We start from the raw sequence: 69,860 nt of genomic DNA on the forward strand, positions 1-69,860 counted from the left end.
CAGGATAAACTGTACCCAGTCATTGGCTTTTTGGGGAAAGGATATGGCAAGAACCATGAGCCTCTGCAGGGCTATCTGCTCACCTTCCTCATTGCTGCAGGGTTCGTCCTTACTGGTGAGTACTCCCCTCCTGCCCTCCACAGGTCCCCATTAGTCCCTTTTCCTCTCGTGCCCTCTCAGCCCTACGTCTGGTTCCTGGGGCCTGACCGAAAGCCTGTTTTCTATCTCTCTAGTCCTAACACTGGATGAAAATGTCTCCTACTTGGTGGAGGTAGGGGTGGCATGGGTGTGGGGTAGAGTGAGGAGCAGTAGGGAGTAGGGAATCAGGAGAATGGAGAAAGGAAAGCCAGGATGTCCTTGACTCTCCAGACCTGGATTCCATGACACTAGTTTGGAGACTGACCCCTGACCTTTTCTCTCTTCCAAAGCTGAGCTGAACACCATTGCCCCCATGATCTCTAACTTCTTCCTCTGCTCCTATGCCCTCATCACCTTCAGCTGTTTCCACGCCTCCATTACCCGGTCGCCTGGTTAGTGTGGGCAGGTGTCGGGGTCAGGTCCAGGGCTAGGAAGGCCTGGGGAGTTTGGAGAGCATTCTTGGGGTGCAAGAGTGGGTGGAACCAAGGCTGGGACAAGGGTGGGCTGCACTCAGTCTCGCCTGCAGGCTGGCGCCCTTCCTTCCACTGGCTCTCCCTCCTAGGCTCTCTGCTCTGCCTGCTCATCCTGCTCCTCCTCACTTTGTGGGCAGCACTCATCTCCATGTTGCTTATCCTTCTGCTGTTGCTGTATATACTCTACAAGAAATCTGGTGAGTGGGCTGGTGAGTAGGGGGTGAGGAAGTGAGAGACAACAAAAGGCTGATCCGCACAAGAGGCCCAGAACTACCAACAGTAAATCTCTGTTTCCTTTTCTACTGACGAGTGATGCCCCACCCTAATCATTCTGCACCGCCCCTTCCTCCGCACAGTTGTGAACGGAGTCTCTTCGGTCCAGGCGGGCACCGATCACATGAGCTGTCCCACACAGTGAGCCTGACCAATGCTCAGGACCACGTTAAGAACTTCTGGTAAGGGAGTCTTTAGACCACAAGGTTGAAAACTAGTGGCCTACGGTTTGAATCTTGCCTGCAAATAAGTTTTATTCAGATTGCACAGCATTTGCAATTTTTCAAATAAACTGGCCAGCTGTGGTGGCTCACACCTGTAATCCTAGCACTTTGGGAGGCCGAGGCAGGAGGATCACATGAGCCCAGAAGTTCAAGACCAGCCTGAGCAAGAACAAGACCCTGTCAGTACAAAAAATTTTTAAAAACTTAGCTGGGTGTGGTGGCACATGCCTGTAGTCCCAGCTACCTGGGAGGCTGATTCAGGAGGATCACTTGAGACCAGGAGTTCGAGGTTGCAGTGAGTTATAATGACAACACCGTACTCTAGCCTGGGCAAAAAAATAAATAAATAAATAAACAAACTGCCAGCATTTAAGATCCAGGAATCTGGTAATCCTGGACCTCCATCCCACATGACACACCTGGCTGGAGTTGAGTAACTGCTGTTCCATGCGACAGACAGGTGCTGTCCAGTTTGCCACAGTCCCCACTTGGTCCACTTTATTCTTTGATACTACATGACCAGTTCTTGCAGACTTTTGAGTTCTCAGTCCCTGCTCTTAACATAGAAGAAAACCAGCTTTCTAAAATCTGGGGGGGCGGGGAGGGGTGTAGTAGAGGAAAAGGAAGGGAACAGAATTCTGAAGAGTAAAGGGGAGACAGAGTAGAGTCCCTGAGGAGAGGGTGGCCCCATGGCAGGACAGAAGCAATAGGAACAGGAGCGAGTTTCCAGCTTCCCTCATCATACTGTGAGATGGAGAAATCTCTTTAACACCCTAAAATCCTCTCTAAAATTCCCCAGCGAGTGGGGAAGAGCTGACCATTGTTCTCAACATTATACCTTCCTTCTCCTCCATAGGCCACAGTGCCTGGTGCCAACTGGCCCCCCTAGCCAGCGTCCAACCCTGGTGGATTTTGTGGGAGCCTTCACCAAGAACACAAATCTCACAATCTGTGGGACTGTGGTCTCGGTAAGAGAATTGGGAGTAGACATTAAGGGGAGGGAGAGGCCAGAGACTCTAGATTAAAGAAAAAGGGGTGGAGACAACTTGAAGAACAATGAGATCAGGCAAAAGGAAGCTTTAAAGGAGGAACAGTCCCCAGCTTACACTTCTGCTTCTCCCTCCTAGGAGCGCCAAGTCATTCAAGAGTCAGAGAATCATGTCAGCTGGCTAAATGTCTGGAAGATTCGATCCTTCTATACTGTCATATCTGCCCCCAGGCTTCGTTCTGGGGCCCAGAGCTTCATGCAGGTCAGTCTCCCAAACTGGATCACTTTTGTCACCCCTGCCCAACATGCTATATCCCCTTCTTTCCTCATTGTCTCTTCTTTCAGGTTTGGGCCAACTGAAACCCAATGTGCTGGTCTTGGGATATAAACAAAATTGGCAGAAAGTGCCTACATCTGCTGTGGAGGACTATGCAGGCATTCTACTGTAAGTGTGGGACAGGGGAGAAGAAGATGGGCATAGAAATGGTCAGGAACAAGAAGAGGAAATTAATCATGGTGAAGCCCCTGTTCCTCCCACCTGCCCAGCAGTGCCTGTGTCCCCAGGAAAGAGACCCTCCCCCTCAACTCTTCCTCCTATATCTCCTTTTCTTGCTCTTCCATGAAGTGATGCCTTTGACCACAACTATGGTGTATGCCTCTTAAGGATGCCAGGAGGGTTAAACCTGACTACCCAGCATAAAGCTCAAGGTGAGTCAAGAGGTATGTCTAAGAGAAGGATAAGGTGTGGGAGGTATAACAATTGGCTGTCAAAGACAGCCCGGGAGGCAAATGAACTCATCTAGAGTTAACAAGACCTAAGACTAAATAGAATTGGGTACTAGGATGTGAGAGAAATGAATTTTGCTTTGAAGATTCTACCTATATGTTCGCACCACCCCAATTCTAATAAAACTACCCACACATCTTACTAGTTTACATTTGGGGTGTCCTCAGCAAAAAGACAACATTCTTTTGTGTTACACCCCCACCTTTCCCAGTAAATCCAGCATATTTGGATCCCACAGGGATGGATATTTAGCAGGGAGAAGACCAATCCTAAAATAGGTTCTGTTTTAGGAAAAAGAGAGTTGAGGAGTGGGTTAGAGAAGAAGCAGGCACCCAGGAAAGTGAATAAAAGGATGTGGTTAGTCAATATGGAGAGAAGCCACATGCCATTTCTCTGGGATAGCAACAATTCTCTTGGGGGAGGGAAAAGGTATGCCATTGAATTAGGAGCAATTAGTCAGCTGGGTAAGGAATTTGTCTCATTCTTTTCCTCTCTCTTCTTGGGCAGCATCCTTACACCAGCAGCCTCAAACCACATTCCAACCCAAGCGTGTACTGGCTCAGTGACGATGAAGGTAGGGACTCCCTAAGAAGCCCCAATTCCTCTCCAAGTTTCAGAGGAGAACAGAAAAGAAAGGATAATGATGTTAAATCCAGAAAGGACTGGAAAATGAACTCTGCATTTACAAAACACCCCATACTCTCCTCCCACCTCAGAGGCCTTCACATTTTGCTCCCTTTCTCAGCCCCAAGAAAAGGTGGGCAGAGAGGTTCCCATCTCCTCTCTTCTCATCTTCACAGGGCTGATTGTGCTGATCCCCTGTCTACTGACACGCCAGAAAATATGGGCTCGATGTTCTGTAAGAGTTTTTGTGAGCAGCTCCCCCAAGCAGCTGGAGGAGAAACACAGAGTGAGCTGCACACAAAAACCCAAGGTTATGCCAGGGGCCTAAATGCAGAAAACAGCAAGGAGAGGAGAGGGTATTAGGACATTTGCTGCAGATGGAGGGACAGAAAGAGGTACTGGGAAATATAGACAAAATGTCCAGTTCCTGTCTTGTCTTGCCCTAGGATATGTTCCCTCCTTAGAAGGTTCAGGCTTGGCTTCCAACCTGTGACTGTACTACCTGACCTTACAGGCAAACCTCAAGAGAAGAGGTCAGGACCAAGTCCCCTGCCCCATATGCTTCTTCCCTTCCTATCTTCCTTCTTCACAGCTAAGACCTAAAGAAGCCAGTGTCAGACAAGTTATATCTTAACTGGATATTCTTGTAAGCGAAAGAGGGGAGGGGGCGGAGAAGTCGGAATTTGATGAAAGATGACTACAGTGGGGAGTACCGGCTGTGGGGAAACAGGGTAGCTTTAATCTCTTCCTGCATCTGAATGGGTTATGGTCACTAGTTTGGAAGAAACAAAAGATTAGGCAGCAAAACAGAGAAAACTCTGAAGAGAAAAAAAGCCCGGTTCCCACATACAGAAATTTCAGGGAAAAACAGATGATCTCTGCTCCCTGCTGAATCTGGGGTTTCCTTCCTCTGCAGCCAAAAAGCATTTGACGACCTGCTGGCCCTACACCGGTTCCAAGAGCCACCACCAAGGAGGGACCTGGAATCCACCTCTCTCAACACTCCTCCTTCAGGCTACATCTCTGAGCAAGACCTGCAGGTGAACCAAAAGAAGGTACATGGGAACAGGTCAGCAAGAGGGGCGATTGTCCTAGAGTGGGAACTGACTCTAGGTGGCTCACCCTGTCCTCTGCTCATTCTTCCTAACCATGTGGTCGGAGTGGCACATGTACCTTCATGAAGTACTATGGCAATATTCCTAAGATGCTGCCCTCAGTCATGTGAGTCTGGGAAAATTTCAAAGTGCAGGGACAGAGCCCAGGGGTAGGGCTAGCCCAAAAACTAGATAAGCTGAGGAACAGGCCCCATTCCTCACACTGCCTTCCATACCAGGAGCCTACCTGTGATCCCTCGGTCAGCCTGCCCTGGGGCCCTATACATGACCTGGCTGGAGATGTTGTCTAGGGGCCTGCCATCCCCCATTGCCTTCACTCGTGGAAATCAAGACACCCTAGCCCTATACCACTGGTAAGAGCCTTAGAAGATACTGAGTTAGGAGGAAAAATCCATAATTTAGGACTCAGTGAGCCACGATTTTAGACTCTTGGCTCCACAAACTTGGAGACTATCTTTGGGAAGCCCCAGGCAAGAGCCCAAAGCTTCCTAAGGAAAGAACTCCCCTACTAAACAATGCAGACAGGCTACAGTGCTGAAGAAGGTCCTCCCAAGATCCATTCCTCCCCATAATATTAATAAAAAATTTATAAATCAATACCTGAGACTAATGTGTAGTAACATACTTGCTGCCCAATTATAAAATTAACTCCCCAAGCCTAGAAAGAGATCATTTCTGTTCTCAAATATATTCAAGAAGAGGAATTTAACTTCTTTCTACTTGCATCCCAGACACTCTATTTTCTGCCTCAAAGTTTCTGATTTTAAACTTCTGTTTCTCAGTGCATTTTCAACTTGTATGTCTATCCTTTGTAAATGAAAAACTGTTTATTGCCATCTTCTACTTAGTAAGACATCAGAAACTTACTCTTTTCCCAAGCTCATATGATCTCGGTTCTTTTTATGCTTTGGCCCAAGTCTTACTTTACAGTCCTCTAATCATCTCTTTGGTTTACTTTCCCATCAACTTTTTCATTCATTCAGCAAATACTGATTGAATGCCCACTATGTGTCAGATCCTATTCTAAGTGCTTGGAAATACAGCAATGAATAAAATAAAAATCCTCCCTCCTCAATGGAGTTTACATTCTAATGGGAGGAGGGAAAGAACAAATATAAATAAGCCCAGTGCAGTAATACATGCCTTTAGTCCCAGCTACTCAGGATGTGGTAGGAGGACAACTTGAGCCCAGAAGTTCTAGGCCAGCCTGGGCAACAAAGCAAAGTCATGTCTCAAAAAAAAAAAAACAAAAACAAAAAATAATAAATAAAACAATTACATAAGAAAAGAAATAAAACAGAATAGGGAGCTAAGAAGTGCTAGAGGAATACAATTTTAAGTACGGTTGTCAGGAAGCTTTCACTAAAAAAAGTTGAGCAAAGACTTAAACTGGATGAAGTCACAGAAGGTGTATGTATAAGGCAGCCCAAGGACTGAACTCTAGAAAGTTAAGAGATCATAGAAGCTGGACACAGTGAGTGGCTCATGCCTATAATCCTATTGCTTTGGGAAGCTGAGGCGGGAGGATTGCTTGATGCCATGACTTTGAGACCAGCCTAGGTAATAGCCAAGACCCCATCTATACAAAAATATAAAAAATTAGCGGGGCATGGTAGTGCATTCCTATAGTCACAGTTACTTGGGAAGCTGAGGTGGGAGGATTGCCTGAGCCTGGGAGTCAGAGGTTGCAGACAGTTATAACGCCACTGCACTCTAACCCGAGCAACAGAGTGAGATCTTGTCTCAAAAAACAAAAACAAATAAAAAACCCAAAAGATTTATGACAAAAGTAGTGTTGGTGTGGTAGAGTTTCAAACCTAAGGGATATTAGGGATGAGGGAGAATGGTCTGGAAATACCGTGAGGAAAAATGAGGACACCTGTACCAGTGGGCATGGGAACCACCACCACCACAAAGTAGTAGGAGAGCAGAGTCCGCACAAGAAACCAGGACTCAGCAGGAATGTGGAAGAGAACATTCAGAAAAAAGGTTGAGGATAGAGAATTTGGCAAATGACTGGCTATTAATTCCAGACAGCACAGCAGAAGAGTTTCAGGAGTTGGAAGAGGGACGTAGATGGGGACAAAAAATGGGGAGGAAATAAATGGTTACTATAGTGTAAAAGGTGAGATGACTCAGTAGTTCAGTACTTCTTGTGATTAAATCAGCCAGATAAAGGGCATGGTGAGGTTAGTTCTGGTGGTTGTGGCAGGGAGGGGTGTGTATCTGGGGCACCCCATAAACCTGCCAGTAGAAGTGTATATATGTGAAAGTGTGTGGAGGAGGAGCAGTTTTACTCTTGAATTATAAATTATATCTCCAGGCTATTTTTAGAAGTCCTGAATACCTACTTCACGTAATTTAAATGAGATGATGAACGTAACGCAGTTAGCACAGGGCTTGCTACTAAAACAATATTAGTTATGACAATATTATTGTTAAGGAGAAGTTGGGATAGCACCTATGGTTTCCTCTCATTCTTGGCTACCTGCAGTCAGCCAGGGTGCTGTTCTGACCCCTTCCTCCTTATCCGTTCACCTCATCAAGAACTTAGCCAGTGCCAACGCTATACTGGTCCAACACAACCCAATTACCAACATACAAAACCAAAAATATTTTATTGCTGAGTCATCTTGGGTTTCCAAAAGGGACCCCAAGCCTTGCTGGGAGTCTACAGCTTTGCTAGGACTCCTACATCAGGATATAGATTAAGATCCAGCATCCTTGGGCTCCACTTAGGGAACAATCTACTCTGATCCTGTTAAATCTTGTTAGTCCCTCCAGGTCACTTCTACTTCATCTGTTCGATACCTGTGGAAAAACAGAAAAAGCTTGGTGGAGGGCTATTCCTTAGCATCTTTCATCCTTCTCTGCCCTCATGCTCCTGGACTGTCTTCCCTACTGATTTTTGCCTACCTCTCATATGATCCTATCTGTAACCCTCCAAGGAGTGATTCACTCACCTCTGCGTAATCCCAGAATCACTAAGGGGGGTCCTGTGTCCAGCCTGAAACATCTCCCAGCCAGCCTGGGCTATCATGGCTCCATTGTCAATGCAGAATCTAGGATGGAAAAGAGAGATGAAATCTGGGATCTAAGGGTGGAAAATCACAATAATGGGAGAAGTAAAAACATATCAAGAAACAGAAAGGATCTTTACCTCTCATCTGTGGCAAAAAGCCGGGCTCCCCGTTCCTGGCACATTGTCTCCATCATCTCCTGCAGCCTCATATTACCTACAAAGAGGTAGGGGGCAGGGTTAGCTTAGTTTTAGCCATCTCTCATGTCGTGTTCAACAGTACACCACATGCGTACACACTGAAGACAATGAAGTAGGGCCTAGGGGTAAGGACTAGGAAAGCAAAAAACTAGTAATTACCCCCAAACCCTTAGCAATTTAGCACAAACTCGATTTAGCAAAGAAGATGCACAGTGCCAAGAAGAGGAAAGAAGAATACGGTTCAATGATACGTACACCCCACACCTCCCACAATGAGGGCCTCCTGGGAGCCACAATGTGCCATGGCTCGCTCCGTGATTTCTACCAGCATTGCAAACACAGTTTCCTGTGGGGGACAGACAAGGTGAAAACATCAGAGGGGTATCCCAGCTTAGTTCTGCTCTACTATATATATAAAAGCTTCTCCTGCCCCAACTTTCCGTCCCAGGTTTTTACTTCATTACCTGCAGGGAGAAACATAGATCCTCAGGAGTACACTCGCCTGTGCTCAGCATCCGCTGGGATACATCCTACAATTAAAGGGAAAAACAAACAAAACAACAGTGCTTTGGGGATTACACGAGAGCAAAAATCAATACACTTAGAGGATCATCATGTTTCACTACAATTCAACTTACCAGCACATCCCGTACTACACATACTCCTTCACTGGCATCAAAGTATAGAAGGGGCAGCATTCATTTAAGATTCAATAATTATTTCTTGAATCCTTGCCCGGACATCTCCTGCCCCTTACTTTTCCTGCTTAATCGCTTGCCATTGCACTTATCACCATCTGACACGTTATATTTTCCTTTCTTTCTTTTTTTTTTTTTTTTGAGATAGAGTCTTGTTCTGTTGCCCAGGCTAGAGTGCCATGGCGTCAGCCTGGCTCACAGCAACCTCAAACTCCTGGGCTTAAGCGATCCTTCTGCCTCAGCCTCCCGAGTAACTGGGACTACAAGCATGCCACCATGCCTAGCTAATTTTTTTTATATATATGTATTTTTAGCTGCCCAGATAATTTCTTTCTATTTTTTTTTTTTTTTTAGTAGAGACGGGGTCTCGCTCTTGCTCAGGGTGGTCTTGAACTCCTGACTTCGAGCGATCCTCCGCCTCAACCTCCCAGAGTGCCAAGATTACAGGCGTGAGCCACCACGCCCAGCCCTTTCTTTCCTTTTTGTTTTTCTGTTTCCTCCTCCTTAGAATCTAAGCTCCATGTAGGATTTTTATTTTGCTCCATGCTGTATCCCTAAAGTCTAGAACAGTACCTGGCACATAGAAGATATTCAGTAAATATCTGATAAATCAATTTATTCAGCATCTGATATGGGCCAATACTATGCAACATGCAGGAAATACAATGGTGAGCAAAACAGATACTTCATTTAAAAAGCATGAAAGAGGCCAGGCTCATGCCTGTAATCCCAACACTTTGGGAGGCTAAGGCAAGAGAATCACTTGAGGCCAGAAGTCTGAGACCAGCCTGGGCAACATAGCAAGATGTCATGTCTACCAAAAAAAAAAAAAAAAAACCATGACAGTGCCCCTGTCTCCTTACCTCTTTCCCACTCACGTCAATACTCACCTCAATGAAAGACAGGATCCCTGAGAATGAGACGTCCATCCCCTTTACAGTGTATGGCAGCTCAATTAGCTTCTTGCCTCTAAGTGGGAATGAGTATATGAGGCACCAAGCATAGAGTCGGCTGGCTGCTCACCATCCAAAGCCCCTCCCAAACCTCATTAATTATATTGTATACAAGGAAATCTCTGAAGCCCAAGCAGCCAGCCTCCTTTTATGTCCCCTTACCGCTTTGCCATCTGTTCAATGTTGTAGCCTGGACTTGGGTCATTGGAAATCTAGTAGAAGAAAAAATATGAAAGTGAATAGAAGAGGATGAAATCAGATATACAAAAAGCATAAGCTAATTTACTACTCCCTCCCTCCATCCAATTCCAAGGCTCCCCAGAAATTCACCCATGTCTAATGCTTTCTGCGGCCCCAACAGCTTACCCTCAGCACTCGAGCAAAACGATCCAGACAATTACCCACAGCAATATCGATGGTTTCCCCAAAGATGCGGTAACGATGTTCTGAGTATGCAATCACCTAAGGGTGATGAGGATGTCCATGAAACCTCAAGTCTGTAAAGAGGATTATTTGGCTTTGGGGAAGAACAAAGCAGAGGATCAACATGGCCACCAGAGCTTCCAATAAGAAATGGACAAAAAGTGCTTTCCCAATGAGTAATTTTTTTATAGCTGTTATATGAGAAGAATTTCGTATACCCCGAGGATTCCCAGAGCTGATTCCTAATCTACAAAAGATAACCTAGATCAGGGCAGAAGCAAACCATCATTTCAAATATATTTTTCTAGATTAGAGGTTCCTGTTGTACCCCTTAGAAGCAGTCTTGACAGTGCAGACAGGGAACAGGCTTTCCTGCCTGGAGGCAGAGAACAAGAGTCCTTCCAGATTATCCTGCCAGGGCAGTGGTATTTGGAAACAAGAGAAGAGGCAGAGTTAAAGAACTCAAACTCTCATATGGGGTCAGACTAATAGCCCACCCAATTCAGAAATGGCAATCCACTTAAGCCCATTCTTCACACGTGACCAACTTTTAGCACAGAGAATATCCACAACCTACTGACAGATATGCTCTGTATTTCTGACACTGAGGGCCTTCCTAGGGACCATAAGAAGTTCCTTTCCCTTCCTGATGCTGTTAGGAATTTCCTTCCTTTCTGATGTGGATCTTACTCTGCTGTCAAAAAGCTGGTGACAAAAGAGGAAAAAAAAAAATCCTACCTTTCTACTTCTGTTATCCACTCCCCTCCACCCAATTGCCATCCCTTTTTTTTACACCTAAGCAAACATTAAAAGGCAAGATGAAGAGAAAACTCTACCACTGCTCCTCTTCATCAACTCTTGTAGTCTCCATTGTTACTTTCTACAACCCAAGTCCCTAACCTTGCATGTCATCCTTCAGGCCTCAACCAGCTATCTGAAGTTCCCACATCATTTTTGTGGGAAGGTATGCACCTTTAATAACTATTTCACAAAATGAAGTTTTAAAACACAACCCTTTCATGAGCTGGGAACAATGCTGAACTATTTCTAATAATAACCCTATCAAGCTTTCTGGACAGCAGGTATTAAATATGTAGGCTGAAGAGCTAGAAATGAATTACCAGTCTCACCTGTTATTAAACTTTATGTAGTCTACATTGTTTATCTGAGTCTATTGTTTTATTAATCAGTATGAGAATACCAGTTAAAGTTTGTTTTTCAGATATTTTGTCAATGATCATTCAGGTCTGGCTAAAAAGGTCTGTTCCTAAATTTAAAAAAATAATAATAATAACCCTATCAGGTATTCTGTGGAAAAAGAATGCAATCCCAACCTTAAATGTCATATAAGGTATTCCAAACAACTTTAGCTTCACCTATAAAGTTTTTTTTTTTTTTTTTTGAGACGGAGTCTCGCTCTGTTGTCCGGGCTAGAGTGCCGTGGCATCAGCCTAGCTCACAGCAACCTCAAACTCCTGGGCTCAAGCGATCCTCCTGCCTCAGCCTCCCGAGTAGCTGGGACTACAGGCATGCACCACCATGCCCAGATAATTTTTTCTATATATATTTTAGTTGTCCATATAATTTCTCTCTATATTTTTTTAGTAGAGACGGGGTCTCGCTCTTGCTCAGGCTGGTCTCGAACTCCTGACCTTGAGCGATCCACCCGCCTCGGCCTCCCAGAGTGCTAGGATTATAGGCGTGAGCCACCGTGCCCAGCCACACCTATAAATTTAAAATACCTTTTACCATTCATAAAATATTCTTTATTTATATTTCCACACTTAGAATAACAAAATCTATAGGCCAGGCACAGTGGCTCACGCCTATAATCTTAGCACTCTGGGAGGCCTGGGTGGGAGGATTGCTTGAAACCAGGAATTCAAGACCAGCCTGAGCAAGAGTGAGACCACAGCCCTACTAAAAATATTAATTGAAAAAATTAGCTGGGAGTGGTGGTGCATGCCTATAGTCCCAGCTACTTGGGCTGAGGCAGGAGGGTCGATAGAGCCCAGGACTTTGAGGTTGCTGTGAGTGAGGCTGACACCACAGTACTCTAGCCTGGGCAACATAGTGAGACTCTGTCTCAAAAAAATCTATATATTTATCCCCAGTAATTTAAAAACAAAACATATGGTTATCCTAAAAAATAAATCAGGTAGTGCCCCCTAGTTTTAACTGCTAAGACTTATAGAAAAAATAATGAAAGACCTCTTATCATTTTGAAGACTTCAGTCCTTACCATTCTTTCCTTTTCTACATTGGAAATTCCTAATCTTTAGAACCACATATATAAAAGTCATCTAATGTGCTAATCATCCTGCCAAAATCTGCAATGTTATAAACTCTGTGGGTTTTCTGGTATATAATATTTTAGGTTGAGATGAGCCCAGCTTTGTTCTTGCAGTTCCTGAAACTCCAAATAGAACAAGAAGTTGCTGGTTCAGTGCCTTAGAAATTAATTAAGATGGAGTAGGTGGAGTACCCTAAGTACCTGAGTATTTCCTCCGCTGACATACAACACAGTTGGGCTGGTGGCTCCAGTGATGAGGCGGCCCATCTCAATGTGGCCTATACAGTGGTTCACACCCAGCAATGGCTTATTCCACAGTTGGGCCACAGTTCGGGCCACAACAGCCACAGAAGCCAGTGGGGCACCCATGCCAGGGCCTAGGGGGATAGAAATGTGAATTAAAATTCTAGAGATCAGAGAAAAACAGGTAGGGGAAACAGGGGATGCAAAAGGTGGGGTAGGGGCAGTAGTGCTGGTGGCAAGGCAATTATAGGCTATTTTGACCTGGTCAGGCTCCACATATATCTCTCCATTGTTGACCACTCTTCCAGCCGTACCTTTGGTATAGGCAATGCAATCAATATCCTGGGAGGTTAATCCAGCCTCTGTTAGTGCCTCCTGCAGCAGGTCTAGGATAACAGCTCGGTGGTGCCTGGCAGTATCACCTGGAAGGAATCCTAGAAAATGGACACAGTTCAAAGATCATAGGGTTTTTCTGTAACAAAGGTAGGTAGGAAAAGAAAAACCAAAAAGCAACAGCAGTTTTAGTAATACAGGAAGTATCCTTTCATTCTCCTTAAGCATCCTATCTTCCAGGTTTTCGGATATACTCTTTCCAGCCTATACATAGGCTGTTCAGCTTTCAAAAAATGCCCTTCTTCATACCCAACTCCTACTCTGCCTTCGGGACTCATTTCAAGTGATACCTGCCCTCATGCCCTTTGGTGACCTTCTTTCTCTATGACCCTACAGAACCCTACGCATGATGACATTGTATTTAACACATAACAATTATAGCATTATAATTATTTGTAGTTTGCCCAATTTAACCACAAGTATCTCAAAGCATTGGCTATTTTATTTATCTTTTTATTTTCAGCACCCAAGTGCCTAGATGGGTGACTGTTAAACATATATGTTTCTAATGAGTAACCTATCACAACATCACCTGGGAAGCTTTTCAGGTACATGTTCCAAATCAGTTGCCCCTCCTATGTGTGCAAGTGTTTCAAGGGGAGAGTAGGCAAGATATAATAGCTGTTAAGTAATATTAATTAAAAGTTATAATTTGGTACTTTCATTTAATCCTCAAAACTCAATAATATATAAAATTTAAAAATGGAGGAAAAAAATGAAAAAATAAAATTTTTAAAAACCCAATGCTATAGGTATTAACATTCCCATTTTAAGAGTAAGGACCATAGGCTGTGCGTGGTGGCTCACATCTATAATCCCAGCATTTTGGGAGGCCCAGGGGGGAACCAAGAGTTTGAGACCACCGTGGGCAACATAGTGAGAACCCATCTCTATAAAAATTTTAAAAGTTAGCCAGGCGTGGTGGTGTGAACCTTTAGTCCTAGCTACTTCAGAGGCTGAGGGAGGATCACTTGAGCCCAAGAGTTCAAGGCTGCAGCAAGCTATGATGGCGCCATGGTCTCAAAAATATAATAAATTAAAAAAGAAAAAGAGTAAGGAACAGATGTCCAAAATATAAGTATTGAACATGAATATTGCAAAGCCAGCCAGTTCTGACACCTAACCTCAGAGTCTTTCCACTCTTATCTCTCCTTTTATTTGAGACAGGGTTGCCTGGGCAACCTGTCCTGGCTAAAAAGTACAGTGTAGTGATCATAGCTCACTGCAGCCTTAAACGCCTAGGCTCAAGCCTACCTCCCACCTCAACCTCCCAAGAGCTGGGACAGAGGCTTGGGGTGTTAGAGTAGGTAGTGAATAAGTTATGAGCAAGGGAGGAAGGAACAGAAAGTTAGTCAAGTGGCTGGAATAAACAGCTCTTGAACAGACCTAAGAAGAAAAGAGCCATTAATTTCCCAGCGTTGTACAGGTACAAAGTGACCTTCCCCCCGCCATTACATATGTGTAAGAACAGAATGAACACTGACTGCCTAGACTTCTTTGACTTCAACAAATAAAAACAGCAACCACTTGGGGTTCTGCTCAGTTGCTCCTTTCCAGCTTGCCCCCTCTCTTGAGAGCGTGCTTTTGCTTCTACACAAGTCTTTACTAAGTCTGTCCACTTTCACTCAATAATCTTGCCACTATCACTCAGTTGTGTGCAGGTTCTGAAATTCCTTTCTGTGACTTTAGCAAGAACATTCACACCCGTGACAGGGCCACTACACCTGGTTATTTTTCATATCTCACACACGTGTGGATGTATATATAATACGTATATACATATACATGTATTTTTTTTGAGAGGAGGGTTGCACTATGTTTTCCAGGCTGGTCTGGAACCCCTGGCCTCAAGCAATTTTCCCACCTCAGCCTCCCGAGTAGCTGGAATTACAGGCGTGAGCCACAGAGCCCAGCTCTCCTTATTCCAAAATATTTCGATTTCATCTCTATTATGCCATTTATCGTGCTGTAGTGTAAAGATCTGCTTATGTGTCTCACTTCACAGCAGGCTCATAGAATCTATTTTTCAATGCTTAGCACATAATATGCGCTCAATAAAAGCTTAACGAACCCAGAAGGCCCACGTCCAAGTGCCTGTGACTCTTCTATTCCTCAGCCTTGTGACGTTAAGATCGTCACATAACTTCAATAACACTCAGATCAAAAGCTGTAGAAAGGGACAATGCGCCTCAGATCTCACTTCACTAGTGTTTAGGATGACGGACGGTGACGCTGTGCGGGGAAGCGCGCCAAAGTCTCCTACTTACTCACCTGTGCCCGGAGGTGTGACATAAGTCCGCCGGGGGTTCGCCAGTACCTTGCCGTCGCACACCACTCCCACGCCAATCTTGTTGGCGCTGCCTTCAAAACCCAGCACCGCTGGCATGGCGGAGCCCGGGAGAAAATGCCGGCAGAACTCCTAGTAACTTAGGAGCTGTGGAGACCCTCACCAGTCCGTGCTGGACTGCAGATTCCCCAGCGCAGAGAAACAAAACGAGCCTGCAAGTGCTAGAGAGCAGATCGCACATGAACAGACACCACAGAACTCCCACGGTTGGCGCGCCAGGGCCGTCACCGCTACCTGTCAAGGCCCCTTTAAGGACCTGTCTTCCTAACTGCCTGGGACGCTGAACCGGCATCTGCGCCTTACATTCCTACCCATTTCCCCACCTCTCTGCGTGATTCAGCGCAGCCTTCCTCACTGATTTTCTTCCCCTCTTGCACAGCGCTAGAATCTTCGCAGGGCTCGCAGAATAAGCCGTGCATCTGGCACAACGATAAACAGCCCGAGAATGGAGCATTGGGGCCTTAAGCACCCTGGAGAGACTGAGAACGGAGGGAAGGCCCAGCTTCTGTCACGTGGTGCAAGATAGGCCAATCACCCGCATTCTTTGGTCATGTGACGCATGTCTGGACTCACATGACCACTCCACTCACCCACGTGGGGGCACTGTGTGTTCCATTCTTTGTGCTCGGGTAAGGAGGAACCAGGCTGGGGCCCGCATAGGGCAGATACACTGTTGCTGTTCTGCTCGCAATAGGGGTTTCGCTAGCGGCCGGACCGGCAATCCTGAGTCGGTACCCTTAATTAAGGTCCTCCGTTAGTCGTAGGACGGATGTCGCGAGTAGGGTACAAGGCACTGTGAAATGATCTAGTTACGTGGGTGAGGGGTTGAAGGGCCTATGATGCATGGAGGCGGGTAAAAGATTCAGACAGAGATAATATGCTTTGAAAGGCGGGACCTGGTGCGGGGACGCCCTAGGGAGGAGTCTTCCCAGCCATAGCTGGTTTCATGTCTTTGTGTTTGTAGGCAACGTGATAAAAATATTGCATCTGTGGGCGAGGTGGTACAGGTGCTCAAGGGCGTTCGTTTCAGGGATGCCGAAGCGCGGGAAAAAGGGAGCGGTGGCAGAAGACGGGGAAGACCCCAAGACGGGTAAGAGATTGAAATGAGTCCCTCTCCCTACAAGCTGCGGTGGGGCGGGGGGGGGGGGGCGGTGTTTCTAATTGCCTCGATGAACAGTAAGTACGGACCGACTCATTTTTGCAGGAATTTGTGGAGAAGTCGCGGTAACTGTAGGCTCTGGTTGGGTCTTTAGTTAACTCCAGATCGAGCTTGGAAACCGCCAGCTTTTATCACTATATGTTGATCATTTTATAGAGCCAGAGACCAAGAAGAGTAAGACGGGAGCCAAGAAAAATGAAAAAGAGGCAGCAGGAGAGGGCCCAGTCTTATACGAGGACCCCCCTGATCAGAAAACCTCACCCAGCGGCAAATCTGCCACACTCAAGATCTGCTCTTGGAACGTGGATGGGCTTCGGGCCTGGATTAAGAAGAAAGGATTAGATGTGAGTGGGATCAAGGAGGGGAAGAGATATTAGTTAGTATCAAATGATCTTGGAGGTTTGATCACCTTTTTTCTCCTTTTAGTCTTCATGTTAAGTTTTACTTCCCTCCTGCGTGTAGTTTTGTCCAAGAGGTACAAGTGGGGCTTCCCCGATTCTTGCCAGTTAGTTGCATTTCCTAAATGTGTATTCCTTTCATTCCATTGCCATTGTTTTGTTTAATGTCCTCTCTTCCCCAGAATTTTGCAAAAATTTCTTTACTGGACTTCCTTGGTTTTATCTCCAACTTATTTTCCATTCCAACAACTACTACTAAAAAGTCCTAGCTGGCTATCCACTGGCTATAGAAAAAAAACACAATCTTCTTAATATAGCATGTAAGGCTTTCTTCTTACCTGCCTCTAGTAGTTGCCAATTATATTGTTTATAATTGTTTAAATACTGTACTGCTTGACTGCTGAACAACTTATGCACAGGGATTGTGTCTAATTTATGTATATCTAGTACTTAGCACAGATTGGTCGATAAATGTTCTAAATTGATACTATTTATTCCACCTTTCTTTTCACTCACAGTGGGTAAAGGAAGAATCCCCAGATATCCTGTGCCTCCAAGAGACCAAATGTTCAGAGAACAAACTACCCACTGAACTTCAAGAGCTGGCTGGACTATCCCATCAATACTGGTCAGCTCCTTCGGACAAGGAAGGGTACAGCGGTGTGGGCCTACTTTCCCGCCAGTGCCCACTCAAAGTTTCTTACGGCATTGGTGAGACCCTCTTGATCCCTAATGCCTGCATTCTTCCAAGCCAACTGCTAATATTTCATCCCTGCCCCAACTTCTGATTGCTCTTCCTTTTCTGTTTCATCATTTCTGTAGGTGAGGAGGAACATGATCAGGAAGGACGGGTGATTGTGGCCGAATTTGATAAGTTTGTGCTGGTAACAGCCTATGTACCTAATGCAGGCCGTGGTCTGGTACGACTGGAGTACCGGCAGCGCTGGGATGAAGCCTTTCGCAAGTTTCTGAAGGGCTTGGCTTCCCGGAAGCCCCTTGTGCTTTGTGGAGACCTCAATGTGGCTCATGAAGAAATTGACCTTCGAAACCCCAAGGGAAACAAAAAGAATGCTGGCTTCACTCCACAAGAGCGCCAAGGCTTTGGGGAATTGCTGCAGGCTGTGCCACTGGCAGACAGCTTTCGGCACCTCTACCCTAACACAGCCTATGCCTACACCTTTTGGACTTACATGATGAATGCTCGATCCAAGAATGTTGGTTGGCGCCTTGATTACTTTTTGTTGTCCCATTCTCTGTTACCTGCATTGTGTGACAGTAAGATCCGTTCCAAGGCCCTCGGCAGTGATCACTGTCCCATCACCCTGTATCTGGCACTGTGATGACTCCCCCAGATCACTTTGAGCCTGGGAAATAGGTTCTCCAAACTACCATTCCTTCTTTTAACACTCTAGCACTGTATTTCTCATCTATAAAACGAATCTTCCCAGCAGGTTCCTATAACAGATTTAGGTTTCTTTTAAGCCTGAAGCCCAAGGTTTTTGTTTTGTGGGTTTTTCTTTTTCCTTAAATTGAACAAAGGCTACTGATTTACCTCCTACTTCCTTTGAACTATCCACATGAAAATAAAAAGCCATAGTTTCAGCTTTGCTGTCTTTGTGTTTCCCCCTCTTTGTGGGGCTACAAATTCCCTTCCTCATGTTTTCATACATACACGTTAACAACTGGAAAAGGGTAGAGTCATTACCTTATTTATTTACAAGCACAGGATGAATCCCTAACCTCCCCCAAAACAGAGCAACCCTACCCAGCCCAGTTCAATATTGAAACTGGGGGGTAAGGACGGTTGGAAGGAGGAATTAAGGGAAATACAGGACTAGGGGAACATACCCCACATTAAATAGTTATATACATATCAGTTCCTGTGGTTCTGTACACAGCAGCGGCTGACCCCCACCCCCACAGGACACAGAATGTGGGGAGAGGAGACTGGAGGGTTCCGAGGCCAGAGCCAAACCCTGGTGAAGTGCAATAGCAGCAGCAAAGTCCTAATGGAGCACAAGAGGGAGGGGAACCCCCAGGGCTACCCACCCCCACCCTGCCCTGGAATGTGTAAGGGACAGGAATGGCTCTCAGGGAGCATACAGGAAGGACAAGGCTAGAACCGTCTTTAGGACCCAGGTTTAGGGGCAACATTTTGCCTACTTCACCCTAAGCAGCAACCACTGGAGGAAAGCAGATGGTCAGCAGTGGTCTTATCTACCACTCCAACCTATGTGAGGGCTGGTTCCTTCCTACCTCTCCCCAGGGAAAAGGAAGGCAGCTGCTTGGCTTCCTTGCTGAAGCCCAAGGAGCCTTTTACCCCAGCTCCCTTTGTAGTGTCACTGTCCCCACCAGGGAGGGGCCAGGCACAGTCTGTGGATCATCAGGCTCAGGAGAAATTCTGGACAGGGTGGCTGACCTTCATACAGGCCCAATAGAGGGCCCGGCCCAAACAGAGCACAGCCAAGAGGATAACAAATGCCCAGCCTGCATATATGCCTCCATATCGCCGTGCATGCTTCCATGTGCCAAACTGATGACAGAGGAGAAAAGAAAAAAGAGTTACTATTCATCTCCCACTACTTCCTAGAAGCCCTAGGAACAGTAATGCAGAACTCAAGCTTCAATCCCTGTTCCTATTTTTTTTTTTTTGAGACACAGTCTCACTCCGTTGCCTGGGCTAGAGTGCTGTGGCATCAGCCTAGCTCACAGCACCTAAAACTCCTGGGCTCAAGGAATCCTTCTGCCTCAGCCTACCAAGAAGCTGGGACTACAGGCATGTGCCACCATGCCCGGGTAATTTTTTCTATATATTTTTAGTTGTCCAGATCATTTCTTTCTATCTTTAGTAGAGACAGGGTCTCGCTCTTGCTCAGGCTGGTCGCGAACTCCTGAGCTCAAGCAATCCTCCCACCTCGGCCTCCCAGAGTGCTAGGATTACAGGCATGAGCCACCTCGCCCGGCCCGTTCCTATTCTTAAAGGACAGGTTCTTTAGCTCCCTTCCCCTAAGTAGGAACATATTTGTACTATGGCAGACAGATATCTGTCAGTTTTCCTTAATATCAGACAACTAAGCCAAGCTTCCTAATAGCAACTCTTAAATTAAGCCACTTCTTCATTGTTCTCAAAGAGGACAGCTGTTTTTTACTCTTTCTTATCAGTCACTTTTAACTTCAGCTCATCCATACCTTAAAACCAAACAAACTCCCCCCCCCACCCCCCCGCCCCCCGGTTTCTTTCACTTTTTTTAGAGCAGCCATTTTCCAAATATTAGCCCATGGAGATGAGGCTGAAGAATGAAAGGGGTTGGGACAAGATTACTCACAGCAAGGCCAGTGGCAGTGACTGCTAAGAGCAAGCCAAGCAAAAAGCAGCAGATACATCTCTTTCGTGGGTATCTGCGCCCAATAGATGACCTGTGGGAAGGCAAACAGAAACGGATGCTTGTGATGGCCCTGTAGTTTTTATTCCACACATCTCCCAATTACAAGCTCAACCCCTAATCACTTACACTTTCCTGCAGTGAGGGCAACGTGCCAAGGTCCGATCCGTGAACTCTGTCCACTATGGGAAAAGAAAAAGAAACTAATAGTAAAAGCAAGGTCGTTGTCAGTGAGAATGCAGGGGCAGGGAAGGGGAATGTGTTCCCATAGGACAGACCTTTTGGGAGTCATTATCATTGCAAAGAGAAATATACTCATAATTACTCCTGTCTTTTTTTTCTTCCCACCATGGCTTTCCAATACCTCTCCTCACCAGAAAAGTATTCTTGCAATGTCCACAGATGACCCTGACACCAACAGGTTGTGGTTCTGGACTCAGAGGTCCTGGATGCACAGGCCCCAGATTGATGATTCTTTTGCTGTATAGAAGAAAAAGACTGTGTTTGAAAAGTTTTTAAACCTACGGATCCCCACACTGTGTCTCCTTCACATCTCCCACTCCTTGCCACTCTATCAAGTTCTTCTATTGTGTACATTTTAGATACTCTGTTCCCCAATCCTACCCGAGAGAATCTTTGAGAAAGAGCACTACTTAAACTTTAGGTCCCTAATTTCCCTTTGACCTGAGGATAATTCACACAGTTCTCGAGGCTCTCTGTTCTCCTAAAAGTCACCAGTTATTTCATCCCATTCTCCTAAAAGTCACCATTTATTTCATCCCAATCTTTTTCCTATGGAAATGAGAAAGATGACTGTAACATTCTGGAGACACTATACTCCACAGCTGTTACTCCTAAATAAACACTAGGCTCTCTCATCTTTACATCCTCTATAAACACTCATCCTTTTTTGGCTTTCCAAATTTCCCCTCTTATGCTCTTCCCCACCTTACCCCCCTTACCAGTAGGGCCGAGGACACGCAATCCTCTGGGAAGTCACTTTGCAGATAAGGAGACAATTACAGGGGCATCGAACATATTTTTTCCCTTGAGGTGCATTCTTGATTGGCTAGAGAATAACAGGGACATTAGCAAGCAAACCTCTAATCCCAATCCCTTCCAATTTCCCTCCAAAAACACTTTCTCAGAAGAGATCAGAGAGGTCCAGAAGAGAGAAATGAAAGAAAGGCATGTATCACAGGATTTGAAAGTGAGAACTAGACTTAAGTATCCAGGATAGGTATGAAAGTGAGCGATGGTAAATAAGAGCGTTGGTGAGTGGCTTCTGGAGAAGTGGTTGTGTGAGACTCCTGGAACTGAAACCTGGGTTTCATCAAGAACATCTGAACAACGCCTGAAGGTCAGGGTCTAGAATCAAGAGACCAGAAAGAAGATCCAGGAAACAGGGCCCATTTCATAGATATGTATAACTCACAGTGGCTTCATTGCAGACACCACATTTGACTACATGCTGATGCATCTTGCCTTCCACGTTGATGAGAGACTGGCAGACTCGGCAGGTGATCATGGGGGCACTTCCACTGTCTGGGCTGGTCAAAGGTGAGTAGGGGGGTGGGTCCTCCCCAGGCAACACGGCTGGATGCCCCTCCGGGAATGGAGGAAATGCTGGAAAGAAAGCAGTTAAAAAGAAGGGCTGAGATCACTTGTAGCCAACCCCGACTAATGCTCCACCTGGGTAGTGAACTCTCTAGTCTTCAACCCTTCTAACCAGCTTACAGGGTTTCCCATAATCGGCGCTTCGATCGGCTTCCTCAGAACCTCCTGTTCCCAGGTTCTGGTCGCGATTGAGGACGGAAGGAAGCCTCACCCATCACAGGTGCTACAGCCCCACACCTGGCGCTTGGGCTCCGCCTCCGCCCTCAGTCCCGCCCCCTCCCCGCCTCTCAGAGTACACCCAGGAGCTCCTCCGACCCGCCCCGGCTTACCCTGGGGCGGGGCATGTTTACCGGCTCCGTACGGTGGTGCGGTGGGGGTCAGGCCTCCCCCGGGCCCAGCCCCACTCCCGCCTGGCCCCACTAAACCGTTGCCGCCAGCGCCACCGTCAATGGGCTCAGACAGCAGCGGGGAGCGCTCTCCATCCGCCGCCATGGCCGCCACCGCTGCCTCCCACCCGGGTCAGCGATCCGGCTTCCTTCGCCGCTGCCGCCACCGCCGCCGCCGCCACCACCGCCGCCGCTACCGGGTCCCCAGGGCGCCTGCGCACCGCGCGCCCCGCTCACTCCGCAACCAGTGGTCTGCCCCGCCCCGTTCCGTCCTGCAGCACGTGATAGGCTATCCCTGCCCCCGCCAGGCTATTATTCGTGGAGGTGAAACCAACTCCTAGGCCTGTGAAGGCAGCTCTCCTTTTCCATTGGGGAGCAGCGCGCAAACGTCAACTGTCACATGACCTGCCAGATGCCGCTGGGCTTGCAAAACCTGCACGTGATTCGAGGTTCCGCAAGCCATTGGCAGTGTGGCCCATCGCGCTACCTCCAGACCAGGAGGTGGGGCCAGGCTGCTGCTGCTTGCTGGTCATGTGTTCCGGGAGGCTGCACGGCTTCTGTTGCTCAGCTCCTCATTGGCCCACAGACACCGCTGAAAGACTTTTCTCCGGCTTTGCGTTATAAGTGGCTTCCGGTTGGCTGCTGACTTCCTTTCCCTAGTCCTGTGATCTCTGGGGTGCAACTTTATTGGCCCGAATTTAGCGCCAGAACAGGTGGGGCGTGGCCTAATTATTTAAAGGGATGGCAATAAAGGTGCGGAAGCTTGGGCTGTCTGGGCAGTGGGAGGAGGGATGGCGTTAACCACTCAAAAAGGTACCTTTAAAAAGTCAGGGTAACGATGTGTAATGAAAAATGGATTAAAAAGTTACCACGCCAGCCTTTCTCGCTGGAGTCACTTCTGAGAAAAAACACCAGACTGCGTTCTCCTGCAAGCTGTCCCTACAGACTCTTCGCATCCCACCCCCCATCGCATTATGAAATTATACCTTTATGAGTGTCACGACCACTAGAAGATCTTGTTTTACTCAATTTTATGACCACTTAACGCATACGCATTAGTGTTTATTGATTAATCAAATCCAAGGGTGCTTTAGTCACCTTATTTGGCACATGGGACAGTCTTTATACTTACCTCAACGTTGCACCCAGCAAAAGGGCAGTGCCTCCTCCCCCATCAACAGTCTCATGTGGTCTTTTTCTTTTTTCAGCATATTGTGGGGGTACAAAAGTTTAGGTTACGTATATTGCCCTTGCCCCCCACCCCCCGCTCCGCCCCCAAGTCAGAGCTTCAATTATGTGGTCTTTATGCGAGCCTGCATCACACCTGGGTTTTCCCCAAGTCACAGCAAATTGTGACTGCCTTAAATGTGGAAAGCAACAGGGAATTGAAAAAAACAATAAACTCAGGACCATTACCAGGTTGGTTAGCAGCCTCTCCACTGAGCCTAATATTTAAGAAAGTGCAGCCAGCCCCAAATAGTTAATAATGAAAGAACCGTTGCTGTCCTAGCACTTGTAGCTGGAGCCTTTACCTTGGTCCTGATTTTTAGACAGATTTCCCAGGCCGACTTTTACTTAGAAGCTAATATCCTTCAACTAGTGAGGTCTCCAAATTAGATCACAACAGACACAAAGAACTAAGAAACCTCCGCATACAAAATGGGGAAGAAGTTGTAGCTCTATAGGCCGAGGCAAGTCTGCTGTTCTATCTGCTGTTTCTGGCACAGAGAAGCTCAAGCATTCATTGTGAGGTTGGAGTAGGTTTTGTTATTTGCACCTGGTTACACATACATTCCAAAAACTGTCCTAAAGATATTTGTATCTTTGTGAAAGATACTCCTTAAGAAATTTGCACTCTGGACAGGGAGACATAATAATATAAACATTGACAGTATAAGATATCAACACTAATAGTCTTTTATTACATGGAAAAATATCAATACTAGAAATTCATGATATAGCACATGCTTTATAATAAATTAATTAAGCAATGTAATACAAGTTCAAAGAAAGAAGAGATTACTTCTACCCAGGGCAGCAGAGAAAACTTTTAAAATATAAAGAGAATTATTATTGTGCATGGATAACTTGGATTTGAGTTATGTCTTGAGTAGGGTAATAGGCAGAGAAATGCAAAAAGTAATGATAATATTTGTAACTTGCTTGCAGTTACTGAGGCACTTTTACATTAGTATTCATTTGATTTCAGAACCCTCTGAGAGATGGACAGGGAAGCCAACACTATCTTTATTTAACAAATGTGTAAACAAGCTGTATAAGCTATAATCATTTAAGCTAAGTGATAGATTGAAATGGGACATAATTATGTAAGCTAAATGAGAGATTGAAATGAGACTATAAATTCAGATCTGATTTATGATTTAATGTTTTACATTCACATAATCTGCTAGGGAGATTGAATAATAAGGGCAGAAGCACAGAGGTGGCAGAGAGCAACGTGCTTGGGATGGAGCTCTTTTTATGCTCAATGCATGGCACATAGAAACTGCTTGGTTACTAATTAATGAAGTAACAAGCCTCATCTTGAGATAAATTTGCTAGGCTCTGAGCAATATTGTTAGCTGTAGTTACAAGCAGGGTGGGGCACCTCAGTGTGGCTGGCATGGATTGTTTATGGCTGGCACTGGTTCCAATTTATTGGTGCCTGTATTATACAGGTAAATCATTTCAATATTACCTCTAATAAATATTTGGTATCTTAAGTATTGCCTGGTTTTTACTTATGGAGTGGGGTCTTCTCACTTAGATTGAGAAAAATTAGGCTATTGGGTATATTATTTTGTTAGGACTGCCATAACAAAATACCACAGACAGAATGGCTTAAATAACAAACATTTATTTTATCACAGTTATGGAGGCTGGAAGTCCAAGATCAAGGTGTCAGCAGGAGCCCAGCACAGTGGCGCACACCTGTTATCCTAGCACTCTGGGAGGCCGAGGCAAATCTCTTGAGCTTAGGAGTTCGAGACCAGCCTGAGCAAGAGTGAGACTTCGTCTCTACTAAAAAGTAGAAAAAATTAGCCACGCGTGGTGGTGTGCATCTGTAGTCCCAGTTACTCAGAAGGCTGAGGCAGGAAGACCGCTTGAACCCAGGAGTCTGAGGTTGCTGTGAGCTAGCCTGACCCCATGGCATGCTAGCCTGGACAACAGAGTAAGACTCTGTTTCAAAAAAAAAAAAAAAAAAAGGTGTCAGCAGGTTTGGTTTCCCTCCTTGGCCTGCAGATGGCCTTTTCTCTGGGCACTTCCCTGGTTTCTCTTCTTCTTATAAGAACACCAGTCCTATTGGATTGTGGGCCCATTTTTATGACCTTATTTAATCTTCATTACTTCTTTAAAGGCCTTATCTTCAAATATAGCCACCTTGGAGGTTAGGGCTTCAACATAAGAACATTAGGGGACACAATTCAGTCCATAACAGGAGGATATAAAGAAAGAAACTGCAAAGATTTGGAAGCATTTTTTTCCTTTAGGCTTCCAACCAAGAGGCAACTAGTGCACTATGTGCATGGGCAGAGAATGGTGTGGAAAACATCTGCCTGGCTTCTATGACCCAAAGTGTTCCAATTTGATTTCTCTTTTTTCACATATTCCACATACTGTATTTCTTTTTTCTTCTCCCCTGAGGTGCTGGTTTACCACCTGTATGAAACAACACAATGCCTTACCCTATTTCCAGGGCAAAGAATGTTTTTAATAATATGCAGAGTGAATTAACCAAGATGAGGGGTAGTATAGCGGGGTAGATAGGATAGAGTAGGGTGTGATCTGGTTTTAAGGGATTAATTTATGTTAACTACATGGGGCCTTTGCTCCTTTGTATTCCATGCTCTTCCTGGGCCGCAGTTATTTCCTCTTCTTTCCTTTGGGGAATAGCCAGTCTCCCACTAAGGTCTTTGGAATTGAGGGTGTTAGGCCAGTCCTTTATCTCTACTTTATTCTTCCTGCCACTGAGTGAGACACAGATGGGAGTCTCATTCTTAGAAAAGAGAAATGAAAGTGATCTTTGTAATAGGAAAAAAGAAACTATATTAAAACAATATTTTATTTTCAATAATTGGAGAAAATGGAAGAGCAAAGATTATTGGTGGTTGTGGAGATAGGTATATAAAGAAGATAATATCTATCTTGTGGTCTAGAAAGATGAGAGATATCAGTTGAGAGGTCAGGAATAAAATAGGCTCCTCACCTAAGAATCCTGAGAGGCTGAGCCTGCTTCTATTAATTGTTGACAGTGGGAGTCACTATCTGGGGACGTCTCCCCACCCCCAGGGCAATACTGGGTAACTTAGAACCGGTCCCTGCCATTTCTATTTCAGTTTCCTTGATCTTGAGGGTGGAGGATGGGTGTGTTACTAAGTATGTTCCTGGACACAGGAGTCCCTCCAAAGACAAAACAAATTATAAGAAGAAAGAGTAATAAGGCAGTAATGAACTATAATTACCCAAAGTTTGCTTATTGTTTGGTTCCTGGCTATAGGAACCCTAAAGGTACCTTTACCCTAAAAGTAAAGAATAAAGCACAACTTCAGCTTCTTTTATGTGGATACAGGATAGTAGTAACTAGAAAAGATAAGAGCAGCATTATGCAATAGAACTTTCTGTGATGATAGAAATGTCTCTATGTTATGCAATATTGTAGCCACTAGCCACATGTAGCTATTGAGCAGTTAAAATGTGGTAAGTATGACCAGGGAAGTGAATTTTTATTTTTACTTCATCTTAATTTTAAGTTTAAATAGTCACATGTGGCTAGTGGCTTCTGTTCTGAACAGTGCAAAATTCATTGACATTGATAGGATGAATGTACCTCTGGTTTTTCTTTTGATCCACTTCATGGTTAGGTGGGTCTAGAAAGAACATAAAGAAAAAGAGACAATGGAGAATAATAATAATAGCCAACATTTACTGTGTGCTTATTACAATGCCAGGTACTTACCTAAACACTTAAAAGGTATTTTATATAATCCTTGCAACAATAGTAAGTACTATCATTATCACCATTTTACAGATGTGAAAACTGAGGCACAGTAGGAATTTTACTAGCCTAGGATTATATAGCCGGTAAGTAAGGGGTGAAAATGGAATTCATACTCAGGTAGTTTGATTACAGAGCTCACTCATTTATACTACATAGATTCAGGAATGAGGTGGCATAGTGTGACTGGGGCCATTATTCCCAAACTCTGTGCCAAGGTACAAACTCACAGAGATACCATGGGATATTTTTAAATTTGAAAGGAAACACAGCAATATTTGATATTTCTTGTATACTGTGTGAACTACTGGCCTCAGGTAATTCACAATTTGAACATTAGATTGTACTACATTCCTTTTGATGGCAAAATATTTTTGTAAAGCTGGTTTTAAGAGGTCCCACTGGCTGAGTGAGGTGGCTCACGCCTGTAATCCTAGCACTCTGGGAGGCTGAGGTGGGTGGATCGCTCAAGGTCAGGAGTTCAAGACCAGCCTGAGCAAAAGCGAGACACCATCTCTACTAAAAACAGAAAAATTGGCTAGGTGCAGTGGCCTGCGCTCCCTGCTCCCACCAAAAAAAAAAAAAAAAAAAAATGAAAATTGATGAGATACTAAGTGCACTGTGAACTGAGAAACTGGGAACTTTGGAATAGATAAAAACAGTAATAAAGGAATGGAGTATGGGGCTTGGGTTTGAGATGGCCTAAAGAGAAATAATAGACATTTAATAGGCATATCATGTATTTAAACATTAAGTATCTATGTTCACTCAGCAAATAGGCACAGATTCACAAAAAACCTGAATTTGTACCATTTAGTGGTGAAAAACCTCTGAGAAAAGCAGTAAATGATGTAAAGATCATTTGCCAAGGACAGGCATAGGATGGCTTAATGCAACCTGGAGCCTATGCACTGTTGTTTGATAGACCACAAGATAAAGATGTGGTCTGAGGTCTGCTGGGCCTCAAGGACATTGGTCAATCCAGGATTAAAGAGATTGGGGGCCAGGCAGGAGGATTGCTTGAGCTCAGGAATTCGAGACCAGCCTGAGCAAGAGCGAGACCCCGTCTCTACTAAAAATAGACAGAAATTAGCCAAACAACTAAAAATAGAAAAAATTAACTGGGCATGGTGGTGCATGCCTGTAGTCCCACTACCCGGGAGGCTGAGGCAAGAGGATCGCTTGAGCCCAGGAGAGTGAGACTCTGTCTCAAAAAAAAAAAAAAAAAATAGAAATTGGGGAGTCCAAGTGATTATATAGAAGGCTGGTTTTTGAACTTGAATCAGAGTAAAGTATGTCATGAAGTTCCAAAGGTTATGTTACCCTGGCCAAGTTTTTTCTTTTTGTAGATATATTGCAGATCATCTTCTGTTTTACATATACTGAACTTTACACAGAGCCCATTAAAATTAATTCATGGCCAGGCAAGGTGGCTCATGCCTGTAATCCTAGCACTCTGGGAGGCCAAGGCGGGTGGATCGCTCGAGCTCAGGAGTTTGAGATCAGCCTGAGCAAGAGCAAGACCCTGTCTCTACTAAAAATAGAAATTATCTGGCCAACTAAAAATATATATATAAAACAATTAGCTGGGCATGGTGGCACATGCCTGTAGTCCCAGCTACTCAGGAGGCTGAGGCAGTAGGATTGCTTGAGCCCAGGAGTTTGAGGTTGCTGTGAGCTAGGCTAAGGCCACAGCACTCACTCTAGCCCGGGCAACAAAGCGAGACTCTGTCTCAAAAAAAAAAAAAAAAAAATTAATTCATTAGGTTTGAACTTCCTTAGATATAATCATATTCTAATCTTGTTTTTATGTAAACTGGATTAGATTTAGGGCATTGAAAAAATTCCTTTAGTAATCAAATATTGATAGATGTTTCCTTGGGCTGATTTTTAGTTATGACTAATCCTATCCAATTATTTATTTATTTATTTTTATTTTTATTTTTTTATATTTATTTATTTTTTGAGACAGAGTCTCACTCTGTTGCCTGGGCTAGAGTGCCACAGCCTCAGCCTAGCTCACAGCAACCTCAGACTCCTGAGCTCAAACGATCCTACTGCCTCAGCCTCCCGAGTAGCTGGGGACTACAGGCATGCGCCACCATGCCCGGCTAACTTTATATCTTTATATATATATATATATATATATATATATTTGGTTTTTAGTTGTCCATACAATTTCTTTCTATTTTTAGTAGAGACGGTCTCGCTCTTGCTCAGGCTGGTCTCGAACTCCGAAGCTCAAATGATTCGCCCGCCTCCGCCTCCCAGAGTGCTAGGATTACAGGCATGAGCCACTATGCCTGGCCCAATTATTTAAAATAATGCTTTCAGTGTTTCAAATCTTCATAGTCTCATTACTAAAGTGAAACAACTTTTAGATCATCTTGTTTTTACCTTTGCTGAAATTACTGGATGAATAAGGATAATATTCAATAAGGATAATAATGATAGTAATAATACAACAATAACATTAGTGATGCTAGAATAAACCATTTATTTGGCATTGGGTTCTCAGTTCTTTACATATTTTTTTTCCTTTGCAGATATTGTTTTTAATCTTGTGTCCCTAGCACTAGAACAATTCTGTTGCATCATCGATGCTCAATAAATATTTGTTAAATGAATGAGAAAAACAGTGTTGGAAAACAGGCTTGGGCCACGGTGGTGGGTAGAATGACAAGCAGGAAAGATTAGAGTGCAGAAGAGGGAAGAGGTAGAAGAGTCCGATAGCTAAGCAAGGGCCATTGATTTGTAATTTGATGTGAGGTTAGTTAAACTTGTAAAAGTGGGGAGAAGAAATAGCTGAATTCTTACAAAGACATAATGTTATGTAGTCTGTTAAAGGAATTTTCATCTAGGGAGGAGTCCTTCTTTACTTATCTGAATTGCTTGGATCTAATACTGTGTAAATTAAGGGATTATCTGCCTCCCCACCCACCAAACCTATCCTCATCCTTTCTCTCTAAGTAGGATCCAGGAATTTTTTTTTTTTTTTTTTTTTTTTTTTTTTTTTTTGAGACAAGAGACTAGCTCTGTCCCCCGGCTTGAAGTGTCATGGGGTCTGCCTAGCTCCAGGGATCCTCCTGCCTCAGCCTGCCAAGTAGCTGGGACTACAGATGCGTTCCACCACTCCTGGCTAATTTTTTCTATTTACCGTAGAGATGGAGTCTCGATCTTGCTGAGGCTGTTCTCGAACTGCTGACTTCAAGTGATCCTCCTGCCTTGGCCTCTCAGAGTGCTAGCATTACAGGCATGAATGCCAACGCGCCCGGCCAGGATCTAGGAATTCTTGTCCTAGAACTTTTTCTTCTCCTTATCCGGACCTGGGTGTGCTCTGCCAAGCTCTGTAACCTCCAAGTCAGCTCTGTTGCTAGGGGTGACCCTGCTTCCCTTGTCCAGGAAGCAACGCAGACACAGGCTAACTTCATTTTTAATCTGGGGTTGCAAGATCTAAGGTTTGACATTTTCTCCTTTTGAATCTCTCACAGTTTGCTATCGACACAGCCGAAAAATGAGGTTGCATGTGGACGGTTCCGGGAGCTCTCTTCTGGGCTTCTCGGCCGCTTCCCGAGTAGGCCTCCTTGCTGGGAACTGCGGCCCTGCGGACCCGAGTGGGTGCGGGGATGAAATGCTGGATGCCTCTGGAGGGGCGAGGGTCCGGGAAGAATTCTGATTAGCTTTACAGCCCAGCCTCGGGCCACTGGATCAGGGTGGGTTACCACGGAGACAGGGCCGGCCCGCGTGCTCGTCTGCCATTGGCTGGGGACTCCCGGGCTGGAGATATAAGCCAGCCCAGCGAACAGGGCACTAACTGGGCTGGCCAGACCCGGCGGCGACAGGTCTGCTCGGCTCAGCGGCGCGGATCGGAGCTGCAGAGAGCAGGCTCATTCAGAGGGCGTCTGCTGGACCATGGAGGAGAGGTAAGGTGGGCACCAGGCCCGGGGAACTCCGGAGGCCCTTGGGGAGGGGAAATGGCTGTGAGACCTGGAAACATGGCACATTGGGTCCCCAGGGGGTCAGGGGAGGGCGCGAGTGCCCTGGAGATGCAGAGAGGCCTGGCACGGAGCCTGGTGTCAGGGGCAAGGCGGCAGAGCAGTACGATAGCCAGCGCAGGCAGGGACCGGCGCGGGAATCGAGCTGGGGTGGCGCCACTGGAGCAGGAAGGGACCGATTAGTGCAGTGTAGGCTACACCTAAAAGGAGCCGTTGTGTGTCTGTGTTTGTGTGTGTTAGGGATGCAAGTGGAGAGGGAAGCATAGCCCCCACTCCAGGCCAAGAAGAGGTCTCCTCACCTCACGCGCTCTTCATAAATTCCCGTTCTAGGATCTAGGTAAAGCCGCGAGGTACTTTTGGTGCCCAAATCCGGAGTTCCTCCGTTGGAGGAAAGATTGTTCACCTCCCTTACCAGATCTTCTCCTCCCTTCCCTCCAAATTGGAGGTCTAATTAACCAGCTGGGAATGGAGTCTCCACGGAGAAAAGGAAATCTTATTCATCGAACTAAACAACAGACTCCTGCCCACTCCCGTTCCACCCCACGCTGTTAAAAATCCTTCTCTCTGTTTTGGTCCTGGAATTCCCAGTCCAAGTGACCAGCATTGGGGATCACAGTTGCATTTGGATGCCCAGGGATCCTGAGTGTTCCTGGGGGACTAACAGCCAATGAGTAAGTCCTGTGAGCTGTGGCTAGACATGCCAGGTGGCCCATGGCTTCAGACTTAATTCATTTTCTTTGCACCTCTTGGGGATGCTATTTGATTAACTTTTTACCAGCTTCCTGTGTCTCGCCCACACACCGATCCCTTGCCCAGCTGCTTTCCTGAGAGTAGCCTGTTGTGTTGTGGAGTCAGGTCTGGTTTCCCAGGCTCTGGTTCTGAAGAAAAAAATTTCCTTTGGAGGCTTGTTTAGTAATGTTCACCTCTGTTACACTTCATTTCCATGTCTGAAGGCAATCTTTGGTCTTACCACGTGGGTGTGAGAGAATTGGACTTGGAACTGTGAGAAAACTTTTGGATTGATTCTTGCTGGTGTAAGGATTCTGGGTGTTTGTCCTTAGGTTCCTGAAGAGCAAAGAGCCTCGGTGGAGAGAAGGGAAGATGGAAGCAGGCAAGGAGGGAGAAGAAGGGTAGGCAGGAGCCCACAGGCAGGTGGAAAGCAGGACAAAGTTTCAAGTACCATGTGTAACAGAGCCATAGGTCTTTGGAGCTTGTTAGCAATTTTTTTTTTTTTTTTTTTTTTTTGAGACAGAGTCTTGCTCTGTTGCCCTGGCTAGAGTGCTGTGGCGTCAGCCTAGCTCACAGCAACCTCAAACTCCGGGACTTATGCAATCCTTCTGCCTCAGCCTCCCGAGTAGCTGGGACTACAGGCATGCGCCACCGTGCCCGGCTAATTTTTTCTATATATATTTTTAGTTGTCCATATAATTTCTCTCTATTTTTAGTAGAGATGGGGAGTCTCACTCTTGCTCAGGCTAGTCTCAAACTCCTGACCTCAAGGGATCCTCTTGCCTCGGCCTCCCAGAGTGCATTAGCAATTTTTAAAATCATTTTCAAGCTGAGCCTATAAGGTAGATGGGGCCAATTACATTATACCTGAGGAAAGAAATTTAAGCACAAATTACTTAACTAAAAAGACAAAATTGAACTAGAATCCATATCGAGTTCTGCTTCCCTCTAGATCAGAAATTCCTAAGCTTAGCTTTTGAATCAGAATTACATGAGGCACTTTTGTGAAAATGCAGATTCTGGGGCCTCTCCCTAGAATTTTTAATCTGTAGGGGTCGGAACCAGAATCTGTGTTTTTACAAGCTTCTGCTGAGAATTTGTGCTGTTGGTCCTGTTTAGCCTTTGACAGCCAGTGTTGTGGATTAGGTCTACTTTCTTGTGCAGTAGCTTATCTGGTCTCTGGTCGTGAATTACCTCTTGCGATTCCATATGACAAGGGTCTGTGTGGGCCTGGGAGTCCCAGAACTAAGGATCCAGGGAAGCCAAGAATGGCATATAGATCTCTACTAGGAGTGTTCTGTTGCTTTATTTTTGGCATTCAAAAGATTTAGCCCTGGGTCGGGCATGGTGGTTCACGCCTGTAATCCTAGCACTCTGGGAGGCTGAGGCGGGCAGATTGTTTGAGAGCTCAGGAGTTGGAGACCACCCTGAGCAAGAGCGAGACCCCGTCTCTACTAAAAATAGAAAGAAATTATATGGACAGCTAGAAATATATGTAGAAAAAATTTAGCCGGGCACGGTGGCGCATGCCTGTAGTCCAGCTACTGGGGAGGCTGAGGCAGGAAGATCGCTTGAGCCCAGGAGTTTGAGGTTGCCGTGAGCTAGGCTGATGCCACAGCACTCTAGCCCGGGCACCAGAGTGAGACTCTGTCTCACAAAAAAACAAAACAAAACAAAACAAAACAAAAGATTTAGCCCTTAGTCTTGGGCTTAGGAAGGAACTGGAGGGATGAGAGTTGGAAAAGAAATTGGGTTTATCCCTGCCCGCAGGTTAGTTAGTCTTAATTACATTTTGAGTGTGCTTAGGGCATAGGTAGGGAGAGTGCTAAGGAGGATTATATTAGGTTTGTCACAGCCTTCAGGAAGGTCTTAATCCCATTTTGACTACTCCCCCTGGCCTCCCTCCTTGGGCCCAGCTCTTTTACTCACCTTGATTTGACTATTTCATTGCAGTTCTCTGTAGACTTTGGTTTCTTCCTCTCTAAATCTTTGTCGTAAGCAGAGGTATTAAGCGCACCAATGGAAGCAACACTGGAGTTGGGGCTGTTAGTGGAAACCTAGGCTTCATAAACTTTTGCCAAGCTATGAAGTACAGGGAGTTTCATGTCAGATTTTCAGAGGGGTGAGTGAGTGGGTGGGTGAGCATAGTATGGCCTTCCGTCTGTGGAAGTTTCTCCATCCCTTGCTGCCTCAGTATACCTCCCAGCCTTTTGCATTGAAGGTCATTTGTCTATGATGCCGTTGGAACAGAATTCACTTTGGTTTTATTTTTTCTCCTAGATACACATATGAGGATTATCAGAACACTGCAGAATGGCTTCTGTGTCGCACTAAACACCGACCTCAAGTGGCAGTGATCTGTGGTTCTGGATTAGGAGGTCTGGCTGATAAAGTAACTCAGGCCCAAGTCTTTCACTACAGCGAGATACCCAATTTTCCCCAAAGTACAGGTACTGGTGGGGGCAAGAGTGGGAAAGAGCAGGGGATGGGACTGAGGGATGTTGATGGGTTTCTGGGAACTCAACCAGGGAGGCCAGTGTTTCTACTCCTGGATCTGGTGTTTGGCTGAAGACACGTAAGAGAGGAGAAAAAGCCCATCATGAATCAGAATGATGGAAGGATTTCCCCTAGTGGAAATCTCAAAATAGACAGGGCATGTGTGTGTCAGTGAGCCATGATGACATCTTTCCTATGTTTTACTGACTCAACTCGACTCCTTAAAGCTCTACAACACCTCCAGCATGTGCCTCTCCCCCACATGTGCCTCCTTCCATACACCATCATCACCACATACACACACACCAAATTTCTTCTAGCCTACAGCTTAAATGGAAAAAGCAGTGTCTCTAGCCTCCCAGGACAAAGTCCAGCCTCCTCTGTCCAATGGCTTCCTGCCATTCCCCATCCCCTCCAGACTTAGGATAAGACACAGCAACAAATGAACACGCAGACTCATGTTCTTGCAGAAACATACACAGATAATACAATTGGACCTCTGTGTCTGAGGTTTCACATCTGTGGATTCAACCAACCATGAATCAAAAATATTCAGAAAAAAAGCCCAATAAAAATTAACAGTACAGCTGGGTGTGGTGGCTCACGCCTGTCATCCTAGCAGTCTGAGAGGCCTAGGCGGGAGAATTGCTTGAGGTCAGGAGTTTGAGACCAGCCTCAGCAAGAGTGAGATCCTGTCTCTACTGAAAATAGAAAGAAATTAGCCAGACAACTAAAATAGAAAAAATTAGCTGGGTGTGGGGGTGCACGCCTATAGTCCCAGCTACTCAGGAGGCAAGAAGATCACTTGACCCCAGGAGTTTGAGGTTGCTGTGAGCTAGGCTGACGCCCACGGCACTCTAGCCTAGGCAACAGAGTGAGACTCTGTCTCAAAAAAAAATTAACAGGATAACAATAAAAAATGATACAAATTAAAAATACAGTATAATAACTATTTACATAGCATTTACATTGTGTTAGGTATTATAAGTAATCTAGAGATGACTTAAGGTAGGATGTAAATAGGTTAAATGCAAATACTCTGCCATTTTATATAAGGGACTTGAGCATCCAGGGATTTTGGTATGGGGGGTCCTGGAGCCAATCCCCCACAGCTACAGAGGGACAACTGTATGTGAATACGCAACATCTGATTCACACTGACCCTCTGGGAGGGGAAAAGGGCAGTTGCTCCCTAGGCACAGTGGAGCTGGGGGACCTGAGGATAGCATATCCGGTATTCCAATAGCAGCTGGAAAGCTCTAAGGCCAAGACTTTCGAGAGGGCCAGATGAAATAAGGTCAAGTAAAGGACAAGGGTAGTTTATTTGGTTCACTTAGTTTCACAGATAACTAACTTTGGCTTATTTATTAATTTTTAAGATTTCTACCTTCCTCTTTTCCCTGGAGAGTTAAGACTTTATTAATAGTTATTTTTTAAACCCTTTGGAGCGAGACTGGGAGTTCAACGTGGGGAGGTGTGGGAATTTCAGTTGGAGAAGGAAATATTGAGAGGGAGGGCAGAGGGCATGGTTCTTTGAGGGAGATAGTAGTGACACTGGCTCCAGAGGCCACTCCTACTCCCAGTCAGAAGGGCACTGCATTAAGGGATAAGTGGATTAATTTGTTTTTAAGTTTATCAACCTGTTTATTTTTTATACTTGGGTTTCCTGGGTCAACTTTATTACTAGTAACTTTTTTTTAAATACATAAGTTCCTCTATCTCTGAGAATCCCTCAACTCTTCCTCTTGGCTCTGGTCCTTCTCCCAGACCATCCCTTCCCTAAGAGATAGGTTGGCCATCCATTAGAGGAGTCTGCCAGATAAGAGAAATAGTAATAATGCTTGTTATGTCTGTGGGGAGTTATCTTTCACTCTGAGGCCCCCTCATTCCCCTACATGGGCATGTTTTCCCACAGGACTGTTCTGTGAGTCATAAGGAAGGAGGATTGCCTGGATCCAAATTCAGCCCCTTCCCTCCATGTTCAGTAGCTTCTTGAGAATGGCAGAGTATACCATGAGCTCCCTTGCTGGAGTGAGGAGGCATGTAGCTAGGGCAATATATAAGTACACATTTTGAGAGTTTAAGGAATTTTGGAAGAGGTCTATAATTACTGCATTCACTGTTAACTACTTTTTTCTTTGAGACAGGGTCTCACTCTGTCGCCCAGGTTAAAGGCGCCAGAGAGTCATCATAGCTCAAACTCCTAAGCTAAAGTGATCCTCCTGCCTCAGCCTCCCAAGTAGCTGGGACTACAGGTGAATGCCACTAGGCCCGGATAATTTTTGTGTTTTTTGCAGAGATGGGTTCTTGCTCTTTTTCAGGCTGGTCTCAGAACTCCTGGCCTCAAGCAATCCTGCCTCGGCCTCCCAAAGTGCTAGGATTATAGGCATGAGCCACCGCACCTGGCCTACTATTATCTACTTTTTTATTCACTTTTACTCTCTTGCAGGATGGTTTTTATTCTTTTGAAATTTCTTTAAAAAGTCTACTTCTTTCTTTGTATGTTCACATCAAATATCCTTACCCTCTTAGCTCTAATCTCAGGTTGTGTTTGTATAATTATGATTAATGTCTGTCTTTCCCATCAGATTTGAACTTTCTGAAAGCAGAGATAATAAAGTCTTCTTTTTACTTAATTATACCCTCACGTGCTGAGCACAGTGAGTGACTCACTAGGTGCCGAATGGATATGTGTTGTATGAAAATGCAATCCCATTTCTTTTTGTTTTGTCTGCAGTGCCAGGTCATGCTGGCCGCCTGGTGTTTGGATTCCTGAATGGCAGAGCCTGTGTGATGATGCACGGCAGATTCCACGGGTATGAAGGGTACCCACTTTGGAAGGTAAATCAGGGGTATAAGCCTAATTGAATCTAGAAGAAGGGGGAGAGAACTATCCTGTTTTATTACTAGCTATCTGGGCTAGGTAGATTTTTGGTCTCCTCCTTCCTCTCCTTTCATGATATATATCATGCATATCTGTAGGTGGACTGATGAAATTTTGCAAAAATTTTTTCTCATGTTTTGCTTCTAAGGTAACATTCCCTGTGAGGGTTTTCCAGCTTATGGGTGTGGACACCTTGGTGGTCACCAATGCAGCTGGAGGACTCAACCCCAAGTTTGAAGTTGGAGATATCATGCTGATCCGGGATCACATCAACCTACCTGGTTTCTGTGGTCAGAACCCCCTCAGAGGGCCGAATGATGAAAGGTATGTATCTTGCACCATTGTGTCTAGATGGGTAGGGTTTAAAAGATTTGTCTAAGAGGTGGGAGGGTTTATTTAATTCCATTATTGTGCCCTAGATTCGGAGTTCGTTTCCCTGCCATGTCTGATGCTTATGACCGGACTATGAGGCAGAAGGCTCTCAGTACCTGGAAACAAATGGGGGAGCAGCGAGAACTACAGGAGGGCACCTATGTGATGTTGGGGGGCCCCAACTTTGAGACGATAGCAGAGTGTCGCCTGCTGCAGCAGCTGGGGGCAGATGCTGTTGGTGAGAAGGGGAATTTAGCTGGAGGCTTGAAGAGGGAGGGATCTGATAAAATAGGGTTGGGAAGGAGTAGGAAATTACATACCTAGTTGGATTGAGAGAGGATCTCATTTAAGGGAAGGGTGGGCGGGGTGCGGTGGCTCACCCCTGTAATCCTAGCACTCTGGGAGGCCAAGGCGGGAGGATCACACAAGGTCAGGAGTTGGAGACCAGCCTGAGCAAGAGCGAGACCCCGTCTCTACTAAAAATAGAAAGAAATTAGCTGGACAACTAAAATATATATAGAAAAAATTAGCTGGGGATGGTGGCACATGCCTGTAGTCCCAGCTACTCGGGAGGCTGAGGCAGGAGGATCACTTGAGCCCAGGAGTTTGAGGTTGCTGTGAGCTAGGCTGACGCCACGGCACTCTAGCCCAGGCAACAGAGTGGGACTGTCTCAAAAAAATAATAATAATAATAATAAATAGGGGAAGGGTGAATTAAACTGACTTCTAAGAAGGCAAAGTGATAAGGTTTGGTGGGTTGCAGCATCACATCTCCCCACTGAGCACCAAGGCTTTAATAGCTACAGTGCTAATGACCTAGCCATAATTTGACTGTTCCTAGAAGTTATTCTAACAAATTTCACCATAGCCACCTTCTGTACTTCTGGCTGGAAGATGGAAATACATCATTACAACTGACTTCAAAATTACCACAAACAAATGTAGACATAAAGCATAACACTGGTCCTTATAAGAAATGTGTGAGGCCCCACTTATTTTAAGCAATACAGAACAACCTACCTCAACACTAAGTTATTAATAGCTGCTGCTTTGGATGTTTTTTTTTTTTTTCTCTCTTTTTTTTTTTTTTTTTTTTTCACTTACCCAGCACACAGATTTGGATGTTTCTTGAGATTTTAAATTCTCAATGAAGTTATGGATGAAGGTGTAGCTAAAGGGCTAGAAAAAGACTCATTTGAGGATCCTGACAGTTGGTTTCCCTCTTTCTCCCCATCAGGCATGAGCACAGTACCAGAAGTTATAGTTGCACGGCACTGTGGACTTCGAGTCTTTGGCTTTTCACTCATCACCAACAAGGTCGTCATGGATTATGAAAGCCTGGAGAAGGCCAATCATGAGGAAGTATTAGAGGCTGGGAAACAAGCTGCGCAGAAATTGGAACAGTTTGTCTCCATTCTTATGGCCAGCATTCCACTCCCTAAGAGTGCCAGCTGACCAGCCCTGGAATCTTCTGGCATCTCCCATTTGAGTTCCAAGTAGCTGCTACCTACTTTGGCCCCTTGCTGGGGTCACATGCTTCTACCCTTGGGTAGTAGCAGAAAGGAGCAGATATCTCTTTCTTTCACCATCCCTACTTTCTCCCACCAGACCCTTCTGGTGCCAGATCTTCTACTGCTCAGCTGTATTCTCAAAGCAGCTTCCACCCCTGTTCTTCCCCAATAGCTGGAGCTCATGCCCTACCACGCATTCATGGATATGCCCAGGATTTTACTTGGGCCTTCAGACTCTGCACAGTAGCTGCTACTAATGTTTTCAGATAATACTGTCTCATTCCTGGGGGCTCAGTTCTGCTTCACCTAAAGCGCCAGAGACTAAACAAAGACCAGCCCGATGCCTCTTAGACTTTAACACCATAATGTTTTGAGAATAAAGAGAAAGATGAAATAATTTCTAATTTTTTTGTGCAGTTTGGGGTTAGGCTGAGGCACAGACCAAGAATGACATAAAAGGATATAAAACCACGTGTCTTGTGGAACTTCTGATTCTCAGACAAGTAGCTAGGAACTGAGATGAGGTCGTATGAATGCAGCAAAGGATGAAGGAAAGGCAAAATGGTGAAAGATGGGGAAAGATATCACGAGATGAGAAGGAAAAGCTGATTTCTGGCACTTGGTAGCCACATCCCTCAGACCAGGCGTGCTTCCGTCTCTTGCCTTCTGATTGTTTCACACCCTCCCCACCCCGTCCATTCGCTCATGAATATCTATCTGAATCAGTTCATCGATCTCAGCTTCTGTTTCTTAGTTGCCACTTCCTTATTAAGGCCTTAATTGTATTCTTGTTTTCCTTTTCTCCTCTAGTCTTTGGATTTCTGCAACTATACTCTGCTTCATTCCATTCTGATAGTGCAGTGGCAAATACCCCATTCTCTGCTGCCAGCCACCCCACTGCTGAGTAGATTCTGCCAGCCCCAGGCAAACCTGTGAAGTTGGTTCATACTTGGCTTTTTCTCTTTGAGCACCTCCTTTCTTCCTGCTACTTCCTTTCTGGCCGCAGTCTCTCTCTTCACTTTTGCTTGTTCAGAACCTCCTGTGACACAGCATCCAGGCATTGCTCTTTGTTGGCTCACTGCACTATTATCTTCGCTTATCAACTTGCATTCAGCTGGCTGGCATGTTTGAAAACCACACTATCCTGCCAGGTCTGCGTGCCCTTTGAGAAAAGACGGTGCTGGATAAGCATCTAATAGTGAAGACATTTCAGTTGTTAGTGGTATAATACGGAAGAGCTATTTTGGACAGGCAACTTTTGAGAACTCTTTCAAATCATACTTTGTTTGGTTAACTGACCTACTTAGCTCAGCACAAAGAAAAAGCATCCCAGAGTGGCTCTGTCACTATTCCTTTCATCAGTTCTTTGTATTTAATATCTCCATCCACCACTAAAACCGTTAGGCAATCTGCTAACATCTGTTATTTGTCTCTGAGAGCTGGTTTAGAGGGAAGTACTATGCATCCTTTAGATATACACAACTATAACTTGTTCATCTAATGCATTGGCTTATAGACATTTCTCTTTAATCAAGTTATTGAACATCTCTTTGTATAGCACTCTTAGCTAAGAAAATGCTACGTTGAGAATATAAAAATGATCCTTAAGTGCCCTACAATTTTTTTTTTTGGGGACAGAGTCTCGCTCTGTTGCCCAGGCTAGAGTGAGTGCCGCGGCGTCAGCCTAGCTCACAGCAACCTCAAACTCCTGGGCTTAAGCGATCCTACTGCCTCAGCCTCCCGAGTAGCTGGGACTACAGGCATGCGCCACCATGCCTGGCTAATTTTTTCTATGTATGTTTTTAGTTGGCCAGATAATTTCTTTCTATTTTTAGTAGAGACGGGGTCTCGCTCTTGCTCAGGCTGGTCTCGAACTCCTGACCTCGAGCGATCCACTTGCCTTGGCCTCCCAGAGTGCTAGGATTATAGGTGTGAGCCACCTCGCCCGGCCTTGTGCCCTACAATCTTAAGATACATTTGCAAAACCACTATTGGTAAAAAGTTAGTGTAAAATCGGTACAAGTCACATGTATGAGCCTGAAGGAGGGACTGATTGTATACACAGTACAGTGAGGATTACCCTGGTTGGTTAGTTTCATAGAAAATTGAGCTTAGTCTTGAAGAATGGAAGGGAGGAAGAGGATTTCACATCCAGATGAGCCAAAGCACAGAGCTGTGAAAAATACTAGACATGTTTATGGGTAATTGTCACAACTTGCGTGTCTAGAACAGGACATGAAAGTCTCTAGTGAAAGGTCAGGCATAGTGGCTCATTCCTGTAATCCTAGCACTCTGGGAGGCTGAGGTGGGAGGATTGAGGTCAGGAGTTCAAGACCAGCCTGAGCAAGAGCGATACCCTGTCTCTACTAAAAATGAAACAAAATTTAGGTGGGAGTGGTGGTGATTGCCTGTAGTCCCAGCTGCTCGGGAGGCTAAGGCAGGAACATGGCTTGAACCCAGGAGTTTGAGGTTGCTGTGAGCCAGGCTGACACCATGTCACTAAAAAAGTCTCTAATGAGACAGGCAGAAGGTAATCGGAGGTTAGAGGGCTACATTTGATGCTTGGCTTTCTTACCCCACCTGCCTCTTGGTCAGATTGATCAGGAACCAGAATGGTGCCACCTGAAAAATATGTCCTGGAGTTAACTTGAGTGGGCATTTTGTTCCTTGAGTAGAATATTTAAGGGCATTTTTAGCTTTTTCTTTTTTTTCTGTCCAATATGATCTACAGGAACATTTTTAGCTTTTTAGATATAGTAAGTGGATTTACTAAATTCATATTTACTGATATGAAGATATAAATTGTCTTCAGTTTCTTTTTTTAAACAGCTATGTTGAGATAAAATTCACATACCATAAAATTTACTCATTTAAAGTGTACAATTCTGTGTCCTTTAGTATATTCACAGAAAAGTGCAATTATCACCACAGTCAATTTTAGATCATTTCATCACTTCAAAGGAAAACCTCATCTGCTCCCCTGCCCCAGCCCCAAACAACTGCTAATCTACTTTCTGTCTCTATAGACTTAACTATTTTGGACTTTTATATGAATGAAATTGGCCTTTTGTGACTGGCTTCTTTCATTTAGCATAATGTTTTCAAGGTTCATCCAAGTCGTAGCATATATCAGTACTTCATTCCTTTTTATGGCCAAATAATATTTCATTATGTGGATACATGACATTTTATTTGTCATGTGTGTTTGATTTACAAGTGCCCACCAACCCAGCCAAAACTGAGTGTATCGTTTTATAAGAGCAAGAGAATAACAGCACAAAGTTAAGGGAAGTAGGTCTGGGAGGGCCCCCTAGAGAAAGGATGTTCTTGAAAAAAGCTGATAATGAGACTATTCCTTTCTAGAGGGGCCTGCAGGAGGCTTGCAAAATCGGTTTTCCTGCGTCTCATGGTAAGTGTCAAAACACACACTCAAGTCAGGCTTTCTTCCTTGACCCGTCACGGTCATGTTTCTCAGCATCAATAAATGTTTCTTAATCCCGTACTATGTATACAACATTGTCCTAAAAGCCATAATATAAATTGGTATAAGGCAAACTGCCTGTAATCTAGATGTGAAACAGGATATATGCATAAAAAGATAAATAACTAGGCTGAGTTAGTTGTGCCCTATATGCTTACTGAAGACTATTACTAGTCTTTTCATATGCTACATTGTCATGGTTTAGAATCAGTATTTTCCACTGAATTGTGAGGAGGAAGGCTTAATTTTTAAAAGAAGGAATACAATAATGTGTGAAAAGTAGCATATGATGGTATGTGCTATAGTAAGTCAGTGCTGGAGTTGGAATAGGAAAAGATTGATGAGACTTGAATTAGGCCTTATGGAAAAGACAGGCGAAGAGGATGTGTGCAGTAGGCTCTACATGCAGGTGAATCCAGGAATGTTTAGTCTTTTAACAGACTGAAATGGTTACATTGAAGAAATGAATGGGAGGGTGAGAGGTAAGGTCAGGTGTGGGTAGAGAGAGTTGTCCTGGTTCTTTGGCTCCTTGCTTGGAAGAATAGCAAGCAGGGCCAGTGCGACGGAGTGATGATGGACACACAAAGCACTTCCACAGAAGCAGTAATAGTGCAAAGTGAAAATAAGTTGCAGAGAGAACAGGTCTGCCCCCAGGAGTGGGGACGACCCTGAGTTTAAAGACAGAGTATAGAAAGTATAGCAACTCTCAAAGTCAGTAGAGAGCAGACTGCTCCAGGAAGGAACAGTGTCATCCCAGGGTTAGGGTCTGTCCTTTATGCTAATCTCTAATAATATGTTAAGCTGGAGGTGGAATATTCATGTCTTTTGGGGGAAGTGGGTGGAGATTTCTGGAATCATGGACCCTCCCATTTTCTCTCCTTGTATGGTTGGCTCCAGAACTGTCATGGCGCCAGGAGGTGTGAGTTTTACTATATTAAGAGGGAAAAGTTACCCAGGGACAGGTTTTTCATTTCTCTGCAGCATGCCTTGAAGGAGGGAAAGTCCCTAAACCACCATTTCCTGCTGTTGTGGTTCCTTTTCTCCATTTCTGTTCGTCCCAACCCTTGGCCCTTGACCACAGCCCTCTATGGCTTGCCCTGCCATCTGCATACCCCTCATCCCTACCTAACAGTAAGATGGAGATGGGCTCTGATTCCGTCCAAGGAGTAAGAATCTTATTCTCTAGGCAAGATGGACAGCCACTGAGGGCTTTTTACACAAAGGACTCACAGGTGAAAATTGTACTGCAGTATTTTGATGGATGGAAGCCTAATTGGAAGCAGAAAGACTTGTTTTGGCATTAGAATTACTTTCACCCCAAGTTAACTGCACAGAATAGCATAATTGTTGGTGTTAAGTATTTTAATTTCTAGCCAGATTGAGGGCTTTTGTAGTGCTTTAAAGAATAAACTTAATGTTAAAAATACAATGTAAAGACAAAGTGCAAACAGTTTAGAGATGAAAATACACACTTACATACAATTAGTAGTTTTCCCTTCTTTTCAGTTTAAAAAATTGAATAGGTGACACAATCACATAGCTCAAAAATTAAGCAACATAAAATGTATACAGTGAAAAGTCTCACCTCCATCCTGTGTTCCATTATGCCCTTCTTTCCCCACCCCACTGGTAATCACTTCTATTATTTTCTTTGGCATTCTTCCAGGATTTGTACAAATATACACAAATACAACTTGTTTTTTTCTTCTTTTATTATAAATGAAAATTAGCATGTTATATATGCTGTTCTGCATCTTGCTATTTTATTTTAACTTTTATCTTGTTGATCTTGTCATATCAGTAAGTAATTGTGCTTTCTTGATAATTTAGGTCAATGCTGCTGTAGGGATCAAGGGAAAACCTTCCCTTCACCCTCTGAAGTTTTGATGAAAAATCAGCTGACAAAAGGCAGATTAATTGGAGAAAAGACATTCAAATTTATTAACATGCACACAGGGGAGAAGCAGAGGGCGATTACTCTCAAACTCCTAATGGGACTTAGAAGCTTATAGACCATCTTGAAGCTACAGAAAGAATGGGGCCTTGGATCCTGGCAAAATGGTTATGGGAGTGGGAGAAGAGGAGGCTTGGCTAACAAAGGTAGTCTTGAAATGAAATCTCACAGGTGGCAATTCTCAGAGAGAATAGATGGTAAACATTTCTTGTAGACCTTTAAGGATGTCAGACTTTAATCTTTCCTGGATCCAGACAAAGGAAGGTCTTGGAGAAAACCTGGCTGCATCAATGCACATTTTCTCTACAGATGTAAATCTCCTCCACGATAGATAGCTTTGCTGGGCTATTTCTCTTTTCAGGGCCTCTGAACAGCTATCTCAAAATATGTCAAAAAAGCATATTTTCGGGTGAAATATTTTGATTTCCTTCATTGACAAGGATACGTGTCTGTCACCTCAATTTTTTTAGAAGCAAAGGAAGAATATGGTCTTAATTTTTTTTAGCCACTTCCCAATCTGTTTGTTGATTACTGATACGAATAGAGACAAAGAGAGAATGCTACCTGCTGCCCCTTTATAGCAAGAAGGTGCAGCAAAGAAAGCTGTTCATTTTGTGCTGTGTCTTCTATCTAAATTTGATTTGGCTTAGATTTGTGTTGCCTTTTTCTCTTGTCAAATAGGTCTCTGCATTTCATAATAACATTTTATTTCTAAGGAACACCATTAAACAAACACTGGCTATCTGCCTGGTTTTTCTGTTATTACAAATTTAAAGTTTTAATAAAAATGGAAATTGTCCTGTCTTTAATCTTTTTGCCTTGTTTTTAGTTTTGGCCTAAATAAGATTTGATACTGTTTGGAATTAATCTGCCTTTGTTCTCTTGTTTTTGGGTCACAGAACCACTACTCCATTGGGCTTTCACTTTCGTTTTCTCTCTGTTTATTCTGGGAAGCTTTTACTTTATCTCACTTGCCAATCTCTTTTTTTTTTTTTCCTTGTTCTTTTTTTTTCTCTCTGTTACTCATATTGTTTAATGTCATTTCACTTGTTACCGATTTGATTTTGGCTGTGGTTTTTCCTTTTCCTATTTTATTTTGAATTGTTTGTACCTGAGCTCCTGCTATAATTTCTAATAAAAGATTCATAGGATATAGTACTACTCTATGTGTAGCCTGACCTATTCATAGGATATAGTACTACTCTATGTGTAGCCTGACCTGATCTAATTCTATCAAGTGTTCTTTTTATTCATGTAGGGAACCTTAGAAGGTTTGTCAGTTTTCAGTCTGAAATGTCCGTTCTTAGTGTGCTTATGGCCAAAGAATGACCAGACACGCCAAAGTATGGCAAGCACGAGAATGAGGTTTATTGAGAAGAGAAAGAGACTATAGAGCAAGAGCAAAGTATAGATTTACAGAGTGTCATATATAGCCACACATGACGACCGGACCCATTGTCGAAGCAAAGGGACAACAAAAGGAAGGGTGCAAAAAGGGTCTGGTTATGTTCTCAGTCTTGCTTTATAGTGTCCGGACTGGGACCTCCTTGTGGCTCAGACGTCACTATGGAACTACTTTGATTGGACTGTTGGAAGTTGCATGACCTGAGTCTTACTAGGTATGCAGGGTGTTCTAGGTCACTTCCAGACTCTATGGTACCTATGCTGCTTGGCCCATGGGCTAGAGAGCCTTCTGTATTCTTTTGCAGCTGGTGCGCTAATTTCTGATTGACAGATTTGTAGGGTGTTCCCTCCTCCCCTAGGTATGGCAATAGCTCAGGGTAGGATCAAAGTGGGGCAGGACCAAGATGGGGGCCTGGGGCCCACCCTTGTCCTTCTTCCCAGGTGGGGCAATTGCACCAAGGCAAGGCATCCACTTTCATCCTTAGGAGACTCAGAATCCCTTGCTAACTACCTAACAGGTTCATTGAAAAATCAGCTCACAAAAAGCAAATCGATTGGAGAAGAGGAATACAAAATTTATTAACATGTACATGGGAAGAACCACAGAGTGATTGTGCAATCCTTCAATGGAGTTCTGAAGCTTATATATCGTCTTAAGGTTACAGAAAGAATGGGGGCTCAGAGGCCCAAAATAGATTATAGTGGTAAATTAGGTCATTGTGGCAAGACAGGTTATGGGAGGGAGAGAAGAGGAGGATTGGCTAGCAGAGGTGGTCTTGTTATACAGATGGAACCTCACAGGCAACAGTCCTCAGAGAGGATAGATGGTAAATATTTCTTTCAGATCTTTAAGGTATCAGACTCACAGTTAATCTTTCCTAGATCTGGACAAGGGAAGACCTGGCTGTATCAATGCTGATTCTCTGTAGATGCAAATTTCCCCCACATAAGATAGTTTTACAGGACTACTTCTGTTTGCTGGCTCTCTGACAGCCATCTCAAACTATATCAAAGGAATATATTTTGGGGTAAAATATTTTGATTTCTTTCACCCATCAGAGGTTGTCTAAGATCAATTCCAGCTCACTATATTAATCTTCACTGCTCCCCAAAATGATGATACATAGTTACCACCATTGTTGCTGTCTCACCAACTCTGTCAAACAAAGTATGAAACTTATTTAATTGCAGTCAGAGGATAAAGTTGATATTTGGCACAGTGGTTGTTTTTCATATGGTTGTTTTGGAGGTGGGACAGTTCTCACTATGGACCTCATAGATAAGCTGTTACAAAACTCGTGACGCCTCTGAAATGCAAAATTGTGAGGTATGTCTGAAATTTCTTAGGTATGTAATGGTCTTTATGTTTTCCTGGATGCTTATTCTACCAACTACCACTTCCCCTCACAAATGGATAGGAATCATTAGTATTTATAAAAAACAAAACATGGAATTATGGCAAGAGTAATTGTGGATACTTTCTGCCAATTTGCCATTCTTTATGGCTGTCCAGCTTCTTAACTATTTCCTACCTACTGACCCTTCACTTCGGAATAAGCCCTATGGTTGGTCTAAGGGTTTGTTAGCAAGTCTTCCACGGATCTGGGAAAATGATCCCTGTTATAGTTCCACAATACTGGGTTCAGGAATGTTCTCAGACCAGTATATTAGTCTAGAGAGTCTGAGAGAGATGTTTTAGAGAACTAAACTGTTCTCTAAATATCCTGCAACAGTATTGTGCATTGTATAACCCTTATATCCATGAGGTACCCCCACCCAAGGAGGGGCTCTAGGCAGATTCACATTTGTTTATCCATATAGGTAAGCTGGACCAAGACAGACTATTTACATAAAGTGTCCTCACTTAGGAGTTTTCAGTAGTAATGCACCCTTCTGGTGAAGATGTTGGAGTCAAGATGTTTGTACTTCTGTCTGAATTGGAAAATTTGTTCATTTCTCTGACTGTATGGTGTGCCCTTTGAATAAATAATCCTGTTTTATTTATTCAAGTGACGTGTGAGGTTTTGTCATCAATCTGTTCCAAGTGTTGACATTTGTCAATACAGTGGGCTTTCAGTTTCTAGACAACCATAATATTTACATGACTGCATGACGACTGTGTATTGCATTTATGCTTGTCCATTTTTTCATTTATGTTGTACTTTGTCTTTTTTTTTTTTGAGACAAACTCTCACTCTATTGCCCAGGCTAGAGTGCCATGGGATCAGCCTAGTGCCCAGTGCCATGGGCTCACAGCAACTTAAAACTCCTGGGCTCAGGTGATCCTCCTGCCTCAGCTTCCCAAGTAGCTGGGACTACAGGTGAATGCCACCATGCCCGGATAATTTTTCTGTTTTTTGAAGAGACGGGTAATCCCAGCTACTTATAAAAAAATCTGAGGTAATAATAAGTATTAATAAAAAAATAATCAAAGTAAAGGGATAGAAAGTAAAAGAGGAAAGAAAGGCAAATTAAAACTACCGTGAGATAGCACTTCACATTCACTAGAATGGCTCTAATCAATCAGACAGACAGATGAATGTTGGTGAGGATGCCGAACAACAAGAATCCTTATTCAATGCTGGTGGAAATGTAAAATGGTATAGTCAGTTTGGAAGATAGGTTGGCAGTTTCTCAAAAAGTTAAGCACAAAACTACCATATAATCCAGCAATGCCACTTCTAGGTATCTAACCAAGAGAAATAAGAATATATCTATATAAATACTTACACACAAATGTTCACAGAAAAATTATTCATATTAATAATAGACAAAAAATGGAAACAACGTAAATGTCCAGTAACTATTAAATGAATAGACAAAATGTATAGCTATACATTGGAATACTATTTAGCAATAAAAAGAAACCTCAGAATGAACCTCAGAAACATGGTAAGTAAAAGAATCTGGATACAAGAGACCCTGTATTATATGATTCTATTTATGTCCAGAAAAGATGAATTTATAGAGGCAGAAACTAGATTAGTGGTTTTCTGGGGTTCAGGGTGGAAATGGGAATTAATATAAATGGGCGAGGAGATCTTATTCAGAGGATGAAAATGTTCCAAAACCGATTTGTATTTATTCAGTCGATAGTTGTGACACTGAATAAAGTTACTAAAATCATTGAGTTGTATACTTGAAATGGGTGAATTTTATGACATGTAAAATATACCTCAGTAAGGCTGCTAAAAAGAAAAGTAATAAAAATGCAAGTGTCAAACATGTTGGCTCAGGCAAGGCCTCCCTGGGGAGCTGGCACATGAGCAGAGGCTTGAGTGAGTGAGGGCAGGTTATGGGGAGGATAGTGAATCTTGTCAGGAAGTCTGCCCAGGACCCTTCAGAATCTCAGCTCCTTTGTCTTGCAGAAAATCTACCATTTCTGGGAAATAACTCAATGGTCACGTAGTTAGTTAAGGGAGAGACATAGGGTCACTGAAATTTGTTCAATTAAGGGCTGGTTACAGTAGGACTAGGATGGGAGAGAGATCCCACTGAATATTAGGAAGAGCTCTACAAAAAAGAAATCATTGAGTTAGGTTACTGAAGAGTTGAAACAGGGGCTAGATGAATATTTCACAAGGCCATAGAGAAAAATACTTGACCTTACAACTTCTAAAGTCCTTTTCAAATCATGTTATCTGAAACATTAGGACTTGTTTGCAAAAGCCTGAGTAACAGTGGTACAGTTCTCCAACACTTGGGTTATACATAAGGAAAGTGGGATGTTACACTGTACTTTCATGTTACAGTAATTATATATCCATGCATGTCCACTTCTGCTTGACCCCGTGCAGGGTGGGATCTGAGGAGTTGGGGAGCTAGGGCAGAAAGAGTAGGGACTGTGCCTAATCCACACAAGTGGAAGGAATCCTATTGCATCAGTTCAGGAAAGGGCAATTTTTTGGTTTAGCAATGGAGAAATCTTCAGCCTCATTCCAGCAGGAATTCAATCTGCAGCAAGGCTGGCCTCGGGGGATTGAAGTAATTGACTCAGAGAAGATGGGTGGGGTAGGTTACTAAGAGGAGTTGTTTGTGGGTGGAATCCTTTCCTGGAGGTGGACTCTGTGGTGAAGAAAGCCATTTGTTCCAGGAGAGCAGTTTAAAGAGGGTAAAACGCCTGTGCTTTGTGTGGGCAATCGTTTATGAGGAAAGTGCTTGCGGGGAAGAGCTTTGTGGGGCCAGTGATAGACACAGAAACAGTTGTTGGGAAACGTGGTTTGTAGGACTGCTTTGCTAGCTTTCATCTTTGAAGGTAGAACCTCAATTGCATATCTGGCCAGGCAGGCCAAAGCACCTGTGTACTCAGGGGTTAAGAAAAAGACTCTCAAAGAGCATGGGAACCTGGGAGCCTCTTCAAGGGCATCTCTGGGAGGAGCCCAGGACCCTTCCTTTCTCCTGAGCTCATCTTAACTGCTCTCCTCCAGGCATTGCTCAGGGCTCCCCGCCTCCCTTCTTTCCCGTTTCCTTCCATCCTTCCTTTCCTCTGTACTTCACCAAACCTTACTGAGCTCTATGCTAACTTCTGTACCAATGTCTGCCAACCCAAGTGAACTTGGTCTCTGATCTCAAGCAAGTTCAGAAAAGGCAGAATTTCTCCTGGGCGAGTCGGCCTTTCCTTGGCTCCATAAGCGGCCCTTTAGGAGCATCATGCCGATAGGACTGGCTTGTGGACTGGGTGTCTTACCAGGGTATTTGGGCTTCACATGGAAAATGCATCTGCTCCTTGGGCCACTAGTTGCCTTGACTATCATCATTACCTGACTAGAGCACTAGACATAGTTTCACCGCGAGAAAGCAAGCCCTTTCATCCTGAAATTTTAACGTAGTTGCTCTTCTGGTGGGATAATTTTTGGTGCAGGCAAAAGTGTCTGATTTACAACTTGAGGGGCACTTGTGTCTACCTTCTTGACCTAAGTTTTGGGTTTTTTTTTTTGGATATGGTTTTTGGTTGTCCTTTAAAGATTGTTCCTAGGCAGTTCTGGCTATTGGCCAGACATGGTGGCTCATGCCTGTAATCCTAGCACTCTGGGAGGCCAAGGCAGGAGGATTGCTTGAGGTCAGAAGGTCAAGACCAGCCTGAGCAGGAGCGAGACCCCGTCTTTACTAAAAATAGAAAAAATTAGCCACGCACGGGTAGTCCTAGCTACTCAGAAGGCGGAGGCAGGAGAATCCCTTGAGCCCAGGAGTTAGAGGTTCCTGTGAGCTAGGCTGATGCCGCAGAACTGTAACTCAGGCAACAGAGCATGATTCTGTCTCAAAAAAAAAAAAAAGGATTGTTCCTAGATGTCAAAATGTAAAAATTTTGTGAGCTAGTTTTAACATTTCAGAAATCATAACGGAAACCACATATTTATTCTGACTAAGGCTACAAATTAGGCTTATACTAAGGCTAATGAAAACTAACTTTATTTGAATATCCAATCCATTGTGGTCATCTCATTCTTATAAAAAGCTATTTTGGTAAATTTATTTATTTATTTATTTTTATTAATATAAATAGGAAAATGAAGTTGTGATTCATAAGTATAATAGCAAAATTTCTTCAAAACTTGAAATTGTTGATACCATCGAAGAATTAAATCAGGTCAAATCAGCATTTGGTAAACAGTAGCCACCATTTGTAAAATTAAACCATTCAAACTCCAAATCTAGCCCCGGGGGCTAAGAACCCACAGACTTCCGCTCTGGGGTCCAAAGTACGGGCTTTGGGAAATAAAGCAATTTTAACTTCCGTGCAAATATACCATAATCCATCAGGTTGTATCCTGTCTCTTTTCTCTTCTCTAAATTGGATTTGTGTTATTAATTATTGTAGATAGTTTTGCAAGCTGGCTTTAATTGTGTTTCAGAACAAGGTGGAGTATAAAAGAATACAAACCAACAAATATGCTAATGATGTATTTTAGGAAGGAGATTGGAGAGTTTGCAGATTAGAAAAGGAAAAACCAAATTTTGAGAATTGCTTCCTACTAAGCCACTACTGTTCAGGAGTAAGAGACTAGTTCAGTTCTTTTTTTTTTTTTTTTTTTTTTTTTTTTTTGAGACAGTCTCACTCTGTTGCCTGGACTAGAGTGCTGTGGCATCAGCCTAGCTCACAGCAATCTCAAACTCCTGGACTTATGCAATCCTTCTGCCTCAGCCTCCCGAGGAGCTGGGACTACAGGCATGCACCACCATGCCTGGCTAATTTTTCTACATATATTTTTAGATGTCCATATAATTTCTTTCTATTTTTGGTAGAGATGGGGTCTTTCTCTTGCTCAGACTGGTCTCAAACTCCTGAGCTCAAACAATCCACCCGCCTCGGCCTCCCAGAGTGCTAGGATTACAGGTGTGAGCCACCACACCCAGCCCCTAGTTCAGTTCTTAATTTCAAGTCTGAAATGTGTCCCCAGCCTCATCCTGGCCTGAAAGAACCATAACACTACTTACCACTGCTGCTCACCAAGCAAACATCCCTTCATAGTTTTTTCTCCCATTTGAGTCACAGAGACAATGTGTGAGGCAGGTTGATTTTTCACTGTACATATTTTTCCATGTAGCTCTTTTTTTTTTTTTTTTATGACCTCAATACATGCATATCCGTGTAGCTCTTGTTCATAGTTTCATTTGGGGATTGGTTTGTGTGAGTCAATCCCATAAAATTGAAGAACTCAGATAAAATCAAGTTTGCACCTGTGAGTTGAGGATACTAACCAACGTGGCTGGAGCAATTGCACAGCCTCTACCTCCTGACATCCTTTCTGGGGGGCCATCTGGACTTCCTGGATGCCTTTGTTATATTGTCTCTGTCTAAGCAGGAGAAATAGTTCTAACTTAACAAATGTAGTTTATAGAGACCCATGCAGGCTGGGACTATTATAGAGTCCAAGGTGGGCAGGGCGTGGTGGCTCACGCCTATAATCCTAGCACTCTGGGAGGCCAAGGCGGGAGGATTGCTTGAGCTCAAAAGTTCGAGAACAGCCTGAGCAAGAGTGAAACCCCGTCTGTACTAAAAAATGGAAAGAAATTTGGCCAGGCAACTAAAAATATTAAAAAAACATAGTCAAGCATTAGTGACGTACACCTGTAGTCCCAGCTACTTGGGAGGCTGAGGCAGGAGGATTGCTTGAGACTAGGAGTTTGAGGTTGCTGTGAGCTAAGTTAACGCCACAGCCCTCTAGCCTGGACAGCAGAGCAAGACTCTGTCTCAAAATAAATAAATAAATAAATATGTTGTTGGGAAATGTGGTTTGTAGGACTGCTTTGCTGGGGCTTAGGAGCAGAAGGTTTGGTGCAGTGAGAGAGGCCAGAGGGGCGGAGAGAAGAGTCTTTGCTGTAGCCCTAAAACAAAACAAAACAAATATATATATGTGTGTGTGTGTGTGTGTGTGTGTGTGTGTTTTGCATTTTAAATAAAAATATATAAGAGTACAAAAGCAACACATATGAATGTAGAACAGTTGGACAATATAATAAAATCAAGAAAGAACCCCTTATCCCCTCAGCCAAGATAAACAGTGTTACCAGTTTGGTGGGCTTACTATGGATTTTATGTATTTGGGGGCAATATTTTAAAGTCCATTTGTCTCCTACATTTTACTTGGAAAATCTTTAAGCTTATAGAAAAATTGAAAGGATCCTGTAATGAACACTAGTGTACCTTTCACGAGTTCATCACTGATCAACATTTTGCTTATATTGTTCAATTTGCATGTCATGGGCACTTGGGGATTGATTATACTCTTCGCTCCATCTCAGTGTGTGTTTGAAAATTTCCATAACAAAAGGCAAGGGAAGAAAGGAAGAAAGGCCTTGAAGGGGAAAGAAGCTGAAAAAAGGAAGTCTGATGGCTTTCTTAAGAAGGGAGGGATGAATGAGTTCAGGAAGTTTTGTTTTGAGTGTTAGCACCTCAAAACACTCCCTGGCCCGCCTGTGATTTCCTCTTTTCTTTTGGGAAAAGATCTGCGAAACATGGAAACATCGGGAAGAGTGGGCCTAGAGAGGGAAGTGCTCAGTCGGCACTGTTTCAGCTCGAGTGTTGGGATGTCAGCCTCACTGTGCACATTGGCCCTTTAGCGGATCCCCATCAGATCTGAGAAGTGGGCCAGATCTTGCCATGAGTCGAGATGCGAAGGGAATGCTCTAAGAGTTGAGGAGGAGGCAGGACAGGGGTGGGCGTGCGTGGATGGAATCAGTGCTGGAGACCAGGGAGAGACACCAGGAAGTTGGAGAGCGCTGGGTCCTCTACGTGTCTGTCATCCCCTACCCACAAGAGTGACTCTGGAGGGGATCAGGAGCAAGTGAAGTCAGCCTGGCCCTGGGAGAGAGAAAGCAGGAGAGAGAATGGATGTTGCTCATGCACAATGGACTACAAATGTTCCTTCACATCATCTTTTGGTCTCCATGGTTGCACACAATGTCAGCTTTCTTGGTAACACAAGATAAAAATCACCTGATTTTTGTCCAATGAAGAAATCATTGAGTCCGGGCGGGGTGGCTCACACCTGTAATCCTAGCACTCTGGGAGGCCGAGGTGGGAGGATCGCTCGAGGTCAGGAGTTTGAGACCAGCCTGAGTAAGAGCAAGACCCCGTCTCTACTAAAAATAGAAAGAAATGATCTGGACAGCTAAAAATATATAGAAAAAAATTAGCCGGCCATGGTGGCACATGCCTGTAGTCCCAGCTACTCGGGAGGCTGAGGAAGAAGGATTGCTTGAGCCCAGGAGTTTGAGGTTGCTGTGAGCTAGGCTGACGCCACAGCACTCTAGCCCGGGCAACAGAGTGAGACTCTGTTTCAAAAAACAAACAAAAAAGAAAAAAAAAAGAAAGAAAGAAATTAAAACAACAACAACATTAAAGTAGAACTTTAACATAATATTCCAAACAACCATTAATACAACTTTTCTTACCAATTCATCCAGTTCTATATAATTAAGTCTTATTTTGTGGAAACTTAAGCAGTCTCATGAAGTTGTCTGTGTTTTGACTAAGAAAAGTTTTGGAAATCTTGAGTCAGTCCACTGGTTTGGTCTAAAAGTTGCCTAAGTGACATTAACTCAAAAGCCTGTACCCAAGTGTATGCTTTCAAGTATTTAAAATAGTTTAAAATACCTAGTACAATCCTTTTCCATGAGACTCTGAGACTGTCCTTTACTGAAGACACAATTTCTGGCCTGTCATTTATGGCAGAACCTTCCAGTAAACATTAGAGTTAAACAAAAACTATCTGTAGGTAAAAGAGCCTCAAAATGATTTATTTAATTTTTTATTACTATTATTTATTAATTTATTACTAATAATTTTCAAATGTGAAAGGTTATGAAGGTTCATAATAAGAATAATTCAACTTATAAAAAAATTTGGTTATTTCTTTAGCACACAAAACCAGATAATAAAGCCATTTCCAAAAATTTTTAGACAAACTATCTCTAAACATAATGATTGAATCTATTTCAAAGAAGGCAGTAAATGTTACTTACAGTGATTGATAAAAACATTTGAACATAATTTTTATAGAGGGTGCAACCCACAATGTCAGAGAGCTGGCATCTTTCCTAGCAGAGGTGTAGGCTGTGAGAAAACAAAGAACTTCTTGGCAAGAGGGATTCATAGGTTAGATGTGATTTTCGGGAGCTCCTGTAGACTTTGTTGGTTCTGGAAGTTCCTGTTGCACCAGAATGGGGTGGTTGTGGTCTGTTTTATGGTTCATATGTTATTAGCAAGACTCCTCCATGATTACAGAAGCTACAAAAACCACTCAGTTAGAAAGAACAAGACATTGTGTGATAACTCCCCCAGAGCCCATCAAATGGACGCATGGCTATGCAGGTCCTGAACAGGTAAAAATCCAAACCAGAAGAACTACCGTGATTAGAGAGGGAATAAAAGGATTGTAAGAATGAAAGAGCAGGCAGAGGTAACAAAGGTTGGGTTCTATGGATTGTGAGCAGGTCTGTGTGAATTCCTTTTACAAATGTGAACTGCTGGGCCGGGCGCGGTGGCTCACGCCTGTAATCCTAGCACTCTGGGAGGCCGAGGCGGGTGGATCGCTCGAGGTCAGGAGTTCGAGACCAGCCTGAGCAAGAGCGAGACCCCGTCTCTACTAAAAATAGAAAGACATTATATGGACAACTAAAAATCTATATAGAAAAAATTAGCCGGGCATAGTGGCGCATGCCTGTAGTCCCAGCTACCCGGGAGGCTGAGGCAGTAGGATCGCTTAAGCCGAGGAGTCTGAGGTTGCTGTGAGCTAAGCTGACGCCACGGCACTCACTCTAGCCTGGGCAACAAAGTGAGACTCTGTCTCAACAAAAAAAAAAAAAAAAAAAAAAAAAAAAAAATGTGAACTGCTGTGAGTCTTAATAATAACTGAAAATATCCATTTTATGTATTCAAGGTTGTTTTTGGCATCATGGGTAACCAATTGTTCTGCAGATCCATGAGGAAATGACTTTGACTGGAACACGTTATCGGCTCTAGGCAGATGGTAAAAAAGGAGAAACAATGGGTGGAAGTCAGCAGGTCATGGTGTCATTCCTGTTCTGCCACCCACTACCTATGGGGCCTTAGGCAAGTCACTTAGTATCTGGAGGCCTCAATTTTGTTGTAAACAGGAGAAATAATTCTAGACCTCCTTACTTGGTGGAGAAACTGTGAGGATCATATGAGGTCACTTGTGTGAAAATGAACTAAAACGTGCAGCCATCTATTTAGGTCCTCACAGAGCCTAAGTGGGACCTTTGTATGGATTAGAAGAAAGACTTCTTCGTCTGGGTGAAGTCAACTCTCGCCAGTTTGTGATTGGTTTAGCAGAGTGCAGGTCAGGTTTCGGTCTCTACTCACTCCCTTTGCTGGCTACCTGTAAGCAGAGCATAACCTTCAGAATTATACCACGCAATATCATAAGTGTGAACTAAAATAAAATTTTAAGGCTCACCACCCCCACCGGCTGACCAAATGGACCCCCTCATGGCCAAAGGAATATCCTAAAACTAAATTGCCTGCCAGAAGGAAGGAGGTCAGACAGGCCTTATCATGCCCCGCTCCCTTCTTGGGGACATCCTTTGTAACCCACTAACAGGCCTAAGGGTATGCAAGACAAGCTTGCAGGTCCTTAATTTACACAACAAATATATGTCCAGTGGCTTATCTCTGATAAACAGCTCCTTATGTTGAAACATTTAAAGCCTTTAGACAAAGCTTCATGTCTTCAACCAATTGCAAGCCAAAGAACCTTCAAACCCACCTATAACCTGTAAGCCCCCCACCTTCGAGATGGCCCACCTTTTCAGGCCAAACCAGTGTATGCCTCCCACATATTGATTTATGACTTTCCCTGTAACCCCTGTCTCCCTGAAATGTATAAAACCAAACTGTAACCTGGCCACACCAAGTCCACTTACTCAAGGCTTCTTGGGCATGGCTCTGGGTCATGGTCCTCAAATGTGGCTCAGAATAAATCTCTTTAAAATTATTTTACAGAGTTTGGCTTTTTTTCAGTTGACATGAGGAAGTCTTTACTATCAAGATGATTGCTGGGTATCTCTAATAGGCTAGGTCCCTTTGTATTTGGTGGGTCAAGGTGAACTGACACTATGCTCTACACATGACTGAGCACTGTGGGATCCTGATGGGGGACAGTGTTTAGATACTGGGTTATCTCAAATAATGTGTCAGTTTCTGAAAAAGTGCCCCCTCTCCCACCCTGGACTTTTGTATATCTGGTGGGCATGTGAATGAAAAAACCCCTGGGAATAACAGCTTATTAGGAACCCACAGAAGAGCTGGATTCCTTATTAGAAAAACATTGCTCAACATGCTTTCCCTTCTGCTATTCCCATGTCTCCCCTGCCAAGGCTCCTCTCCTAGCTGGAGAACCTCTAGCCAAAGGACGAGCTGAACTCCTATATCCAGTGAACTGCCCCCAGGCAGTAGCAGCGGCAATTGCGCAATGAAAGAAAAACTCATGCATGCACGATGTGGCAACCGCTGGTTCTCAATAGCTCCAGATCCAACTTTTCATAGCAGACATGTTGTGTGTCCCCTCTATTATCCTGAAGTATAAGTCAAAGTTAACATAACACACTGACACACATAAACCCAGGCAATCCATTCACAGAGCCTGAGCACTCAAAATCATTTCTCCAACAAATATCTCCTTTTTCTCCTGCATTATTAGTGCTTCCTCCCTACTGTGTCTTTTTTTTTTTTTTTGGAGACAGAGTCTTGCTCTGTTGCTGGGCTAGAGTGCTGTGGCGTTACAGCAACCTCAAACTCTGGGACTCAAGCCATCCTTCTGCCTCAGCCTCCCGAGTAGCTGGTACTACAGGCATGCGCCACCATGCCTGGCTAATTTTTTCTATATATATTTTTAGTTGTCCAGCTAATTTATTTTCTATTTTTAGTAGAGATGGGGTCTTGCTCTTACTCAGGCTGGTCTCAAACTCCTGACCTCAATCAATCCTCCCACCTTGGCCTCCCAGTGTACTAGGATTACAGGCGTGAGCCACCACGCCCGGTCTCGATTTGTAATTTTAATAGACATGTTGAACTTAACATTAACATGGGGTTCAATGCAGTGGGGAAGGGCTGCAGAGATATACACCAAAATGTAAATAACAGTAGGAAGAGGGTCTTGTGTGTGTATTTATGTGTTTCTCTGTATTATTATGCAAAACTTCTATAATGAGCATTAATACTTTAAACATTTTTTTATTTTGAAATAATTATAGGTTCTATAATGAGCATTAATACTTTAAACATTTTTTTTTATTTTGAAATAATTATAGGTTCACAAGAAGTTGCAAAGATAGTACACAAGGTCCCATGTATCCTCACCAGTTTCCCACAGTGGTTACATCTCACCTAAATATAGTACAATATCAAAACCAGGTAATTAACATTAGCATAGGCTGGGCGCAGTGCCTCACGCCTGTAATCCCAGCACTCTGGGAGGTCGAGGCGGGTGGATCGTTTGAGCTCAGGAGTTCGAGACCAGTCTGAGCAAGAGCGAGACCCCATCTCTACTAAAAATAGAAAGAAATTAGCTGGACAACTAAAATATATAAAGAAAAAATTAGCCGGGCATGGTGGCTCGTGCCTGTAGTCCCAGCTATTAGGGAGGCTGAGGCAGGAGAATCACTTGAGCCCAGGAGTTTGAGGTTGCTGTAAGCTAGGCTGACACCACGGCACTCTAGCCCGGGCAACAGAGTGAGACTCTGTCTCAAATAACAAACAAACAAACAAAAAAACATTAGCATAGCTTGTGTGTGTGTTTGTGATTGTGTGTGTGTGCATGTAATTCTATGTCATTTTATTACATTTGTTGATTCATGTAATCACCACTGCAATCAAGATACAGAACTATTCCATCACCACAAAGATCTCCCTGTGATACTCTTTATAGTCACATCTGCATCTCTGTCACCACCATCCTGACCCCTGGCAACCCTAATGTGTTCTCCATGTTATACAAATGGAATCATGCAGTACATGACCATTTGACATTAATTTTTTTCATTTGGCACAATACCCTTGAGATCCATCCTGGTTGTTGCATGTATCAAAAATTCATTCTTTTTTACTGCTGAGTAGTATTCCATGGTACACGTGTACCACACTTTGTTTAACCATTCACCTATTGAAGGGCATTTGGGTTGTTTCCAGTCTTTGGTTATTATGAATAAAACTGCCATTTTATTCCTGTACAGATTTTATTGTGAACATATGTTTCCACTTCTCTGGATTAAATGCTCAGGAGTGCAATTGCTGGGTTGTATGATAAACATACAGTTAGATAGAAGGACTAAGTTCTAGTGTTCAATAGCACAGTAGGGTCCCTATAGTTATCAATAATTTATTGTATATTTCAAAGAAGTAGAAGAGAACATTTGCGATATTCTCAACACAAAGAAATGGTAAGGTAAATGTTTGAGGTGATGGTTATCCCAATTACCCTGATTTGATCATTACACATGGTAGGGGTGTACCAAAATATCACATGTTAAGTGAAGTATCACAAGAATGGAAAAACAAACACCACATGTACCCACTATTAAATTGGATCTAATTGTTCAACATTCACGTACACATAGGGAAGTAAAACTAAACAGAAACTAAGCAGGTGGGAGGGGGAAGAGGGGATGGGTAAATTCACACCTAATGGGTACAATGCACACTATCTGGGTGATGAACACACTTATAACATTAACTCAAACTGTACAAAAGGAATTCATGTAACTGAAACGTTTGTACCCCCATAATATTCTGAAATTAAAAAAATAAACAAAACCCCAATTATCCCATAAATATGTGCAACTATTATGTAGCAATTAAAAAAAGAATCTGGTGAACTATTTTCCGGAGTGGCTGTCACATTATACATTTCCACCATCAATGTATGAGAAATCCAGTTTCTCTGCATCCTTGCTAGCATTTGGTATTTTCACTAATTTTTCTTTCAGCCATTCTGAGAGACAGGTAGTGGTATCTCACCACTCCAGATCCCTGAAGTTCTTTCTGCAGTTCTCGTTTTTTTTTTTTTTTTTAGACAGAGTCTCACTCTGTTGCTTGGGCTAGAGTGCCATGGCGTCAGCCTAGCTCACAGCAACCTCAAACTCTTGGGCTCAAGCAATCCTTCTGCCTCAGCCTCCTGAGTAGCTGGAACTACAGGCATGTGCCACCATGCCTGGCTAATTTTTTCTATATATTTTTAGTTGTTCGATTAATTTCTTTCAATTTTTTTTTTTTTTTTGAGAGACGGGGGTCTCGATCTTGTTCAGGCTGGTCTCGAACTCCTGACCTCAAGCAATCCTCCTGCCTCAACCTCCCAGAGTGCTAGGATTACAGGTGTGAGCCACCACGCCCGGCCCACTCTGCAGTTCTGTCCCGTCTGGTACTGTGCTCTGTGAACTCCAGCTGCCTTGGCCCCCTTGGACCTCCTATTTCATCTCCTAAGCTCTGGGAGAATGACAGACTCCTCCTGAGGTCTCCTTCTCTGTCCTGTAGCCTGAAAACTCTCTCCAGGGAATAAGCTGGGGGAATCATAGACCTCATTCCATTTGTTTCCCTTCTCTCAGTGATCACTGTCCTTTATCACCTGATGTCCAATGTCCAAAATCTGTTGTTTCATATAATTTTTTCATTTTTCTGGGAGTTTCAGGCAATATCCAATTCTTACTCCATTTTGACTAGAAGTGGAAGTCCATATTTAGATTAATTTACAATGAAAAATAGCACTTATAATTAGAACCTAAGTCTTAGATGAATTAATTGTGAATTTTAAAATCAGTATCTGTCCTGTCTCTGTCTCTGTATCTATCTATCCATCATCTGCCTACCTACCATCTATTTGTCTATCTATCATAAATTTTGTTTAACTACAAATTAGAAATTCTAATATGAGAACTGCCATCACATATCTATAGCATCAGAGACAGTAACTTCTTTGAGCCATTTTATTTGTAATATGAAAGGTCAGTCTATATGAGCCTTACTTTCTTCTCTGAAATTCTAGGATATTGCTTGACTCTCGTAGGAGAAACAATGAGCAATATTGGTAGCTGCAATCCTTAGTATGTGCTACTTCTAAACAGGAAAATGGTATTGGTTGGGTGGGTAATGAGCATGCCTTGCTAAGCACTACGTAATAGCTGTAACAACAATAACAGCTAATACATTTGGGCCTTTTACATGCAGTGTCTTAAATAATATTCACAGCAGCCCTAGAAGTAAGTGCTAGCACTAGTCAAATTTAGAAAATGAGAAAACTACAGCCTAGAAAAGGAAAAAACAAAAATAAAAAGATGTTTAGTCTAAAGGTTATACTTAGACCACAGACTTAGTTTCTTTCTTTATATTTTATCAAAAGTTAATTTCACATGATCTCTAGTAGTAACCAAAACACTCCAATTATAAATATAAAGCAGGTGATGCTTATAGTTGAATATATTTATCCTTGCTGACCCTAGACTGCTACTGTTACTGAGCTCAGCAGAGGATTCTTTTTTTTATTTTTTTGGAGACAGAGTCTCGCTCTGTTGCCCAGGCTGGAGTGCCGTAGCATTAGCCTAGCTCACAGCAACCTCCACCTCCTAGGTTTAAGCAATCCTTCTGCCTCAGACTCTCAAGTAGCTGGGACTACAGGCATATGCCACCATGCCCGATTAATTTTTTCTGTTTTTAGTTGTTTGGCTAATTTCTTTCTATTTTTGGTAGAGACAGGATCTCGCTCTTGCTCAGGCTAGTCTCGAACTCCTGACCTAGAGCGATCCTCCTGCTTCGGCCTCCCAGGGTGCTAGGATTATAGGCGTGAACCACCGTGCCCGGCCAGCAGAGGATTCTTGATGTCGTTTTTACGTTGCAAATCGACCTCACCATGATGAATGGCACCAAAGAGGGATAGCACGAGCAAATTGTAAGGGTGAAGTGCAATTAGCGCCTTGCACGAATTGAGTGCTCAGTACTGGTTAGTTGTTATTGTTGCAAATTATAACATAAGCACTGCAAAAAGTCACTCTAGTGGACTTTGTAGATCACAGAAGTGGCTCCCAGAACACTATTTGAAAACTCCTGCTTGAATGACTATAGAAAACATCCTCCTAAAGGGCCTCTTTATATCTATACAGAATTTTTATAGTGCCTTAATAATATCCAGAGTGCAGTTAAAGATGTGAACCTTAGAATCAACACTGTAACTCTCCTGGCTTTATTCACCCAGGCAATAGGGACTGATAATGATAGTGTTGCTTTGGATAATCTTTCCTCTGGGACTAAATGATTAGATTTGCAAAATCTGTATATTCTTATGAGAATGTGGTTACTGGCTGGAAGATAGAAAGAGGGAGTAGAGAGTGGAGGGTGGGGTAAAGGTATAGGTAAATGTATGCAAAAATTCATGATTGACTCAAGTACTCTAAATCTTTCAATGAAGTCATTACATGCTTGTAAAATGTGAAAAGCAAAATAACCATGTTGTAGAGATGACCCAAATAAAGGGCAAAGGTCTTGACGTTCCAGATATTATAGGAAAAGGTTAAAGGAAGTACATTGTGGAGAATATAAGAAAATAACTAGATCTGAAATACTGTACAAGGTGAGGCTGTTTGCTGGAAACCACAGGATAGTGGGTGTAACTCAGCAGTGGAACACTTGATTAATGAAACAAAACTGCCTGCAGTTTCCCAGGCTGTAGACATTTCCTGTCTTGGGTGTTTGGATCTGCCTCAGTGCCCAAATAGCCGTTCTTCAAAGTGTTTGTGGGAACAGAAAGGAGAACTGGCTGAGTGTGTTTATGCAGTTCTGGGTGGGGGAAGTGAAAGGAGGAGTGGGTTTAGGAAGTAAGTCAGGGTTTAAGAGCACGTGCACCATGAGGAGATAACAATTTTTCTGCAGATCAGCAGCCAGAGAACTGCTCACAGAGAGTGAAACCCTGGGAGGGAAGAACTTGGGGAGGACTCCAGACTCTTTGAAGCTATTTAGGTTTGTAGGTAAGTCACAGAGGTGTTGGGTGCCCCAGGGAACAACATGGGAAGTTCTCTCTCTTTTTTTAAATAAAAAACAATTTTTAAAAAATATTTTCAACTTTAGAGAAAAGTTACAATAATAATATAAGGAACTCTTGAACACTCTTTATCCAGATACATTAAAATATTTTCACCCACACTTATTTTATGATTTTCTTTCTCTCTCTGTAAACACACACATGTACCCACACACTCATATTTATATTCTGAACCATTTAAGAGCAGGTTGCATACATTGTATGTACTCCTTTGCTCCTTAATATTTCAGCATGCATTTCCTAAGAACAAGGATATTTTCTTAAATAATCAGTGTACAGTTTTAAAATTCAGTATATCAAACATTGATATGCAACAGTCTCTCTTACCCACAGTTTCAGTTTCCAGTGGTCCACTGTGGTCTGAAAATATGAAGTGGAAAATTCCAGAAATAATTCATAATTTTTAATTGCATGCTTGTCTTGAGTAGTGTGATGACACCTCTTGTTGTCCTGCTCCTCCTGCCTGGGACGTGAATCATTCCTTTGTCTAGCGTATCCATGCTGTAGACACCACCTGCCAGCCTGTTAGTCACTTAAGTAGCCATTATCAGATACACTGTCATGGTTTCGGTATCGCAGTACTGTGTTCGGGTGGCCCTTACTTTACTTAATAATGGCCCCAAAGTGTAAGAGCAGTAATGCTGGCCATTTGGATATGCCAAAGAGAAGCCATAAAGTGCTTCCTTTAAGTGAAAAGGTGAAAGTTCTCAACTTAATAAGGAAAGAAAAAAATTCATATGGTGAGGTAGCTAAGATCTATGGTAAGAATGAATCTTCTATCTGTAAAATAGCAAACAGTATATTGTCATAATTGTTCTATTTTATTATTAGTTTTTGTTTATCTCATACTGTGCCTAATTTATAAATTAAACTTTATCATAGATATATATGTATAGGACAAAAAGCATAGTGCACTATCTGTAGTTTCAGGCATCCACTGGGAGTGTTGGAACATATCCCCTGTGGATCAGCAGGGACTACTGCAATACTCTTATCTTCTATACAGAATGTATTCTAATTTTATTAATTGTCTCAATAATGTTCTCTATAGAATTTTTTTTTTTTCTGGTAGGGAAGATCTCTCTTTGATAGGGAGACGAGGGACAAAGATACATGCTCAATCCCTTGGCTCCCATTAGGGTATTTATTAGTAGGGAGCCCCAGCAGATCGATTGTTTGATTTTCTTTGGTTTCATTCTTATGCTGTTTCTTCCCTGAGAGTACAAACCTAATTGGCAGGAATACCCAGGTGCTAAGAGGTCTTTAGTCGTAGAAGGAATCTGGCAAGACAAGATGTAGCTTTAGCAGGGGGCCTGAGATGTAAAATTGGACATGTTCTCTCCAGCCTCCGCTTGGGAGTGAGAATGGTACTTTTTCTATTCCTTTTGATCCTTTCCTTGGGACAGTGTGTAGCAAGGAGAGTAATAGATACTTGAATGAGCAAAAGTAAATTTGTGATAAAAATGGAGAGATGGTCTCCTGTGGTAACTCTGGTCCCTTACTAAAATAAGACTTTCTACAGGAGTTTCTCTAAAGGAAAGCATGACACTGTACTTGTTTTCTCAATCATTCTCTTTGGTTATTTGGAATGAATTTCTGTTTAAGAATCAGCAGATGTGGCCGGGCGCGGTGGCTCACGCCTGTAATCCTAGCACTCTGGGAGGCCGAGGCGGGTGGATTGCTCAAGGTCAGGAGTTCGAGACCAGCCTGAGCGAGACCCCGTCTCTACTAAAAATAGAAAGACATTATATGGACACCTAAAAATCTATATAGAAAAAATTAGCCGGGCATAGTGGCGCATGCCTGTAGTCCCAGCTACTCGGGAGGCTGAGGCAGTAGGATCGCTTGAGCCCAGGAGTTTGAGGTTGCTGTGAGCTAAGCTGACGCCACGGCACTCACTCTAGCCTGGGCAACAAAGTGAGACTCTGTCTCAACAAAAAAAAAAAAAAAAAAAAGAATCAGCAGATGTGAACTTCCCTTACTGATTCCTCATACGTAAACCACTTTAGAACTGCTTGCCCTGGTCATCTTCCTACTTTTTAAGAGCCATACCTTATTTATTACATAGCACCAGAGCACGTGGCAGGGAGGGACAAGAGAAATAGGAAAAGAAAAGAAAGAATCACTGTCTTGAAGAGAATGGAGTAATGTGGAGAAGGGAGAGGAGACCCTAAAGAGGGTGCTATAGGGTATAGGGAGACTATGGTCTCCACTGGAGCCAATTTTCATCTCAAAGTTGTGTTCTTCCATTTCCCTCTTTCCTTCCAGGCAAAATGAAGCCGAATCTGGTGCAGGTCTTTTTCATGCTGCTGCTGCTGCTGCTGGGCCTGGGGTTGGGCCTGGGCCTGGGGCTTCAGATGGCTGCAGCAGTCCTGGAGGACAGTGATCAGCCGCTGAACGAATTTTGGTCCAGTGACTCACGGGATGAAGCTAAAGCCACTGAGAGAGGGGGTCCCCGAACCACAGAAACCCTGGTGCTTAGCAACAAAGGAGTGGTGCAACCTGTCTGGCCAGAAGAGACCATGCTCGGTGAAGATGAGGTTGGAGGAAACAAGATGCTCAGAGCTGAGGGTCTCTCTCAGAGCAACAAAGACTATCTTCGGCTTGACCTCACAGCTAGGGAATGCAATGCCATGATGGCACACAAGATGAAGGTGCACAATCAGACTTGCAGAAATGAGTACACATTCATCCACGAGGATCCAAAAACGGTCAAAGCTGTCTGTAACAGCCCTGTTGTTTCCTGTGAGCTCAAGGGGGGCAAATGTCACAAAAGCTCCCGTCCTTTTGATTTGACATTCTGTAAGTTGTCCAAAGCAGGCCAAGTCACTCCTAACTGCAATTACCTGACTTTCATTATGGAAAAGTTTGTTGTTATAAGCTGTAATGACATGAAGGTCCAGTTAACACCTGGACAATGAAGCAACTCATCCTTTTTCTTTCTTCACCTACTCCTCTTCCTCTTCCTCTTCTACTTTCTCTTTCACATGTTGCTCTCCTCTTAGGTATGCTGAAGAGAAGGTTCTGGGAAGAGAGGATGGGCTATTCTTTGTCATTCTCTCTTGAAAATATAATTCTTCTTGGTCCTATGAGTCACCCAACTTGCATTTTGTTCCCAGGATTAGAGATGGCAGAATAGCGTGATGACACTTGGTTTCATAGACTCTCTGTTTCTCCTCTCCCTGGCCTGGGGAGGAATTAGTGGGGAGCTGCTCTAGTCCCTGCTGTAATCCCGGTCATCAGGCTGCTCCCTGGTCTGAGTTTACCTCTGGGTGTGGACTGCAAGAGTTTAATGCATCCTTTGCCCATGTCTTTTCCTGCTCCCCACCCTGAGCCTCTACAGCAATCACATAAGACTTTTGGGCTTTGCACAACTTCACGTCTCTGCTGTGGAGGCAATTAAAGTGATTCTATCTGTGACTACATCTGGAGAATCATGTGGGTCAGGTTTCTTTTCCTGAGCCTGGAAAAATCTAGGGCCTGGTTTGAGGGTCTGCTGGAAGGTGGTGTGGTGGTATATAGTCCACGACAGAACACGTGCTGGGTGAGGAAAACACTCTTTTTCTTGACCCTTCTCTTCCCTTTTCTCTTTCCTCCCATCTTTTACTAGCTGCTTCTTTGCTTTGCTTCTTGTTTTCCTCTCCTTCTTTAGCTTTTTTCCTTTGCTGCCTCTTTTCTTTTATCTTTTCTGTTCTCCTTTTCCTCTTCTTTTTCTTTTTTGGGGTCTCCTTTCTCTTTTTCTGGATCCTTTTAGAGATTCAGTCAGCCAATGGTAGTCACTTATGCTACGCCAGGTAAGTAGATGTTGATCCTATAGTCAGAATCTGGCATAGAGGGTTGGAGGGAGGGTGGGTCAGGAGAGTGGTCGGGGGCGGGGGGGGGGGGGAGGAGAGAGAGAGAGAGAGAGAGCACCATTTTTCCAAATTCACTCCAGAAAGTAGAATAGTGCTCACATTAGATGCTCAATAGATGTGGAGTGAATGGCATGGGAGCAAATCATGTTCTTTCTCATTTAGCACCTCTTCCTCTTTCTTACTCTGAAGAACAATAAAGTTGGTGAAAGAATAATTTCAGAAGAGAAGGTATTGGATTTTCTGAAGGAGGGGAAAATCTATGGGGTTGGAAAAATAGAGGATGCAAATGGCTGCCCTCAGCCTATTTCTTCTAAATTCAAATATATCAAGAAATAATGTAGGCCGGGCACAGTGGCTCACGCCTGTAATCCTAGCACTCTGGGAGGGCGAGGCAGGTGGATTGTTTGAGCTCAGGAGTTCGAGACCAGCCTGAGCAAGAGCGAGACCCCCGTCTCTACTAAAGATAGAAAGAAATTATATGGACAACTAAAAATATGTATAGAAAAAATTAGCCAGGCATGGTGGCACATGCCTGTAGTCCCAGTTACTCGGAAGGCTGAGGCAGGAGAATTGCTTGAGCCCAGGAGTTTGAGGTTGCTGTGAGCTAGGCTGACGCCATGGCACTCTAGCCCAGGCAATAAAGCGAGACTCTGTCTCAAAAAAGAAAAAGAAAAAGAAACAATGTAGTTTGACATGCTTGGAGCAGAGAATATGATCAAATGGCTGTAAGGATCCACTGTGTGACTTGATTTCGAGATTTTATCCCCTTAAGGTTTTTTCTCTGCTAGAATGTTACAGACCCAAAAGTCAGGGACATACATAAACGGGAGACTGGAAGGAAAAAAAGGTTTGCTTTACTTTGACCTGGTTTCACTGTCCTGTTCTTTCTTCATTTATTCTCGTTTCCTCTATCCCTCCTGTTCTTCCTGGCAGGCCACCACTTGAATGTGTTGTCTCTGGTATGTGCTCAGACGCTCTTGATTCAACATGTGCCTTTATACCTCTGACTCACCTCTCCTGGCAGTGACCTCTTGGGAACAGCGTTGTTGAACAGGAAGTGTGTCTGCATCTGGGCTGCCCTGACATTTCAGAGGCGGTGGAGGAGTGGCAGGAGGTGATACCTGGCCAAGGCAGATCCCTCCTCTTCCTAATGGGAATCCCTCTCTGGGGAAAGAGACAAAAGATCATCCAAGACAAGGGAGAAAATGAGAAATGGGATAGGAAGAAAGGAAAGAAGAGCAGATGTCAGAAAGAATCAGCCAGGTTAGGAATTTTTCTGCGGGACAACCAAGGGCATTACTATTGGGAACGAATTGTGAAAGAGATCCATTGTACGGTGTGAAATAAAGAGAGTGGAATTAGCCAGGGATTGAAGCCTACATTCTCTCATTTGCAGATGTGGTTTCATCCTCTTATAGGTTCATTCCAGCCTCTCATCCTAAGGGTTCCCACACTGTTTAATAAGTATACCTCTCTCCTCTTTCTGGTCTCCACTTTGGACATATCTCAGTGGTCAGGTTCCTATCTGACTGTGGAGACTACCTCAGGAAAGCAACTTACAGAACAATCTATGGGTCCCCAGTGGCTGAAGCAGGAAAATATAGCTTCCATGGCTGATAGTATGGTGACAAGGCTTTGTGGGTACCTCACCTCCCAGGGACAGAAAATTCACTTGTTATAGCCCAAATTCTGCCTCACTTACAGAACTTTCACCAGTTCTTTTAACTCCAGGGGAGCTCCCTCTGTACACTTCCGGAGTATTTTATTTAGTCCATATGACAGGTCCACTTACCCACAGTTCCCAAATCCCTAAAGCTCTGAAAACTGAACATTGTTTTCAAAGTGGCCCCAAAATTCATTTAGATATGACACCTGACTAAATTGAAAATGTGAGGCTATTTATTTTCTTTATTTATGCCAGGTGATCATTATACATTTCACTGTGGAAATACTGATGTGATGGATTATGAGTACTGCCTCAGATAGACTCTTCTAGGGGTGTTTTAGTAACGTGTGACACACACACACACACACACACACACACACTATTGCTTTTTAAAATCCAAGAGTGTCCAAGTTCCAAAATGCATTGGCTCCAAAAGCTATAGGTGAGGGATCATGAACCTACATACACTATTTAATTAGCTCTTAATTAATTTGAGTATACCATATATAATCCTAGTTAGGCCATAAACATCTTTTTGGAAGCGACTATATTATAAATTTCTTTTACATTCTTCATTGACACATTTATTTATTTATTTATTTATTTTCGAGACAGAGTCTCACTCTGTTGCCTGGGCTAGAGTGCCATGGCATCAGCCTAGCTCACAGCAACCTCAAACTCCTGGGCTCAAGCAATCCTTCTGCTTCAGCCTTCCAAGTAGCTGGGACTACAGGCATGTGCCACCATGGCCTGCTAATTTTTTCTACATATTTTTTAGTTGTCCGGCTAATTTCCTTCTATTTTTAGTAGAAACAGGGTCTTGCTCTTGCTCAGACT

General features: G+C 43.6%; 5 protein-coding genes across 10 annotated transcripts; 3 read left to right on the top strand and 2 right to left on the bottom strand.

The window, feature by feature from the left end:
- Positions 1-7,221: 7,221 nt before the first annotated feature.
- Positions 7,222-15,636, bottom strand: OSGEP (O-sialoglycoprotein endopeptidase). The gene is made up of 11 exons (XM_069462776.1): positions 15,117-15,636; positions 12,767-12,886; positions 12,411-12,586; positions 9,860-9,955; positions 9,656-9,705; positions 9,431-9,509; positions 8,307-8,372; positions 8,098-8,188; positions 7,783-7,858; positions 7,586-7,684; positions 7,222-7,433 (listed from the first exon to the last, which is right to left on the bottom strand). The coding sequence occupies exons 1-11, from the start codon at positions 15,229-15,231 to the stop codon at positions 7,394-7,396; spliced, it is 1,008 nt and encodes a 335-aa protein (XP_069318877.1). The 5' UTR covers positions 15,232-15,636; the 3' UTR covers positions 7,222-7,393.
- A 149-nt stretch (positions 15,637-15,785) lies between these two features.
- Positions 15,786-18,351, top strand: APEX1 (apurinic/apyrimidinic endodeoxyribonuclease 1). 5 transcript variants are annotated; one of them, XM_069462784.1, is made up of 5 exons: positions 15,786-15,821; positions 16,157-16,282; positions 16,508-16,695; positions 17,268-17,460; positions 17,572-18,351. In XM_069462784.1, the coding sequence occupies exons 2-5, from the start codon at positions 16,225-16,227 to the stop codon at positions 18,087-18,089; spliced, it is 957 nt and encodes a 318-aa protein (XP_069318885.1). In that variant the 5' UTR covers positions 15,786-15,821; positions 16,157-16,224; the 3' UTR covers positions 18,090-18,351. The 5 variants fall into 5 exon arrangements, with proteins under 5 accessions (XP_069318885.1, XP_069318879.1, XP_069318881.1 ...); XM_069462778.1 differs by having other exon boundaries at positions 15,808-15,975; XM_069462780.1 differs by lacking the exon at positions 15,786-15,821 and adding an exon at positions 15,843-15,938.
- On the bottom strand, positions 18,335-22,341 carry PIP4P1 (phosphatidylinositol-4,5-bisphosphate 4-phosphatase 1). 2 transcript variants are annotated; one of them, XM_069462814.1, is made up of 7 exons: positions 22,100-22,341; positions 21,568-21,758; positions 21,095-21,201; positions 20,507-20,612; positions 20,262-20,314; positions 20,076-20,166; positions 18,335-19,282 (listed from the first exon to the last, which is right to left on the bottom strand). In XM_069462814.1, the coding sequence occupies exons 1-7, from the start codon at positions 22,239-22,241 to the stop codon at positions 19,139-19,141; spliced, it is 834 nt and encodes a 277-aa protein (XP_069318915.1). In that variant the 5' UTR covers positions 22,242-22,341; the 3' UTR covers positions 18,335-19,138. The 2 variants fall into 2 exon arrangements, with proteins under 2 accessions (XP_069318915.1, XP_069318907.1); XM_069462806.1 differs by having other exon boundaries at positions 22,079-22,341.
- Positions 22,342-30,973: 8,632 nt separating this feature from the next.
- Positions 30,974-39,443, top strand: PNP (purine nucleoside phosphorylase). Its single transcript, XM_069462827.1, has 6 exons — positions 30,974-31,054; positions 34,136-34,305; positions 37,089-37,192; positions 37,384-37,559; positions 37,655-37,845; positions 38,845-39,443. The coding sequence occupies exons 1-6, from the start codon at positions 31,044-31,046 to the stop codon at positions 39,060-39,062; spliced, it is 870 nt and encodes a 289-aa protein (XP_069318928.1). The 5' UTR covers positions 30,974-31,043; the 3' UTR covers positions 39,063-39,443.
- A 23,956-nt stretch (positions 39,444-63,399) lies between these two features.
- On the top strand, positions 63,400-66,424 carry RNASE10 (ribonuclease A family member 10 (inactive)). Its single transcript, XM_069462837.1, has 2 exons — positions 63,400-63,429; positions 65,772-66,424. The coding sequence occupies exon 2, from the start codon at positions 65,777-65,779 to the stop codon at positions 66,422-66,424; it is 648 nt and encodes a 215-aa protein (XP_069318938.1). The 5' UTR covers positions 63,400-63,429; positions 65,772-65,776.
- The last annotated feature ends 3,436 nt before the right edge of the window (positions 66,425-69,860 follow it).

The sequence above is a fragment of the Eulemur rufifrons genome, chromosome 2 (assembly GCF_041146395.1).
Source record: "Eulemur rufifrons isolate Redbay chromosome 2, OSU_ERuf_1, whole genome shotgun sequence".
NCBI classification, from domain to species: domain Eukaryota; kingdom Metazoa; phylum Chordata; class Mammalia; order Primates; family Lemuridae; genus Eulemur; species Eulemur rufifrons.

Coding starts and splice junctions, on each gene's coding strand:
- OSGEP (XM_069462776.1), bottom strand. CDS start 15,231: ATGCCAGCGGTGCTGGGTTTTGAAGGCAGCGCCAACAAGATTGGCGTG. Junction 8,373..9,430: donor GGATCCTGTCTTTCATTGAG/GTGAGTATTGAC, acceptor CTTTAATTGTAG/GATGTATCCCAGCGGATGCT. Junction 7,859..8,097: donor CATTGTGGGAGGTGTGGGGT/GTACGTATCATT, acceptor ACCTCTTTGTAG/GTAATATGAGGCTGCAGGAG.
- APEX1 (XM_069462784.1), top strand. CDS start 16,225: ATGCCGAAGCGCGGGAAAAAGGGAGCGGTGGCAGAAGACGGGGAAGAC. Junction 16,283..16,507: donor CGGGGAAGACCCCAAGACGG/GTAAGAGATTGA, acceptor ATCATTTTATAG/AGCCAGAGACCAAGAAGAGT. Junction 16,696..17,267: donor TTAAGAAGAAAGGATTAGAT/GTGAGTGGGATC, acceptor TTTCACTCACAG/TGGGTAAAGGAAGAATCCCC.
- PIP4P1 (XM_069462806.1), bottom strand. CDS start 22,241: ATGGCGGCGGATGGAGAGCGCTCCCCGCTGCTGTCTGAGCCCATTGAC. Junction 20,613..21,094: donor GCGTGTCCTCGGCCCTACTG/GTAAGGGGGGTA, acceptor TCTTCTATACAG/CAAAAGAATCATCAATCTGG. Junction 20,315..20,506: donor ATTGCAAGAATACTTTTCTG/GTGAGGAGAGGT, acceptor CTTTTCCCATAG/TGGACAGAGTTCACGGATCG.
- PNP (XM_069462827.1), top strand. Junction 37,193..37,383: donor AAGGGTACCCACTTTGGAAG/GTAAATCAGGGG, acceptor TTTGCTTCTAAG/GTAACATTCCCTGTGAGGGT. Junction 37,560..37,654: donor AGAGGGCCGAATGATGAAAG/GTATGTATCTTG, acceptor ATTGTGCCCTAG/ATTCGGAGTTCGTTTCCCTG.
- RNASE10 (XM_069462837.1), top strand. CDS start 65,777: ATGAAGCCGAATCTGGTGCAGGTCTTTTTCATGCTGCTGCTGCTGCTG.